The following is a 72,089-nucleotide window of genomic DNA, read 5'->3' as shown; positions in this document are numbered from 1 at the left end:
GGGGTGTCATGGTGAAGACGGCAGGTGACAAAGAGTGATGTTAGCCAGTAGAATTAAGTGTCTAGATAAGCTAAGGGCTACAGTTCAACCTCATGAGAAGGCTATGTTTGTTGTTTTGTGGTGAAGACTGCAATAAAGCCATTGTTGGTGAACAGCACCTGAACACTACGCCATCCTTCTTTCTGCAGAGTGGTCCGCACTGCTAGAAGCTAGTTACTAGCTAATAACGAGCTAATGAGCTAATTCAATGTTCATAAGCCAGCATGTTCCCAACTACGGTTCAGAGCCGGTAAGCTGTCACGGAGAGAGGTTACATGTGGTAGTTTGATTGACGCATTAACTCAAGAATATTCAACATGCAAGCACAGAACTACAAAAATGATGGTCTTATAAACGGAGCCTTGTGGTAGTTCAGGCAGGCAGTAACTCATATGGAGCCTGTATAGACCTGGTATTAACATGGGTTTTGGGTGATCTGATCACAAGTGGACAGCACTAAATACAAGTGTAAACATCCGCCCTGACGCATTGTGATCCGATCACTCAAACTACTTGCTGAGGTGGTGTGTAGCCTGTTTAGACCTGGTATTAACATGTTATGGTGATCTGAACACAAGTGGACAGCCAAGATACATCGTTGTTGACACCTTGGCCATTGTATTGTAACGAGATAGTCGCTGTTACTCACTCCATCCAGCAGTGGTTTTAATAGTTCCCAACCCTCACCTATGGTCATGAGCTCTGGGCAGCGACTGAAAGAATGAGAACATGGATACAAGCGGCTGAAATTAGTTTCCTCCATGGGGTGGTCGGGCTCACTTAGAGATAGGAGCCCAACCACCAGGATAGTAAGGAGCTCGGACATCTGGAGGGAGCTCAGAGTAGAACCGCTGCTCCGTCCCACTGGTAGGAGGCCCCGGGGCAGACCCAGGACACACTGGAGGGACTACATATCTTATCTGGCCTGGGAACACCTTAGCGTCGCCCAGGAGGAGCTGGAAAGCGTTGCTGGGGAGAGGGATGTCTGGGGTGCTCAATGCATACTCATATACGTATATATATGTACAAATCTATTACTAAACCTTGAGAAGTTTGCATAATCCTCCAGTGGTCTGTTCAACCTGACAGCCACATGAAACACACTTTTTACCATTTCTTCACAATATCTTTCCCTGAGGGTGTATTCAGCTTAAGAAGGGATGGAAGATGGAAATGAGATTCCATTTCTATTTTAATCTCCGTTGCAGCAGCTGCATCTCCTGCCCTGTCACCGTTTCCCACCAACTTTGAATACCAGGTCATTAGCGCCAAAGCCAGACTTTTACATTTCTCCAACCCCCACTGTTCCAGTCAGTCTGGACCCACACACACACACACAAAGGACACACTAACTACAGTCTAATTGCATGCGCTGCTAGTCTGGCTTACTTAAAATCTTGCTGTCTGCTCTGTTTGAACTCCCTTTGCAAATGCCCCAGTTGCTTATGTTTTATTACAATCGATGCTTTGAAGAAATGGAGGAGGGAGGGCTGTGTGTGAGTGTGTCTGTGTGACTGGCTGTATGTATATTAAACAATTATAAAACCTTAATTCACATCTCATTACAACAGTAATCTGCTGAAATCAGCAACATTTGTATTCATCTTTATGTTGGCTGAATCACGTCCCTGATTAGTATTTAACACTCTCTGATTAAAGCCTGCACTCTTTGCCCCGGCAGTTCCCATAAGGCCATTCTCTCTTCAATAAACAAGAATTAAAAGTGAGTCTCTAAGTTTAAAGGCCTTAAATGAGATCATTTGAAAACACCCCAAAACACAAGCACAATGTATTAAATTTATTGGCTTCTTCTGTCTAATAAAAACGTATCACTTGTAAAATATTTAAGGGCTTTGTTGTGCAGTTATTATGCCTCTAGAATCTAGTTAACTGTGTAAAGTCGCTCTAAATAAAGCATCAAATCCTACTGATTTCAACCTTAAACATTCCTAATTAGAGAGTCAATCGTTCTCATCGGCAGGTGCTTTAATACTCGAGACAGTTTAGATCTCGGTGTCTTCCAGGGTTTGGCAGCAGAGGCAACTCTGACATCCCTGAAATGTTCAGGCAGGGTGGAGAGGTGGGGAGTTGTTACAGCTGATCAAGCAGAAGGAGGGAATCTGTTTTGTACAGCGAACGACCATCCAAGCCTCGAGAATGAGGCTTCCTCCCGTTAGACATGAACACTGTGGAGCTCCTGCCGAGTCCTCCACCTCCACAAGAGAGGGAAACCAGCAGGGGGGAGCCTCATCACATGCTCTGCTATACTAAATATACAAAGACAGCGGGATTACACAGATTTTATTACTGCCACATTTCTGTTTGAATAACCTGGGCTAGAAATAATTTCCTGTAGAGATTCTCCGCCTGACTGTATTCAGATGCCCATGTAAAGGCTTTATCAGATTTATATACTATATTTGGTAGTGTTTATGAAATACTATTTTTATCTGTCGTTTTAATGTCGGACTTCCTTGTACGGAAACCCGAAAAGGCTAGTAAGAAAAAAAATTTTGGTGATACATTTTCTAAGTCTGATCTATACAGTTTTTTTCTCTCCTATCTTAGAACTTAAAATCAGGTAAAAAAGAAGATTATTCTTCCACCAAGCCACCTACGTTTTAAGTTCCTTATTCTTTTCACAGATGAGAAAAAGGTGTATTTTATTTTATTCATTAATTTATTTTGTCGAGGATCAGTTTTCTGTGTTACGTTTTTTAATCTGTGAAAATTAAGTTTTGACTTGATTATTTTTCCAAGTCTTTGTGGTTGTAATACTCATTTTGGCCACAAGAGGCTGAAGTACACATCTCCCCATGTCCTAAATATGACTAAGAACATTCATGTTTTTTTCAGGTGAGTTTTAATTTCTACATGCACTCTAAACACATGGTAAATACATATATATATATCATATTGTATATTGGCAAGTTATGTAACATTATTGTCATTATTGCAGCAATAATTCAATTGTCAACTGAAGGATGGGATTAAAGTAAGAATAAGCATCAATATTCATTAAACAGCACCCGATTCTATATCATAAATATGAATAAATAAATAATATGTTATTTAAATCAAAATGTATCCAAAATGCTTATTTTGTTGTGTATAACTATAATTAAATGTACAAAATTATCCCATTCCCTTAGCAAGAGTCCATACGTCCCACTCATAACACCAAATAGTGCGGCTCGCTGCAAGACTTACATTTTTCTGTGGCCAGGAAGTGCGTTCATGCCTTTCAGGTGGGAAGAAATTCTTTGTAACAAGGGTCAACATGTCCCCCGGAGAATACCTGGGAGCAATTTGCTGGCAAAAGTTAACCTATCCCCAACATTTAGTTTGACGGCACTGGACTGCAGAATCAAACGACCACAGCAGTCTTTCATAGATATTGCATGGCAGCTGATGGTAAAACATCCCACTCATAAGTGGTGAAGGGTCCCTGTTACCTTGACTAACGCTACAGAAAACTAATCTTAGCTATGAAGTCCACTTAATCTAGGCTTTAGCTGTTGGTTAGCCATGAACACTAGCCTATGTTTTCCCTTGCTATCAAGTAGGCTAAGAGCTAACACTTTTGGAAAGTGTGCTTCAGCAAAAGGTTTCACTTGTCTCCTTGGTCTTTTTCTGTCGTGTAAAGCAAAATGTAATCTGCATGGACAGCTGTTTAAAATCACAGAAATATTATGCTGTAGCTTGCATGTGTTTTTAATTTATTAGGCATATATTTACTGATTGATCAGCTTCCAGCCTGTCTGTGAGCTGTAGATTCCCCTCACTTGCTATGGTGGGCTGGGATATAAAATCAACATAACAACAACTATTTTGGTTCACAAAATGTCTGCTGTCAGCCAACCTGGTGATTTTTTTTTTTTCCTCATGTCGTGCAACGCGTTTTTTTGTCAAGAAAATATCAAGTGTTGCATGCCTAAATTTGGCTTTAGAAAATGGATCACCAGTTTTTCTCACTTGCCTCTCAGGGCTTCCATAGCCTCACCATGATGCCGTGTGTGTGTGTTTTCTTTTCTGTGTTTCTTTAAATGTGAGAAGTCAGTTTGGGAGTATTTACTCTTGTCCCCCATGTAGGAATACACCAAATCCTTCAGCTGTTGTATAAATCCAGGCATTTAGTATTTCAATCTATAAATTTAGACGACTACATCATAGCGACAGATGGTATAGATTTAGGTTAAAGAAGCAACTGCGACAAAAACGGAAATACCCATCAGAGACGTTCTCCATGAAACTGCGAGTTACTCACAGTCAGCTCTTCTCCATCCCTTAAGGGTTGCTTGTAAAATGTGTTTTTCTCTCTTAAGCTAATCAGATGGGAAAACTGAGAAACTGGGATAAAAATCTAGCAGGAATTTCTGGCACAGCTTCACCCACTCCCACTGTGCACGGAGAAGGGAATATTTTTGACCCCTTAAAACATTTCACGAAAAGCACAGACTGTTTTCTTGGTTTGATTTTGGTGAATCACTTCTCCAGGGACTGCAGGCTTGGCTGCTTTCTAGTCATCTACAACATCAACAACATAACATATATGGCTGTGCATTAGTGATTAATTAAATGCAAAAAACATAATTAAGCCAGATACAAGTCGGTCATAATTCAGGTAATAACTCACAGCTAACAGACAGACTGGTCACCAGAACATGTGGGAGGTGAATGAAATAACAGAAACAACTGTTCAAGCTATTTAGTGAATACTTTTGTTGTGAAATATGTAATGAATCATTTCTGTCAGGATTTTGGGACAAATAACACCAAACAATATGAATAATGGCAAGGTTTTCTATTTGAATGTATTGTGTTGAAAATTATTTGACAATAAATAAAAATCTAAATTGACTTGACTGACATTGTATGGGAGGGTTTACGGTTCCCTGTATAATGTAATGTACTGTGGTTTCAATAAAATGCTGTGCAAATAAGATACTCTTTCTATAAAATATGGCAACCTTTTATTAATTATATGGAAAATCTCCCATCCCATATGATTGAATGACTGTTTGCATGTTCCGTCTATTTTCACCACACTTGTATTATAAGAGACTGTGCAATTGTGGAGAAGACTACCCTATCTCTCAAACCCCCACACCGAATTTTTGTAGTGTAGTATTTAATTTTATTTGTCACATTTTTATTTGCATTGTTAGATGTCAGTTTATTTTATTGTCTGTTATTTTTGAAACGTTCATAATCTAAAGCTGATGTTTGTGACTGTATGCTTTGTACATTTTGAAAAGCTGAAATAAAATATACAAAAAAAAAAAGCTGCGCAGAGATGGATTATTTCAGTTCCTTAAATTCAAGATTTTTTGTAAGTGGCTATAAAACATTCTCAATTCCTAAAGTCAGCTCTGCCAAGTTTTTAAAAAGCACATTTACTTATCGACTTACTGTTGTGTTCAGGTTTTCCAAGAAGGATTCAGACAGTTTGCTTTAGTGAAAATAACAATACCACACCATATAAAAAGTAAATTTGCAGTGAAAGTCATCTAATCAAAGTTTTTACTTAAAGGAAATGTTTGTACTTTGGGAAATACACATTTGTTTTTCTTGCCGAGAGTTCCAGTGGAGTATTTATACCCTAGTGTGGGATAAATACTGTATAAAGCTCACACCGGGAGCTAGCTAGCTTAGCTTAGCACAAAGACTGGAAACAAAGGGAAACAGCTAGCCTGGCTCTGTGAAAGATAACAAAATCTGCTTACCAGCGTCTCTAAAGCTCAGTCATTAGCTTACCAAGTTGTATTTTGTTTGTTAAATTCCTATAAGTGTAAAAAAAAAAAAAAAGACAAATCACTGTTTAATGTAGGTTTATGTGCTGAAATATTCCTAGGGCGGGACAAGTAACATCCTGAAGTCTCTGCTTGTTGCAGGGCAACTGGTCTACATTAAACTGCTTGATATAATATTGTGTTATTTAAGAACGATGTATTATATTTCAAAGACTGGTAATACATTTTGTATATAAAATCCTAATCTGAAAAGTAACTATGAACTGTAGAATAAATGTAATGGAGTGAAACATACAATACTTAGCTACTTCTGAAATGCAGTGGAGCAGAAGCAACATAAAAGAGGAATACTTAAGTAGGCTAATGTCGCTACCACTTAAAGGTGCTATATATGAAATTCATAAAGTTTATAGCAGCATACAACAGTTTCCTATGTAAAGATATAGTAATAATAAGAGTATTAATTATTTACTATTAATGTCTGATAAAGGCAACATGGATTATGACCTAAACACATGTATCCAGTGGAGGAATTGTTCCTTGTTGTTTGCACAGATCCCCCCTCAACACACACACACACACTCCTCCGTTACAGCTGCAAATTAGACTGTGAAATTGACAACTCATGTGTCGCCATCTGGTTGCCATGACACCTAGTTATTAGGCCTTCTGATAGTCCTAGCTCTGCTTGTTTGTTCCGTCTTTCCCCTCCTGCACATCGACATTGTTTCCGATATAAAAAGGCATGAAACATCAGGGGGGGTAGTCCAGAGTGTGGGCTGAGAACAGCTCGGCTCTTTTCAGCGAATGGTGACTTCCATCTAAGGTAAGGCACCAGCAATAAATAGTTTGTCAGGAGCCTCTCATTTAGTGTTTCAAAATCCTAGAAAAATAATACATCACCATTAGAGCCTTTAAAATGTACATACAGGGTGCTGTTGTACCTCACAGTGAAAATGTTCCCGCTAAATGTATAATTTCTCCTTTTAACATCTCACCCTATTGATTTCCACAATCCCTCTGTGCCGCACAGGTACAAAAGCCTCATTTCCACACATTTCAGCCCCCGTCTGGACCGCATTGAGACTTTAATGCTCCACTGATCAATGAGACGATTAAAGCAATTTAAAGGCTCCTTTGTTCGGCCCGTGCATCGGACTTCTCAAAACTGCTGGGCTGGCAGGGTGTTCCTCTACGCCTCGGAATAACAGCCTCGTGAACTCATATCCCCTGGATTAAAAGTGCACAGGGCAGACATGGCCTTTTTGTCATGGACTGCTATATCGCACACAGACACCCCAGGGACTGTGCTGCAGTCTGGGAGCGATGGTGGTGGTGGTGGTGGTGGCGTGACTCATGCAGTTCCCCCCCTTTCATCTTGACATTTGACATACTGATGTAGAGGATCTCAGCTGGAACAAACACGGTGTGCTGTGTCACAGCTGCAGAGTCTGTGCCTCTGAGCCCCTGGCTTACCGAACTGAGAACAGGTAACAATGAGTCAGCGCCTATTTAATTCATACACCTACGCTGTGGAACTCAGGGGGTTGTTTTCAAGATGATTTTATTTTTATTTTCCACTCTGTTCCCTCCTGAAAATCCAACATCTCATGATGCTACCTATCATTCCTTTAAAAGTCTTCAACTCTGCGAGGATTTGAGGAAAAGGGGAACTGGAGTGCAGGATGACATTTTAAAAAGTCCAAGAGACAAAGCTGCACAACAACTAATAGGCTGACTCCTGCAAAGCAGTCTGTAATCCATTCTCATTAAAGCTCTTCCACTGGACAACAGGGACATTAAAGTGTGTTTGACTATATTTTACCACAAACACAAATGATGCTGCTGAAGACTGAGTGATGCCAGAGGGATTCTGCTTCCTAATGAACCCCACTGAGACCTCTCACCATCAGGTCCTTCAGCCCTCTGCCCCGTCTCATCAGGGTGGATAAAACACCTCGGCAAGCCAGACAGCACAAACAGACCACACAGGCTCGCTCTTTACCAGCTCCGCTTGCGTCAGGTAGCTGAAGGTGGATGTTGACAAGCGCCTCAGAGGACATGCTGGCACACACTTTCCTCGGATCTATTAACTGCCGATTCTCCCAACAGGCCACTTCCACTCTGCATCAGTGATTCAAAACAATCTCTAAAATTAGTTGGGAGGCAAACCAAGGAGAAAGGAGAAGGGAAAACACAGAGGAGCCAGTCTTTTTTAATCATCTCTAAAAAACATTTTATCTATGAATTCAGTTTCTGGGTCCTTGCCCTGTCTGGCACAACGGATTAACTCCAAATCCATGTTACCCAAAACTGAAAATATATTTAACTATTGTGTATTAGGTTCTCTTATTTCTTGTACAATCTGTTTTTAATGATACTCTACAAAGGGCACTATAAGAAAAGTATGGCCTCATATTGAAATAAAAGGAGGTATTACAGGTTAATTCTGTCATTCATCAAATTCTGTGACCTTACTTGAAATATCAGCTTTAGAAATTTCAAAATTAAAGGTAGGTCTCTAATGATATGTGTCAAAGAACTGAAAACAACAGCTCCAGTGTTAAACTCTACTCAGATTTAAAGGTCAATATAAATAAATAATGCTGTTCTAGACAAACTGAAAAACATATTTAATAGGGCTGACAAAATAACGCGTTACTTTTGACCGATTTATCACAGAAAAAATAACGGGTTAAAAAAATTAACACTGATTAATCGCTCTCCGTGGTGCCATTTGACCCGGTGCGTCACTGAAGGCCACAGTGGCTTTGTCGTATGATGGAGGCAGGCGAGATGATGCTGCTTAGCACCGTGAATGGAACGTTTACATCTAAAAAACACCCAGATGGAACTGTTGATAGGAACACCACTCTCCGCAATTTGTGCAGTAAGGAATTTTCGTACAATCGGAGTACTTAAAGCCTAAAAATATCACCTCAACACAAAGCAGGTAGCAGCGAACCTGAAGGTCCCAGCTAGCACAGCCTCTGATGCTAAAGCTAGCAGTCAGCCTCGTCAAGCCACACTCAACTAGGTGTTCAAACTGAGTAAGTCTACCTGTGACCAACTAACTTACTCCGTTGCAATGGACTGCAGACCAGTTTCAGGGTAGAGGACAGAGGAAAAATTGTGTCCAAAATCCATTAGCTTTACTACAACACATCTGCTAAATGATATCTCTGTGTCAAAGGAAATTTAGAGTTGTGTAAGTACAAGCAAACACAGAGCTGAGTCTCATCCTTCAGTCCAAGATGGCCTCTTCCTCTAGCCTCTGCCTGACAATTTATTTTGTCTTTTTGAAAAGATGAATCAGGGTTTATCTGTTTGTTTGTTTTGTTGGCATCTCCCATAAGCCTTTGTCAAAGCAGCCACTTTTAAAGCCTGATGGGCACTGTAGTCACTGAATGCTAACAAAATGAGCTTTTATCTTAAATAGCCTACAATCTTTCTTACAAGGTATTGCCTGAGATGCCACAATAAGAGAGATCTAAACAAATAAAAGCACAGGTAGGTTCCATGTATTCAATGTGGAGTGTACAAATACTGCTTTCCCACCAAATTAGCTCTGGTTCTTGAATCAGGATTCTTGGAATCTTAATTTTATGTAGCAAACCAGCCTGTGTTTTCACCAGTGTTAAGCCGAACCACAGTAATCAAGAATGAACTATCAACAGAGGGTGTTGCACAATGCACAATCAAAATAAACGGTATCCTAGTTGCAAGATAGCGGATCGCATTGGTTTCCTGTGGTGGCATGGTAGTGCAGGTTTCCTGCTTCTAACCCCAGGTGGGGGATTCAAACCCTGGGGTGGGGGAGATCTTCTGTGTTAAGTTTGCATGTTCTCTCTGTGTCAGCCTGGGTTTTCTCTGGGTACTCCGGCTTCCTCCCACAGTCCAAAGACATGCAGGTCAATTGGTGACGCTAAATTGTCCGTAGGTGTGAATGTGAGTGTGAATGGTTGTCTGTCTCTATGTGTCAGCCCTGTCGACCTGTCCAGGGTGTACCCTGCCTCTCGCCCAATGTCAGCTGGGATAGGCTCCAGCCCCCCCGCAACCTCCAACAGGATAAGCAGATATGGAAAGTTAATGATTACCTGTGAACTTTTGCTCTGTTATCGCAGATATTTGTTTTTAGCTAAAAACAAACATGCATTAAAAATAAAAAGAATATTTTGTGCAACACTCCATCCTCTCTTTCCAATCTGTAGTTTTTGACACGTCCACTGAAGTCGTCGCAGTTTGCACTTTGGGCCAAGGAAAACCTGCGATTTCTGGGTTCCAGCTGGTAACCAACCTTTCGGGTTCAAAACCAATTTATTTTTGGTAGTAAATGACTCCATTAGGTGTGTAGCAGACACGAAATCTGTTCCATGTTGGTGAAAAAGGAATAAAAGTGTGTAACCTTTCCTTCTTGTTCAACCAACAAGGAGGAGAATAACAAACTACCAATAGCTGTCTTCACTGATAAAGCTAACGATATATTCAGATCAGGCTGAGCCCGTTAAATAAGCCACAGCTGAGGTAGGTGCCATCAGACTCTGAGGCTGAGTCACAGTAGAACAATGCATAAGCAGCAGTGACCATGCTTGGATTGTGTCAGACATTACTGGACAGACACAGAATTCATCTTGAAGCCCAAAAAAGACTGCTGAGAAGAAGGCAGTCCTGCCTCGGGCTACCTGGCCCAAGAGATAGCTCCTCTAGTTTCAATTTAAGAACCTCAGTGAGCAGCTTGATGCTAGCTGCAACATTTGTTTACCTGAACACAAGAGATAAAGTGCAGGGGTAAGAGGCAACACCTGAAGGAGGTAAGCCAGACCTTCCTCTTGTTTCACCATCACGTGTCAAACAGACAGCTGATAGGAGGCTGGACAAAGACTTTAACAGTTCTGCCTGATAACTCTGAGGGGAAGTTTAGAAGAAAGGATGTGAGAAATGCCAGAAAGGTGTGTCCTTTGCTCTGACACTAAACATATCTGCAAAGTGAATCTCTTCCGGTCATATGTGGCCCAACATGATGAGACATGTGCGGGGCTTATTACTATTGCTATTAACCAGAGCTCAGATTGTAGCTCTCAAATGACTAATCAACTCCATAGCAGTACTTTACTTCCTGTTTACTCCCCCCAAAGCCCCCAAATGATGGAAACTATAGTTCCAAAATGTATTTTCTCCCAAAACCAATCAATGTAGGACTTGTACCATCAATATTTAGCATTACATATAGGGTTAAAGCAGCACATAGTGTTGCAGCAGTATACTGTAAAACCGTATACCAGTCTGAAAATTGACGCTTATCATACCCTGTATATTTGCTTGTCTATGGAATTGAAAAAAATAATCAAACCAAATGGAAAATCTTAGCAGTGCATCTCCTTTTCTCCTCCAATGCCTGTCAGACTTTTTACACAACGTCCATAAAAAATAGTCTCAAGTTTCAATTATAACAAAGCACCTATTCAACAACAAAAAAACCCCTTCTGTTTTCATTGCTTTAAATGTCATTGTAACTCATACAGTAGTCTAATACCATATATTATGAATCTGTGTTGTTTTCTGAGGTGATTATTGTACCGTGACAATCTCACACCATTGCAACCTTGGCAGTACAAAGCATCATGAAAGAGTGGTCAAACCAGTTTATGATTAAAGGGTTTAGATTTTTTAAGGGGGTTGTATGAGGTACTTATCCAAAGACACCAAACTACAAGCAAGCTGGAGTCCGACATGGAAGCTAAGCACTGCTGTGGAGGGGGCAGCAACAAGACGTATTTTAGCCACCTGAAAAAATCAGTATCAGTTTAAGTGTACGCTACACAGAGTATTTTCACTGCTTTACCTTTCGGTCAGACATTATTGATTTTCAGGAGCAGAATGAAGCCATTATATTGCTCTCATCAAAGCTAGACTCCATTAAGAAAAACAGCGATTTAACATTGTTGAGCACAGACGCTTGTGGTCTACCGCTGCCTCGAAGAGTTGTTTTGTTTGTATTATTGTGTGACTTTGGTGTTTAAAAGCATTAGTCTGGATTCACCAAAGTCATACAATAAAGCAAACTAACTGATTGAAGCAGCGGTAGACCAGCAGCTCCTGGGTTCAGCTAAGTAAAATTACTGTTTTTATGCCTCTGCGCCGGCAATAGCCATAGCTGGAAGCATTTTGTCTATCTGTCCATGAACGCAATATCTCAAGAAAGCCTTGTGAGAATTTCTTCAAATTAGGCACAAACGTCCCCGTGGACTCAACAATGAACTATGTAGATTTTGGTGGTCATAGGTCAAATCTATAGATCTTTCTTATTCTTGTGAAAGTTATATCTCAAGAACACCTTTTGGGGACTTTTTCAAATTTGGCACAAACGTCCACCTGGAAGCTGATTAGAATTTGGTGGTCAAGGGTCAAAGGTCAAGGGCATTGACCTCACAAACCTACTTTCAGCCATAACTCAGGAACTCATATGCTAATTATGACAACATTGCAGACATGTCTAGTAGGATAAAATGAGGAAGTGATGACATTTTATATCCAAAAGGTCAAAGGTCATATCTCAGGAACAGAAGGGAAGACATTTGGTCAGATGCTGAATTGGTGACACTAATCTTGAAACTGTGCTGATTATATAGATCTTTTGTGTTGGGGGGGGAGATGTGTGTGGAACTGAGAGAAACTTGACTGGTGCGCAGAAGCATACAACCATAGGGTGGTAATTTTAGTTGTTAATGGAGTCTGGTGGCTTTGATGAGAGCATAGATGGAGAACTGCAGCCATTAACGGCTTCCCCATTGGAGTGGGCTGTCTGATAGAAAAGTAATGCAGTGAAAATACTCTCAAAATAGCGTGCACTTTCTTAGGTGGGACTTTATTTAGGTGGCTAAAATATTTTTGTTGCTGACCCCCATCCACTGCAGTACATTGCTTAGCTTTTGTGTTTCGCGTGATACACTGACTATAGATAAGTACCCCATTCAATCCCACTTCAAAAAATCTGAACTATCCCTTTAAGGCCTCTGGGAAATTTAAAAAACAGTTAACATAGTAATTATGCAGAATTACATGTTAGAAAAGTACAGAAGAAAAGAAGCAATTTGGTTATAAAACCAGCATCAGAGTGCAACAAAGAACCAGCGTTTCTTTCAGCATGTCAGTCCACTTACTTCATTTCACTTAAGCTTGGAGGCCGCAGTCGAGTGTTGAACGCACTTTTATTGTTTAGGTGTCAAATGTAACAGTGTCACCATTCAGAGAGGGAATAAAGAGTAAATGGTCACATAAAAAAATATAAAATCAACAATGAAAATGGTCACACGGGGAAAGTCTGGTTCCCGTGGCAACACAGATGTACAGTTGAGACAGTGTCCAGATCCAGACGTGTATGTGTTTGGTTTGCACATTTCCACAGCCTATATTTATCTCAAACAATAAGAGTCCTTTTTTTGTTTACTAGCCATGCATACAGTTGACAATTCCACATGTGTTGAGTCAGTGTCTTCACAGGAGCTGGCACTTTCAATACAAAATATTTACACTACCATTTATTATTCTTATTATGATCGCCTTCGTCGTTACTATTTGTTACTATGGATTTGAATACTCTGAGCACATACAGCATGGGATCAGGATGTTGAAACTCGTACGCACCCCATTTCTCATATTGATACCGGAGGAGAAAAAAAAAAAGTAAAGTATGACAAATGTTGGCATCTTCACTTAAAATGTCACCCATTCCTGAAAAGAGATTAGAGCGATCGTCTGTAGAGATATTCAAACACTGAAAAGATGAACTCTTTGTCCCATCAGGATGAAGCAGTTAGTTATATTACTACTCGGCAATCTGCTGTCAGAGTCCCCCAGAGAGGAAAACGGAACACGATATGTGAAAGACTCTGCAATTGTTTGCTATTGTATCTCAAAGTGAGAAAATAGGAAAGAGATGACTGCACCAATGTTTCAAGAAAGACACTGACTTATCCACCATTTTCTCTCCATTCCACTTTCAACGATTGGAAAAAAAAAAAAACAAATAAGAAAATGGAGGTGCTTTCAGGTCACCTCTTTGGTTCAGCCCTGTGATGAGTAGAAAAACCTCCCGCCGACCACTTGCACAAAATAAGCTGGGAGGAAAAATGCACATACTGCAAATCAAATACTCCTTAACATTTAGAACAACTGGATCCCAGATATCTGTTACTGGATTTGTGTACAGTAGCTACCGAGTGGTGGTAACAAAAGATGCATCTTCTCTCATACAAACAAAACCAGAAAACATTATTTACTCACTTTGAACAGACCGTAGAACAACCTAAAGAGTAAAGATCCTGATCTGTGATTGTGTGCTGATGATCCCCCCTCCCCCCACACCTCAAAAGGACAAAAACAAACCCGAACAACAGAAGAGACTAACATAAGGCGAGGGCATGTTCCTTTTTGTCATTTGTCAATTTCTCTTGCGGCAAATTCCTGGCATTCCTCGTTCAAACTGTATTCATTACTCACATGTCGTTATTAATAATCATGTCACTGCTGATTTTATGCTCCGTGGAGTTAAAATCCGTCGCGTTCAACCATGAATTTTTCTACCGTTTAATTGGCATGTGCATGTGTGTGTGTCTAAGTGTGTGTCTCTCTGCTGCGGGTCGAAGTAGCTTCCTCTAAGTGGACTTTTTGCCTGGCCCCCGGGGCTATTGTATATTGCAAGAGGAGCAGCAGGGGTCATCCTTGTCTGGCTGGGCGGCGTAGTCCATCTGCCGAACGATCTCAGCGAACAGTTCGTCTACCATGGTTTTGCTCTTGGCTGAGGTCTCCATGAACGGGCAGCCCCACTCCTCGGCCAGCGCCTGACCTTCACTGGACGATACCTCCCTCTCGCTCTCCAGGTCCACCTTGTTCCCCACCAGGATCACAGGAACCTTCTCGTACCTGAGGACAGACACAGACCCACATCGGGTTGTCAGACACAGACAGAGGATGTACTCAGAGAAAAGTGATGATGAGGAACTGTATGGAAGCAATCAGCCAGTTTTTTGTTCTTATATTTCCACTATATTTACAGTTTACAAAGACAGACAATTACACTTTACCAAATCTCTATTAGCATTAGGGCTGCAACGATTAGTCGACTAATCGATGACTAATCGACTATTAAAATAATCGGTGACTATTTTAGTAGTCGACTAATCGGTTTGAGTCTTTTTCCATAGAAAAGTACTATAAAAGTACCCCAAAATACTCTTATTGCAGCTTCTTACCCTCAAATATTGGCAGCTTTACACACTCTCCCATGACGGTGAACTAAAACACTTTGGCGTGAGTACGAAACAAGACATTAGATGACATCATTTGGGGGTCTGGGATAGACAAACCGACATTTTTCAACATTTTAACACATTTTTCGATAAAATGATTAGTCGACTAATCGAAGAAATAATGACAGATTAGTCGACAATGAAAATAATCGTTAGTTGCAGCCCTAATTAGCATTGTGCTTAAATGAATACTTCACTCCCCAAATGACCATTTGTATGTCAATTACACACCCAGTAAACCTTGTTTTTTTCCACATGCCTCCACAGTGAACGAAAAATCCAAAAATTGATAAAATTCTTCATCAATTGAAGTCAATAGTAAAACTATATCAAAATATCTATTTACCAACTCTCATACACCTCACACAGTATAATCCAAATCTTATTTATCCAGTTGTACGCTCAGTACTTCCCAAACAGACAACCCTTTCCAACAGAACTGACCTTTAAGAGAAATCTATCTATGCTCTAATTTTACTTTGCTGAACACAGCAGCTGCTGGTCTACTGCTGCCTCGATTGATTAGTTTGGTTGTGTTATTGTGTGAGTTTGATGTTTTAAACGGTTAGTTTGGATTCACCAAATTCACACAACAACACAAACAAACAACAGATTGAGGAAGTGGTAGACCTGCAGCTGCTGTGTTCAGCGAGGTAAAATTACTGTTTTTGTCAATGGAGTCTGGCTTTGAAGAGGACATGGGTAAGTTTCACTTTGAGGTCAGTTTCCTGGCAGAAAGGGCTGTCTTTTTGGGAAGTACTGAGCATCGGACTGGCTAAATGACACTTGGATTATACTTCACGAGTTGTGTGAGTTTGTTACAGGATGTCTACAGATATAACCAGGTTAAATTTAAGACTTTTTAATACCCCCTTATACTAAATTTAAGACCAAATCTGCAATGGAAATACACATTTTCATCCATTCATCCATCCATCCAGTGTACATGCTCTTTCCCGGTAAACAGACTGATGTCAGCTCAAAATGAACAGTAAGGAAAAGTGACAGTTAGGTGAGTTTAAGATTAATGTGTTTAATGTAAAAAGACCACAAAATTTCATCAGTCATAAATGCTATTAATTATTGCATTTTTTCGGTCTGTCCAATGATTGTAAATATTCACAAGTCATTGGGTCTGTCAGGCCAGAGACATTTCCGCGGTAATGTGACTGAAAATATTTAACACCCATTGAATCTGAATTTAAGACAATTTAAGACTTTTTATGGACCTATCGACGTCCTGTTGTTAGTAGATGTTTTGATATATAATTGATTATGACATCATCAAAGTTATGACTTCATCAATAGTTTCCAGTTTTTGGATTGTTCGGCATGAATATTCTTCCCAAATTCAATGTAGCACAGGCTGAATAAGTGAAATACAAATGTTAATTTGAGGGGTGAAGTATTCCTTTAATGTTTAAAAATGTTTTACTTGCACTACCAAATAAAGCTTTTGCACTTGCCATGTAAAACCCACTATTTAATTATCCATAATCCATACATTTATTTGTTGTACAGCCCCCTATTGAAATATGACCTGCCAAGACATTCAGCCGTCTTTCTTTTAATGGCAACAATGAACAACTTGGCCTCATGACCTGCTTCCCAAAGCAAAGTGCAGCAGTCATCTGTCTTCCCTCTCCTCACAACATAAGCCTGGATTTTTTCCAAACCACCAGCTTGAAGTATTTTCAAAAAGCTCAGCTGGGTGCAAAACACGGGAGCTGAAAATGGAAAGAAAAGGGCATTTTTATAAAAAAAACTTTGCTGCACACATGGGCTTTGACTGTGGGAGGAAGCTTTTCATATAAAGAAGCGGGCAGCACCTTCTTGCTGCGGGGAGCTAACCGCTGAGCCTTCATGCCGCCCACCCTGCCTCATGTAAACACCAAGAAATCTAAAGCTTGACCCAGTAAAGAACAGGAAATGAGTAGTAGATGCTCTGACCCCTGAGGGTGGGAAGTGGCCATAATCCTTTGAGCTCTGAACTCCCCGGCATGTTGCTGGAGCGCAACATGTCACTGTGGAACTGGACTACTTAGTGGACAGCCAGAAGAGACGGTCAGTTGAATTAAATAGGCTACGGCACTATAATTATAAGAAGGAACAGCTCGGACGCAGTTTCACCAAATTAATCACTACATCAGTTTTGATATCGGGAAACACGGTGGGCCTCCGAGGCGGTTTGTAACACATCAGAAGAGATAACAAAGATCAAAAACATCAGAGAGATAGCAGATCATGCGTATCCACATCCTTTGGTAAACAACAGGTTGTTATTTCTTTCATCCTTATCTGTGTGTGTGTGTGTGTGTGAGGCTGGCAGAAGGAGTGCTTTCCATCTGTTGGACCCGTCGTTTGAACCGAGTTTAAATGTCTCTGCTCAAGATACTGAACATCGTCAAATCTAGTCAGAGCCATGCACCCGAACATCATTAGGGCTTTCAAATGCTGTCCTTGCTCTCTGAAATATACATGCTTCTAAATTATTTAGAGAAAAAAACATCCTCATCCTTGATTGCTATGGTAACAGGTATACAAGGAATTGATGAATGCTGGAGAGACGGGGAGACTGCAGAAGTAGCAACTGTGGTACTTTTCCAAGTCGAGCAGCCGGAGCAACTCTCAGAGGCCAGGGGCTGCAGGTTTCACCGTTAAATAAGCTTAAACTTTCAGAGAACAGGGAAGTGGCTTTGATCTACTCATGAATACTTCATCCAGAGTGAACTTTAATCTCAACTCTCCTGTTCTGTTCCCAGGATCGGCTCAGCAGTTGAGAGGAACAACCAGGATTTAAGAGACGATCTTAGAGGTCGGTCAGCGTGTTACCGCAAGCGGGATAATGTTCTACGAGCTCGGAGGGAACTTGAATGAGAAACTACAGCGTATGCATCTCAGCGTTAACATGCAGAGTACAGTGCTCAGGTCTCACTGCATTCCTGGTGTCAATAAAGACCAAGCCAAGGCCATTATTTTCCCGAGGACTATTTTAGGCTCGTTGGTGGTAGGCAGCTCTCGCTTTGAACCTTAAATTCCCTTTCCCACCTTCACTGAAAAACCCTAAACATAGCTGTGGGAGAGCAGATTGAAAGGCAAAACCTTTACTTTTATAGCTGCACTCGTTCAGGGGGAGCTACAGGGGACTCAGCATTTAGTTGGGGGTAATGGTGCCATTTGGGTGTCTCGACTCTGCACCAGGCTGTGGTTTGGCTCAAATCTCCTGCTGTAAATCTCTGTGGGAGGCCAACTATCTAAAATATTATCCACCATTGCATGATGTTTCACACCAGCTCTCACTTTCCTGCCTCAATCGTTACTCGCTACAGAAAAAACACAGCTTGAAATGGTTAATACCTGAATTCTGTTCATGTATTTAACTCCTTAAATGACAACTAGTCATATTATTATCAGTGACATAACAGTAGAGCTGCAACCAAAGATTTCTGTCATTTTCAATGAATTAAGGCAGCAACTAGCGATTATTTTCATTGTTGATTAATCTGTTGATGATTTTGTCACTTAATCGATTAGCTGTTCGGTCTATAAAATGACGATAAAATTCATGACATCCTAAAAATGTCTTGTTTTGCCTACAACCCAAAGATATATTTGTTTACTGTCATAGAGGAGTAAAGAAACTAGCTGTGAGGGTAGCAGATTTCAACGAGCTGAAACTTCTCATGTTACAAGTTTGAACTCCAGGTAAGAATTCCTTAAGTGTTCATCATTCAAGGAGGATTTTAACAGGAGCCAAATTATCTGCAAAGCTCTTTTCCTCTCTAAAAAAAACACTAGGTATGTCCTGATCCGAGTATCGGCGCCGATCACGTTATTTTTACAAAATCGGAATCGGTAATAAAAGATCGGAGGAATCAAAACAACAAAAATGGCCAGGTTTTCATCTATGTTGTTCATTGTTGCCTCCGCTTTCCACTGTATAAAGATAGAGGCCTATTTTGTTTGTTGAAGAGAAGAAGAAGATATTTTGTTTACATTTTGTGCTACTGAACCACCGATAAGCTTTTTGGATACTATTTAAAGTAGTTTAAAATACTTTTTTAATGCTTTGCAAAGTATCGGATCGGACTCGGTATCGGACTCGATTTCAAAATAAAGGACTCGGTATCGGATCGGATGCAAAAAAAAAATGTGATCGGGACATCCCTAAAACAAACCGGACCAGGTGATTAAAACTGGAAAAAGCACTGAATAAAGCAATTTTACATTACAAATCAGTGTTTCTCTCACATTGTTTGGCTTGTCGCAGATGGCCCGCTAGCCCAGCACATGCTAATATGTGCTCATCTTTTTTCTGATCCAAAAATTCAGGAGGTTTTTACCTGGAGCCCGAATTATCTACAAAGGTCTCCTCATCTCCAAAGCAAATGGACCAGGAGATTTTAACCCGTAAAAAACACAGAATAAAGAGTGTTATTCCACTGCTGTTTGGTTCGTCACAGAGGGGCTGCTCTACAGTGGCCGACGCGAAAATGCTAATGTTTAGTTTGTCAAACATGGCGGACTATATAGGACAATGATGATCCCCTCTGTACGTAGATATAAATGGCTCATTCTAAGGCAACAAAAACAGGACAATTCTTATTTTCAGGTGATTATACACTAACAAAGCACTTATATTCCATTTGTGCTAATATATCCCCCTAAATCCCACACACTGGACCTTTATAAAGCTGAAATCAGAGGATTTTTTTCACAGAAAATAACTAAAATCAATTAATCAATTAGCAGATTAGCTGACAACTAACTAATCGCTTAATCGATGCAATTCTTCTATTCAGCTACTACGTTTTTACTTAATTAATCATTTGATTTATCAAACATTTAACAAATTGCAAAAAAAAAAAAAGCCAATGACAAGTTTGCAGAGCCAATTGTGACGTCTGAAATGTCGTTTTGTCCACACTAACAGTCCAATATGAGACTAAAAAACTAGACAGTCATTTTTGAGATGTCTGCTTCTAAATTACATGAACGATAAACCAAGTATTAAAATAGTTGCCAATTCATTCTGATGACAAAATCTGTTTCAGCTATTAACAAGGCAATTATCATCACCATTACTATCATATTCACACAACAACTGTGAATCTCGCTTTAGAGCTGGCTGAGTGTCAAAACCCAGATATCAAATGAAAGACACTATAAATAAAGAAGTACTGATGTGGACAGAAGGATTGTCTTTTCATAAAACCAGCCTACTTTTGAAATTGGCGCTACATGACCAGAGAAAACAGAGGAAAAGGGTTGTCGAATATGCTTTTACTCAAGACGCAGATAACCAACAACTACCAGAATGCACTGCGCCACACCAGAACAATAAACACTCTTGATGGTGTGTGACGTAATGCGAACTTGTCTGTTTTGAAACAGGAAACAATGTGGCGGCAGCTGGTGACAAACTATCTAATATTACAGTTAAACAGTACACTAAAATGTATTTCTGAAAACATTTTAGGCAAAAAAAGTCTTGAGTCAAGAATCTGTGGTTTTACAGTTTGAGCTCAGCTTTTTCAGCCTCCATTTTTTTCAACATAGGAAACAGTGTGGCACTTACTTCCTGTTCACAAATTGTTGTATTACAGCCAAACAGTGCACTAAAATATGTTTCTGCAAAAATAGGCAATGCAGTATCAGAGTATTGGTTTTTATTTGATCAGCGCTGCCTTGTTTTAAAATTTGATCTGAGTTTGACAGCGAGGGAGGGGCAGGTCTGTGTCTAGATCTGCTCCTATACTCTTTGTGTCACACAAGAATGCACAAGTCAAATCTGTAGTATGAGCTGGCGAATGATCAGGGAGATCTGAGCGCACATACTACCCACACTGTAATGATACAAAGCTGGTTGAAAATCTGCAAAGTATCCCTTTAATGGATTTCCCAAACAGCAGCAGGAAGTAAAGCCAGTCCAATAAGGTCATACCAAACTGCTGTGTGCTGCGTGTTCTTTTATTTTTAACCATAATGGAGGACTTGACTTGGTCAGCCGTATGCAAGTTATGTAGCTCATTTAGGCCTCATCATAACACAAGTGCAGCACAAAGACATCTGGTACCAAAGGAGAGGGTCTATATATAGTCATAATAACAGAGGAGGAAACCAGCAGTCCCAGGAGGTGTGAGACAGCGGCTGCCACGGATACTGAGGCTCCCAGGGCCTAGACATAAAGGGTGTCGACCACACTGCCTTGTGACCCGACAGCGGCTGATGCAAGGAAGCAAAGCTTGTCCGTAACACAGAGCACATACGGAGCGGTTTTAGATGGTTTTAGACGTGAGCCTCAGAAGACAAATGAATAACTGCTTGTGTTTGTGCTGTGACACAAACAAACATGTCATGCTGTAGCCTTCAGCTTGTGAGCTTGACGGCCCCCCAGCACTGGTGCTGTCTGACTGCAGACACCCATTCGAGGTCGCCCAGACACACCTTATCTATAATGCATGATGCATCAACTCACACAAGCCTTGCTGACGGGCGGTGGAACCCAGCGGCCCAAGAGCCTCTGGATTTGACTCCGGCCGACACCGTCAGGATGAGGAAGGAAACGGACTGCGTGCTGGGCCTCCTCCCAACGGCCCTTTAGTGGAGGGTCTTTGGTTTAGTCAGTGGAGAGACATCAGCTGAGTCAGAGAGTAAGCTCCTCTCTTCTGGCACAGCATCAGGGCAAAGAAAGATTTCATCAGGAAAAGATATCTTGAGAATCGCTGGTAAACACGCCGTGGCAAGCACATGAATTTTGCATGAGCTTTTCTCCTTTTAAAATAATGACAGATTAAAAAAAGACGATATCAGGGATACTACTTAAAGTCTCTTTTGGATACTTTCAAGGTGGTGAAACCAAATTCTCTGCTTCCTTTTCCTTAAAAAAATATGATGCTATTCACAGATGACGGAGAAACTGGCCAACACATGCAAAAATGGAAAAGATAAACGATGAGTATTGTACGAGACAGACTATACAGGCTACTCGTCCTCGGATCTGATGTATCACAGCATTATTACAGCACACTACTATCTCCCCGAGGTAATTATGCCATCTGAGACAAATCCCTCCTCCTACTGTGCAGAGTACGGGACCTGAAATCTGAAATGCAAAGTGCCACTGCATCGGAAATTTGTTCCATGAAATAGTGGTCAGACAGGAGCGGAACATGCTTTGAGTAGTTCAGACTCATTCGTAAGTCTGAAAATTATACAACACACTAAGGATATTATATCAGTGTCGAAACTATCAGTGCAATGTCAGAACGATCTCTATGTGACTGATATACAACACATTTTAGGTTACTGTTAATGTTTAATGTACCACTTAGTTTAGCATGTGTACAGGTAGGTGCAGACTTTGCTCAGATTAGGACGCAAACCTGAAGAGCTAATTAGCTGAACGCTTTGATTCTATGACTTCACAAAAAAAGGCTATAAACCACCTATGTCTAGACAGCTTGTTGCCTGGCTGTTTTCATAATTGCTTGTTGTTTTCCTCTCCGAATATCCATGGCAGCTTAAACAGCTTAAAAGTGAAGTGGACTTTTTAATGGGCTTCTATGAGACTAGTCCAATGGCATTTTGTCACTAACTACCAACTGCTGTTTGAGAGCAGCGCACAGTTTGACATCACCCGAACCCTTTGTGAGGAGCTTTGTGGTGCAGAGCTGGACTCTATGAGATCAATGTTCAGTTTGTAGCATCGATGAAATACATACCATGAGTGTGTTTAAAGACATAATTAGCTCCTATTTTTACACATGAGGCTCAGTGAATATGTCGTGTACTACTCAGCTTGTCACAGCAGTCATATATAGGCTGCGTTCCAAATGGCATCCTTTTTCTTTTTACTCTTAAAGGGAAATTTCGGTTTATTTAAACCCGTCTCCTATCGTCCTAAATTTGTTTCAAGTGACTAGTGACATAGAAATAATAGTTAGCATGTTAGCCGTTAGCCTAGATACAGCCGGGGCGCATAGTAGCGTCAGACCTGTTAAAACGTAAGTGAACGGGCAACCTTCAAGTGCAAAGTTAGTCCACTAAACAAGCTTTTTTCCACAAAGACCGCCTCATATCGTTAGGATAAATGTCAGAGAACATATAGAAAACGACATGTAAACGTGTTGTCTTACCTTACCGGTGTGATGCCGTGTTTGTTTACCATTTCGCCCTGCTTTCCAAAGCGCGGCCGAAATATCGCGAGAACATGCAGCGATCTCATAGAACAAGCAGCAACAGCTGGAAGGCAGAACCGGACAGTTGCAAGGAATGGGACCGGTTGCAGCCTTATTTTCAAGGTCTGGATGTGACCGAGGACGAGACACCTCCACCTGGAGTAGTATCCAGCTGGGCTTTATCTAGAGCTCGCGAGATATATTTCGGCCGCGCTTTGGAAAGCAGAGCTAAATGGTCAACAAACATGGCAGCACACCGGTAAGGTAAGACAACACGTTTACATGTCGTTTTCTATATGTTCTCTGACATTTATCCTAACGATATGAGGCGGTCTTTGTGGAAAAAAGCTTGTTTAGTGGACTAACTTTGCACTTGAAGTATGCCCGTTCACTTACGTTTTAACAGGTCTGACGCTACTATGCGCCCCGGCTGTATCTAGGCTAACGGCTAACATGCTAACTATTATTTTTATGTCACTAGTCACTTGAAACAAATTTAGGACGATAGGAGACAGGTTGAAATAAACTGAAATTTCCCTTTAATACATACTGCAGCTGCCCTTACAAAGAACAAACTGTTGCATGGAGCAGTAGTTCCCAACTGGTGGGTCGTGGGTCCATTCTGAATGGACCGCAAGTGACTTGCAAACGTGTCAAGTCTGTAAAAAGCACACTTTATTTTTAAGTACAGTGAATTTCTGGCACAGCACTTTCCTTTTTAAGCACAGTTTCCTGCTGTAGACTGAGTGACTAACAGACAGCTACTTGACAGAGACAGCAAATTAACTCGACGACATGGCCAATTACAAGTATGACGCTGAATGTATTGAACTGTGTGGACCTTGGACTAAAGACTGAAAGAGAAATCTGGACTCCATGGCTGAACCAGTTGGGAACCACTGGCATAACTCCCTTCACATGACAAAGAAGGTGTTTATTTCCAACATGACTGACAATCAAGTTGTAGTAACATTACGTATACAATTTATTCAGCCATAGATTTGATATGGGTGGCTAGTGCCATCTTGTGAATATGGCTAGCTAGTAAGCTAACCCTTAACAAAAGCAGCTCTGTGAGCTTTAAGCCCGGCTCAGACCAAAGATTTGCGACAAGACAAGTTGAAACAAGTTAATACTTGCAATACGCCATTCTCAAAACCTGCTGGTTCACACCAATGCAACTAGATGAGATGGTGTATCATCTCTATGCAACAACTGTCTGTACTCCAGTTCTGATTTCCAGCTTTTCAGGGTTTATTTTGTGGCTGGATATAATTTGTAGCTTCTTGAAATATGAATGAGGATAGCGATAGTGAGACATCGGCTACAGCTGTATTTGTAGTAGTGACGAAACAGTGAAAAACATAAAACGAGCATCGGATGTACTGTATTCATAATCAATACACCACAATAGAAATAAGAAGCTCTAATTAATCAGTCAATGGGAATGTGTGTGTGAGGGGGCATAAGCACAATACTGCGAGCAGCAGTAGTGACCCACCATCCGACACCGGCACACATGAGGACAGAAACAGAGGGCTTGGCAGGGACGGAGTACCTGCTGCAGCAAGCAAACACATCGTCTGCAGTCATTTTGACTTGACCAGCTGATTTCATTACATGCTGACTGGCTGTTGAAAGAGGTGACATGCTTCATGTTCTAAAACCAGCCGTCTGTGACACCATCAGCCAGCTTGAGTCAAGCCCAGACCAGCCACTTCACAGTGCTGCAACTTTTCTCTGCAACGCTCTACAACAGTTTTGTCTCATCGCGAATTACTCATTACTCATTAATTACTCATTTTCTGCAATATGGATACAGTGGTATCAGCTGTGCTTTCTCGCTCTCTCTTACTGTTAATGTTTGTTACAATCATTTTGTTGTTCAATTCACCTGAGGGAACCATGAATGTCCAAACCATTTCAGATGAGTGACACAGCAACACTGTGACCAGCTACATTATTTCAGAGTTGCACATTTGGAGTGCTGCTCAAATGCTTGTTACCGTAACTTGCCACAAAGCAACCCGACTGAATGTCATCTAAAGTGTGTATTTGGTCAAAAAAATATCTATGTCTGAGCCCTATTTTAACGTCACATTTCGCCATCCAATTGCATCCCTGTGTGCACCACAATGCACATGAAGCTAGCATAGCATCAGCTAACAAAGATAAATAAAACAGTACCGCAGCTAAAAACAAATACATATGATTGGTTGATGCTTTGCCACGTCATTGGAGAACTGTAAAAAGTTGAGGCCAGCTCAATTTTTATTTGTAGCGTGTCACACCTGTCCACAGCAACAAGTGTCGGGTGGTAGTTTGTAGCGTCATGTCACCGGCTTCCATTGAAAATGACTTGTAGCCTGTTGCTGTCGTTAAAGGAAATGTCAGGCAGCCACCAAAGTTAGTAACGTCCATCCTCAGAGCACCATGGGCACATAATCTCAGCACAGTCCATCCATTAGTTGTTGAGATGTTTCTGTCTGGACCAAACTGGTGGACCAACCCTAAAGCAAAATACACTCTGACTAACTGCTCTACCCAGCGCCACCTTCTCTGACATAGTGACTTCCAAAACTGGCAAAAACAACTTGTTGGATATTTGAACACACCACTGTATGCACCCTTTAAACACACTTTTAATTGCCAAGTCAACTGTTAAGTAACCGTCACTGAACTTTAGCTCAGTTCTTTCACCCAGTTTCACAACAGACATGAAAAATAATCTTTCTGGGAGAACTGGGAGTCTGCTGCTTCTCCAGTTACTGATCATGATCCTTTCAACCAGTTGGCACATAAACAAGCCCTTGAATGAGAACTCCGGAGTTGCAAGCCATACTACAACACTCACAGTACGGATGTAGTAGTTTGTTATGCTACCCCTATTTCACCTCTTTCTTCTTCAATGTCCTCTGACTGTGTCACTGCTGTTTAAATGCTCCATATACACCTGCTGTATAGTTAACTTCAGCTGAAGTGAGGAGTGATGAGGTCCCCAGCGGAAGCAGGCAGGCTTCGGTGTAATAATGTGCACCCGTGGCCTCTGTGCTAAAGCCGGTCGGTACCGCTAACAGTAGGCCCTGATTGATGCTGACAGAGTTCAGAGTGAGAGCGACGCACAGCAGCACCTCTGACCCGAATGAACGCTGATGCGGTCGCTACGGGTCGCCACTGTTTTGGCAGCAAGGAGGGACAGACAAGCAAGAGATGACAACAGTGTAATGTGCAGGAACAGTAAGACTGATGAGGCTTACATAGCAAAATTACATCTCCTAAAAATAACAGTTCACCGAAATCAGAGACAGACACCTGTAACTGCTGAAGCCGTGGTTTAAGTTCTACTTTCTACATTTCAATCATCCCTCATGCAAATTCTGTGGCTGCAACTAATGACATTTCATTATGCAATCATACGCTGATTATATTTTTGTTTGGTTTACGTACAAAAAATGATTAAAAATATCCCAATCACAACGTCCCAGAGCCCAAGGTGGCGTCTTCACATGCCTTGCTTTGCCCAAAATTCAAAAGGTATTACGTTTACGATGATGAATGACAAAGGGAAGCAGCTAATCCTCCCATCTGAGAAGCTGGAGCCTGAATATTTGTAGGATTTCTTCACTATTCTTTCTTGAAATGATTAATCAGTTCTCGAAATAGTTGCAGATTATTTTCATTTGAATTATTTACTCTTTTATTTACTTATCAGCTATGGAAAATTCCACCCTTTTTCTGATGTTGTCATGATTTTCTCTCATCAGTCTGTGCTTTAATGACTCTTTTTTTGATGTCTCCGTTCCTTTTGATGCCTCGACCTGTCTGGTACTCTCCAACTGCATTTACTGATTTCCTACATTTCCCACGATGCCCTTCGGCCAGCCCACAGAACATGCATGCCTCAACTTGTTGCATTTCTGCTTCATGGGAGCAATAAGCAGGTCTTTTTTCAGTCAGGAAAGCACCTGTTATATTAAACATAAAAAGTCTTAATATGGCGTTGCATTATGAGCTGTTGTCTGGATTCCTCATGGTGTAACTACTGAGAAGTGATGCAAAATGGGAAACCTAAAATCACATTTTCTACATTTGGTCAGTTATCCGTGAAAGCTAAAACACAACGAGAAAACAACACCATAAAGGACCCAGAATCTTACATGATTCTAATGTTGGGAATCATTTAAAATGTTTACATAAATGGGCAAGTATGTGAGTGCATTTTGTATTTTGTACTTGTATTTATATGAGACCCCTTTCAGGGCCCTGATGGCCAGCTGTCTGTCGCCACAGTTTTGGCAGTGTGTCCTGCACTGTTGGCACAAGTCGGTCCTTGTCTGCTTTTTTTTTGGCCGATTCAGCATGGCGAATTAGCATCAGAGACAGCAAAGCGGGTCAGTGAATGAAGTCACTTTGATTGGCAGTTCAGCTCAGAGCATGAGAAGAGAAACGGAAGTGAGGAAAGTAAACAAACAGCTGAAGTCCAGAGGACGTGAGATCCAAACATACTTCTTATGTTAGATAAGATTATCTTTTCAGCCATGGAGACAGTTGGAATGTTGTTGTACAGTGGCGCACGGTAAATATTATTTGCTCTTTCAGCACCGGGTTGTGTTGTTAATGTGCTAACTGGCTAACTAACATCTTAAATCCATCCTGTCGGTCTTCTCGTTTCCCTGTTTTACGACGAACACAGACTACTGCTGCCTGCTGGTATGGAGACTTATTTCTTCTCATGCAGGCACAGAACGTACGTGCTAGTTTTGTTTTTGTGATGTGTCCAGGTGCAGCTATTTGGCTGAGACATAGGTGACATGAGGCAACAATAAGGTCGGCCTTCATTGCCACTAATTCTTTGATTTCAGTTTGGTGTGTCTGGGCCTTAACAACCAACAAACTTCTGAAATACAACTACAAACAACTTTGTCTTTAAAATGCGGCACATTATATCCAGCCAACATCTGATCAAAGAGCACTATGCTACTGGTGCTATGGATACAACTTGGCTTTCATCTAAACAGTGCTGCACTTCTTACTTTCAGCAACAGGAGAAACAATGACTGACACTCATGCTTTTGGGTCAGATGTGTTTAGAAATAAATACACTGTGTGGTTCTTGTATTGATCTTTGATGTGTATAAGAGCCGGGCTGCCGTACAGTGTGTACCCAGTGAGATCATGTCGACTAAAAAAAGGAAACAGTCTTTGTTTGTGCCGTTTTAGACGTACGTGTTGAGTTTACCATATACAGTATATCTACAACGTCTCAGGAGCAGAAGTCAACTTATGTAACTGCTGTCAACAGAAGCTTTTAATAACAGAAATCTTGTGTGTGTAGGTTTGAATAGGCTGCGTACAAACAGCTTTAGTTTGTTCAGACCTCATCTGTAACACCCGGCTGAGTAAAGCAAACCTCTTCTGATCTTCAGCATAATCTCTCAATGAAATGTTTTCTGTTGCAAGGCTAGAGGATGCTACTTTCTGAGAAAGTCTTTGATTCATCTTTTCTTTAAAACAGATCAAGAGAAATTCTGTCAAAGAAATGTGCAGACTTTCATTCAGAACAAACTCTATTCAAGGAAAACTGCACACGGGAAACTGAATTGACCTTTCGCAAACTGACTCAGCAGCAACAACAGGTTAAAAAGACAAAGATAGTTAGAAGCTAAAGCCGAACTATAGGCTACAGATCACAGTGTAAAAGTGAACCACCACATCACTGCTGATCGCCACACAAGACAATGAATATAAAGGGAAACTTTGCTGATACTGAACCAGCTGTGTGGCATCACAGTGTGTGCAGATGAACAGTGTTTGGCTTCGCCCCCATGCTGCTGTCAGATGGGCAGGGATCTCCAGGGGAAGTCAAACAACGTTCATCTGCACACACTGTGATGACACACAGCTGGTTGAATATAAGCATAGTTTCCCTGCTTCCCTTCACTGGTTCCTGTACAGCAGGGTCTGTATTTCTTTCACTGTTATAATCATTAAAAAGCAAAAGCAGCATGTGTATACATTCAGTAGGCTATATCTTCAGTAGCTTGCTAGCTAACCCTACACTTTTCAGAGTTTGATTTTGGTTTTGGAACAGGGCAGAAACGTATATCTTTTTCCAACCTCTCCAGGTAACGAGTATCATTAATACATGACGTGCCCCAGGCACAACATTTAGCTCCAAATCCACAAAACCAGCCTGAAAATAAAGTAAATCTGAAACCATTGCATTAGAGTCAATGGAGCACAGCTGTGTTGTTGTCAGACCCTGGTCCGAGCCGGCCCCATGCTACGTTATGATTGGCCAGTCTGCATCCAGGGGGTCAATTTAAGACTAACAATGACCTGACATTTTTAACTCGCCTGTTTAAAGGAGCACTGTGTAAGATTTCAGGGGATTTAGTGGCATCTAGTGGTGAGGGTTGCACATTGCAACCGGCTGAAACTTCTCACTGTTTAAGTTCCTTTAGTGTTCAGTGTTCAGAAGTTTTTTACAGTGAGCTGAATCATCAGCAGAGCTCTAGTCCACTCAAAAACAAACAGACCTAGTTATTTAAACCGGTAAAAACAGTAAATAACGCGGTTTCACTTTTCAAAAATCAGTGTTTTTCTGATGCTACTCACAGTCACAGAAGGGCTGCTAACTACAGTCGCTGCCACGAAAATCTAGAGCCAGTGTTTAGTTTGTCTGTTCTGGGCTACTGCAGGAAGACAGCGATACAACATGGCGATTTCCATAAATGAGGACCTGCTCTAAGGTAACGAAAACACAACAATTTTTATTTTTAGGTGATTATACACTGAAGGAAACACACTTCCATTTCTACATCCCCCTAAATTCTGCACAGTGGAGCTCTAAAACACAATCTAAAGTTTAGCTGCCTGATTCCATATGAAGCAGAGGACTCTGAAATGCACCATCGTGTAGGAGTAGCATGTGAAGTGTGATGTTTTCGCTAAAGAAAATAAATTCTGCTGGGACATTAGAGAGCAGCACCACACTCAGTGCTAAGTGTGAAATCACATAACAGCCTGGCTGCATCTGCTGTGCGAGCACACATGTATACATTTACATACAAACACACACCACACACACACACATACACAGACACTGTAGACTGAACACACCTCTCCTCGTTCTCAACTCATATGGGGGAAACATGTTGACCTCATTCTTTCATCTGGAGCCACAGATTTATAGGATTGTTTATAAGTTGCATTTGAAAAACAGCCAATTAGGTGACAGAGACTAAAGGAAACAAAAACAAGCATCTGTACGGTGGTTAAATTTCATTTTTTAGGTTACAGGATGGAAAACGACAGAGACAGAAACACGTCTGGTGTGGCTGCACTGTCCTTGTGCTGAGCATTATCTGAAGTAATTAGCTGTATCAGTAAACAGTGTGAGCTTTAAGCTGCACCGTGTTAAATATGCTTCTTCATTAGACCAGCCTCCTCTCTCTCTGGAGCCCACTGGACTCCCTGCATTGACTGTAACACAACCACTGACACCTACAATGACTGATGAACCCACGCAGTCACAGTCCAGTGCGTGCTGCTGCCACCAATAATCTAACCAGCATCATCCACTGTGTGACACTCCATTTAGGCTCTCGCTTATTCAACATCATGCCATGTCGCCAGGTGAATGTACAACACAGCGTGTCTTCACAGCATGTTGGTCTGGAGCTAAGGAACATGACAGCAGAACCACACAGCCTCAGCTGACCTCTCCCGCGTATCAATCAGCGGCTCACTCCGGTGACCTCATATCTGGATCATCTGTGTAACAGCTCTCAGACATCAGACGATTTCACGCTTTCAATTGTGCCGCTCTTCCTAAAGAGCTTGTGCAGCTGGTTAATTAAAAACATGGCTTCTTCTCCTCCGCAGCAGCCGGCCTCACATTTAGTGTGCCCCCCCCCCCAACCCTTACAGACAGTATTTTGAGCTGTGCTTCCTTGAAGCTCTCTCTGCAGAGCCTCTGTTGCACTGAATCCTGGGTATCCCCGGCTCGGTGTTTCACAGGGGTTGCAGCATCCGGCACAGTGGGCAGCAGCTTGGCAGATCACAGACAGCGTCTAGCATGTTATGACGGGGGAGGACTGGCTGGTCTTCACAGCGCTGACGGACAGAGTGGATCAGCACTGTTGCCCTGCTACTTACTGTCATCCCTAAGATGCCTAAAAACAAAGTCTGCAGAGAGAGTGAGGACAAGCACACATGATCACTGGTATAGCTGCTGGGGCTGCAGTGCAAAGGCAGTGTGTGTTACACCAAAATAGAGCAGGCATGTTGTGTTGAAGATGCATCTCCATGCAAGCACAGTTCCCAGACCAGGCCTAGGCCCACCCTGAAACTACAGGGCCTGACAGGCCAGCTATACACTCAACAATCTGGACATTACTAATTCTCCCTGCGCGTAATTTCACCAACCTTTTCACTCTTATGATCTGATCCCTCATCGGCTTTATGTCCTGGAAGCTTTGCTGGTTGACAAGGCTGTAGACCAGTATGAATCCTTGACCGTTTTTGATGTAAAGGTCCCGCATGGACGCAAACTGCTCGGTGCCAGCGGTGTCAAGGATCTCCAGCACCGAGGGCGAGGAGTCCACCTCGATCTCCTTGCGGTAAAAATCCTCTATAGTGGGGTCGTACTTCTCAATGAACGTCCCGGTGACAAACTGCACAGTGAGGGCGGATTTCCCGACCCCACCGCTGCCCAGGACCACCACTTTGTACTCGCGCATCGTGGATTAAATCAAGTCGTAAGGTATCAAATCTCCGCGCGTCATTGAAATGAACTCAAAACGTTCGCGCACGAATCACAGTCACCATTCGTGTCCCATTTTGAGCGGGTTGTCAATAACACAGTCCTGCTCCCCTCCTGCCGCCGCTGCTGCTCAGCTATGGCAGAGCACAAAGACTCGGTGCCCCAAGATGGATTTCATTGTAGAAATTCCCCCATGCAGGCCAGACACTGACAGCTAGACGGGCATCCGAGGACTGCAAATGTCCAAAAATGTGCACGGGGAGGAAGGAGATATCGCCCGATGATGTGGAGCGTGCGGGTTTTCATCTGCTTAGCTCACCTTCTGTGTGTGCATTAGAAAAAAACAAACTTGCTCCATCGAGGACACTGGTGGAAAAACGCTGGCTTTCAGCAGCTAGAATAAACTGCAGGCGCGATGTTGCAAGCCGGTTGCGCGTCGGGGAAACAGCCCCAACTCAAACTGTCTCCACCTTTGATGAAGCAACTTGCGTCTCTTTGTTTCCTTTTCACCATCTCTGGCATGTCTCCGCTTCTCCCTCGCTTCCCAGTGCAATCCCAGCCGCCATACTCTCGGGTGGAGACCCACGGCCGCTGCGTAACCAGCTGGTCCCCGCTCGGCTCCCGTACCGAGGCAAGGAGAGGAGGAAAAAAAAAAAAACCTCACAGACCCTCCCTCCTCCTCAGACGGATGTGCGAGCCGTCCAACAGCCGGCCTCCGCTGCCTGTACACCTCACTTGAGCCTGAATGGGAGCCGCACGGAGGCAGCCAGTCACAGGCGGCGCTCGCATTTCCGTTCATGTGTTAAAATTCCCATCATTCGGTTGCCCCAGTGACATCCAAAGGGAGCTCGGCCAATCACAGCGGCGGCTCGAGGATGTGTATCCAGGAGGAGGGGAAAAAAAAAAGCACCGGATGCTGTTGCTATGGTAACGCTGCATTTTGTCGCTGCTGTCCAAATTTGAGAATGCTGCTATAAAAGCTGCCTAACAGTGTGGAGTCAGGAGATTGAATTATTTATTATTTATAGATGTGTATCAGCGCAGGCTGCCAGATATTACACCTATGGAAATCATTACATGTATTTCTAGTCCACTATATTTAATGTGATTTTATTTTACGCACTCCATTTGATCCTGATTGATTTTTATTTCTTATTGTTTGTTTCTTTGCCTGTTAAATCTCCTCGCTGTGTTTGAAATGTGCTGTATAAATAAAGCCTGCCTTCTCTAAATTCAATTTCAGGAGACAGTCACTCAGAATAAAACCTCCTGACACACACATCTGAAATAAGAACTTGTCAAACTTAATTATGGAACAAGTCTTTAAGGTCCAGCGTCTAAGGTTTAGGGGGATTTAGTGGCATCTAGCAGTAATATTGCAGACTTCCTTCAGTGTTTTTCCTTTGCTATTCAGTGTAAAGATGATCATCTTCCTAAGGTACAGTCAAACTGCACTGCTACATTACAACTTTTGAAAATAGAAAAGATAAGGTTTGCTTTACGAGGACCTAAGGACAGTTTTAATAGTGTATGGCAACCTTTTATTAATTCTCTGCTTGATCAGCTGTGAGCTTGTAGTACTGTTGGTCATCACCATCTACTGTGCACACATACACACGCTTGTCTATTATTATTTCTTACTGGAATTTATCTTACTGTTTGCTGCCAGGGTGTGAAGAAAAGAAAAGTTGTTTTTTCCCCTGTATTTTTGTATGCATGTTTTCTTAAATGTGGAAACTAGTAAATAAAGTTGAAATTCAAAAAGAATTCCTTCAGTGTTTTTACCAGGAGCTAAGTTATCTGCAGAGGTCTCTCCATCTCCAAAATAGACCAAGTGATTAAAACTGGTTGGTGTTTCTCCTATGCTGTTTGGCACGTCAGAAACAGGCTGCTAGCCCAGCACCTGCTGATACAGTATGTGCTGACCTTTTGTTGTCTGATAACCTTGTATGCTCACCTTATTTCTGATCCAGACATTCAGGAGGTTTCTAACAGAAGCTGAATTATCCACAGAGGTGTCCTCCTCTCCAAAACTAAAGGATCCAATGATTTAAACTGGTAAATACACTGAATAAACCAGTTTCAAAGTACAAATCAGTGATTCTCCTATGTTGTTTGGGCAGTAGCTCAGTCCATAGGGACTTGGGTTGGGAACCGGAGGGTCACTTGTTCAAGTCCCCGTCCGGACTAAATATAGAGCGTGGACTGGTGGCTGGAGAGGTGCCAGTTCACCTCCTGGGCACTGCCGAGGTGCCCTTGAGCAAGGCACCGAACCCCCCCCAACCACTCAGGGCGCCTGACCAAGGGCAGCCCCCGTCACTCTGACATCTTTCCACTTTGTGCATGTATAGGTCCTGTTTGTGCATGTGTGTGTCTTTCAGACCTGTGTGTAATTGACAAAAAAGAGTGAAAAAATGGAATTGAATGGGATTAATAAAGTATAGGAAAAAAAGGAAAAAAAGTCGGATACAGGCCTCTAGCTCAGCACCTGCTCACCTTATTTCTGATCCAGACACAAGAGGTTTTTAACGCAAGCCGAATTATCCACAGAGGTCTCCTCCTCTCCAAAACTAAATGACCCAAGGAATTAAACTGATAGAAATACAGAATAAAGCAGTTTCAAAGTACAAATCAGTGTTTCTCCTATGCTGTTTGGAATGTCAGAGATGGGCCGCTAGCCCAGCACCTGCCAAAATGTACCTTTTTTGTCTGATAACCTTGGTGTTCACCTCATTTTTGATCCAGATTTTCAGGAGGTTTTTAACAGAAGCCGAATTATCCACAGAGGTGTCCGGTGCTGTTTGGCATGTCGGATGGGCCATTGGCATAATCAGTTTATGTGTGCTCACTTTTTCCCCCTCTTATAACTTAAAATGTAAAAATAAATTTATTTGTTTTCTGTAACCACTTATACTGTTGGGGGTCGCGGGGGCTGGCATTGGGTGAGAGGCAGGGTACACCCTAGACAGGTCACCAGACTATCACAGGGCTGACACATTGAGACAGACAACCATTCACGCTCACATTCACACCTACGGACAATTTAGAGTCACCAAATAAGCCAGAGGAAGCTGGAGCACGCGGAGAAAACCCACCCACTTCAAACTCCGCACAGAAGGGCACCCCCACCTTCAGGCCACAATGCTAACCACCGCACCACCGTGCTGCCCTGTAAAAATGAATGTACAGTACAAAATCAAACAACAGAGATCACAGCGTTGCATTTACTTGACATTTATTTATTTGCAATATTAGATTTTACACAATTTTGAATTTACAGGAACAAAACTATCCACATGTTTAATTATACACAAATAAAAATAATTTTCACAAGTAAGTTAAAACAAAAAAGTGAGGGACAGTTTATATTCAGGCCAGGATGGAACCAAATGGCACCAGCATATTTCAAAGTGTGATATAATTTAGCAATTTAACCTTTTGTCCTATCAGGATAGTTTGGGTTTGTTTTACAAAGTAATTTTGGCCTCAAATTCAAAACTCGAGTAGCAATAACGTCACAGAAAAGTTAAATGAAATGTTTTTTTATTTATTAGACAATATGAAATTTATAATTACTGAACAAATACAAACTGAGGAATAGATTAAAGATAAGGCAAAGTTCACAAAAAGCATGTCCTCTCGGTCTGACGGTGGTGAAAGTGCTTTAGTCGCTCAGACCAAACATTCTTACTGTCCACATCTTTTCGATGGGGGGATGAAAATCTCAAACAACCTCCATGTGCGGGTGTATCCATGACATTCAAGCTTTTTGATTAAAGGTGAAATAAACATTCGGTTATATGCCTTTAATTTGCAGGTAAAATAAATAAGGGAAATTTTGTCATATATCTAATAACCACTTAAACTTTTGAAACAATCATATGATGAAATTAAGGTTCAAACAGCCACTGAACCATCAACTGACTGCAGACGCTCTGAGGGTGGATTATATGTTTGCTGCAAGATGTTAACATGCAGTGGAAACAATATAAAACACAAAACATTTCAGAGTATATTCGTATGCACTGGATCACTTACAGTGTGTCACCATGGCATATTATCTGACAGTACAATCTAATGTTATTGTGAGGAGGAAAAACAAATCCATCACCTACAAAAATACAGTTTTTAACCACTGCAACTTCAGATTGCCTCGGCAACACGTCAACACAATTAAATGACAAACTATTATTACGCTATTATGAAAGTTACTCTCCGTAAAATGTGGCCTGTACAATGCACTTTTGTACATAAAAAGCAGTTCTATGGCCTTGCTCATACAAAGGTTCGTTGTCCCTCACAGGTGACAAGGCAGTGACAGGGGTTGAAATGTTTCAAGCTTCTCGTTGCTCCCAACATTCGCTCCCTGGACACAAGACGGCTTATCGTAGGCTAATACAACAGATCGAGGCCCTTTGAGGGAACCCCCAGCAGAAGCTAAAGTCAGTTTAATAAATTACATTCATCATAAAATAGAAGAAAATACATTTTAAAAGTGTTCCTTTCTAATGTTAGACTAGTAAAATATGCAAGTATACTCCTTATATTCCAAACAATAAATGTGTAAGACTTTTCACAACGAATGAGAACAAAAAAATGTGAACAAATCTCTTGGTGGATTGTCTGAGTTAATCACACAAAAGTGTACACACGTTTTCATTAAAAAAACAAAAACAAAACAGTCACTTGAAAAGACATCAGAAACATTAAAAGAAAGGTTGATATTTGCACAGAGGGAACTAAAACTGGTGAACGTTAATATATGAGTGAAATCTTTTTAACATCTGCTTGTGTTCTTCTCTTAACTACACACAATACCCACTCTGTCAGTTTTAAACAATGACGGGTTATTGCATAATGTGGTTTCAACCCTACACAACTAAACTCCACCAAACTTCTACCTCCTTAAATTCTACTTTACTAACATAAAGTATTTTACTGAGCATGAAACTAATGGGGTCATATCTTAAAAGTGAAACAAATGAAGCTGGGTATCAGCTCTTATACATGTTGTAGTACACACATACAAATTTGAGCATCAATGAAACTTAATTGAAAGACTAAACACTAAAGCACTGACGTAGTATTGCAAAACATCTCCTCCTAAATGTGACTTTAGAGTAATTTTTCCACACAAAGCCTTTTAAATATGCACAAACATCCTCATCTGCACAATTCTTCAGGCACTTGTAACATTCAAATACAGTACTGACGACTGACTGTGACATTAAGACTAACAGCTCACACACTACTCATCTCTTACAGGGTTAATACAGGGACTTTACTTTGAATATGAACAGTAGTAATTACTGAGTTGACTTGGATGGCTGTGGAGGTTCTGCTTAAAAACCAGGAGATGGTTTCACAAAGATATTTTAGATGGGTCTGTAATGTTACGCCAGCCTATAATGCAAATTAGACGGTCTTACAAAAATAAAGACTGGCTTACTTTGAACCCAAAAATCTAGCCATAAGGCTAACTCAGAACTAAGATAGTCCGACGGTAGCAATCAGTGACACCCAGGGTGCGTTCAGCCCTGACAAAATGTAGCAAAACATTTGTTTAAACGTAAATGGTGGAGTGTTGAACACCCTGTTGTGTTAGAAAGGCACACTGCCTTTTAGTGTGGCGGGGTTTCATTCAGTTGAATTCAAAGAGGCTTAATTGGCATGGGAAACATATGTTTATAATCCCAAAGCAAGTGTGAAATATAAACCCAAAAAAAAGTACGGTCAATAAGTAAAGATCTATTTTACTTTAATACACATTGCTGCTGATTGAGTAACACCTCCGACACACTCACCGAATGGGAGAAAACATACCTCGAAGGCTGTTTCACACTGTTTGGCCAAACATGACATTAAACCTGAAAACCGTAACAAAAGGGTGCTCTACTGTTTCAGATTTGAGTGTGCCTCTTCTAACCAGTGTTCCCATGGTAACAATCAGTGACACCTGCTGACCAGTGGCACGGAACCAAAAATAGAAATAGAATTTCTACGGATAATCCATAACATTTTAAGAAGTTACTGTATAACTTTAATAGTTCATCAATTTGAGAAATATGCTTATCCTCTTTCATTGAGAAGATTTTTATGTTTTCTTCTCACTTATTCAGACTATGAACAAAACAGAAAACAACAACAAAACTGCGCGACATATATGACATGTATGAGGGGAAAATGGCGGCTGCTGGTTAAAGTTAAAAGACATGAGTCAATACAGCATCAATCAGTGGCACAATCACTTTATCACAATGTAGCATTATCAGGGGAAAAAAACAAGGCGCGTCCCCTGGACGGTAAAACACCATCATCACTGACATGAGTGAATACAGCATCTGCTGTCACAGCAGACATTGCGATGTAAGATAACGGGGATGTCTGTAGTAATATTCTACATATTAGCAAATTTGGGTGTATTTTATGAACCTTAAAATACAAGGATATTGTCTACCAGCAGCCCTGATAACCTTCATGCTGCCCCACCGCCTTTACCAGGAAACTGAGGCGCACTGAGCTTCAGAGAGCCGAGGAATGAGAGCAGGTGGACGGGCAGACAAGTGTCAGATCTGTGCAGAGCAACAGAACAAAAACACAGACACATCACGGACAGTATGATAATAACACAAGTTTCTCTCAGTGGTTTCTGTGACATGAGAGGTACTTTCAAAACTAGAAAAGTAACCCGACGCTGCTGCATGGATTAGTTGTTCATAACTCCCTCACGTATTTTGACATGGACTGATGTGGTTACTCGTTCAGCCATTAGTCCTACTTAAGATACTAAAGAACTATTGCCTCAGTCAGGACCTTTGAATCCACACACTCCTTTGAGTTTGATCTGACTGGTAACAGAGTGTAACAAGTTGGCAATTCTATCCGATATCAGGCAAGAAGAACTAGAAAACTTTGTGCAAAAGCTGAATTTAGACATATAAAACATGACCGATTGCTTTATCCTAAGTCTATCTTTGTGAAACCGACTCCAGAAGTGAGAACCACTTACAGATACATCAACAAATCAACCATCACTGTGACCAATAATCCAAACAGATGTTTTTTTATGTAATAAAGAGGGGGAAATCTAAATGTTTGAGTTCAAAGTATCTGCAGCAAATGGATTATACAGTATTTCCTCTGAACAAACATACTCTATATGCAATGCAAAGGCACACCAGGAGGTGGAGCACTGATCCTGTTCTCTGGGGACCATAGGGTAAACAATAAAGATGGACTACCCTCAGAGCATTTTAAAGAAAGCTTGTATAATTTCTTACAACGTGGAAAGTTAAAATAAGTGCGTATTACTAGGTTGTTTGAAATAATTAAAGCTAGCAATAGATAAACAATCATTCATGTGAAAAACCTTATAGTTTACATAACACATTCAAGAAAGTAAATATAAGTTGTTGCTCGATATCTTGAGGATACAGTTTTAACAATCTCCAATATAGAACCTCTTTATACCTGGTATTAACATCTCAGATTAGATCTGTCAGCCTTATGTCTTCCTCTTGTAATATGTACAACATTTAAAACCGTCAGTGAACAACAGTTCTATTTGTTAGTTAATATCATAAGGTGTTACTGTATCTGAACTGCCTGTTTCTGTTTAATTTCCATGTGTTTTCTGGTTGGATTTATTCAGAAAAGTTAATCTCTATTTATGAGGATCCTACATGTGAACTGCATTTCAGCTGATTAAGAGGCTAAACGCACCTCTCACCTTGTCAGAACTGGTTAAGGAAATAGAAACCAAGATATTATGCACATTACTAAGGATGCATGTTAATGCAGGTGCAGAGACGCGTGCATACAGTAACCTTCTGTGACTCTTATCTAACAGACTAATCCTAGTAATTGAGCTATGTAATTTATTAGGAGAGATCAAAGTAATGTCAACAACCTCTTCATCAGAGATGTCATCAGCATGCAGCCTGTTGTAGGTTGTGTGCGGTGTTCACAGAATATTTACAGAGCAGTTGTTGGGCGTCTTTAACAGCAGCAACACGGCACTGACTTCTGTGTCTGGTGGTTACTTGAGGATGATCTGTTTCAGGGGCAAAACACAGTCACTTAGTGGTTGCAGACAACAGAGATATACATGGTCCATATGTGTTTTTGTTACATGACAAAAGTAAAAGTAAAGTAAAAAAACACCTTAAAGAATACTTTACTCACTAATACTCACCCCGTGTTACTCTGAATTTGTGAAGATGCCTCTAAGACAAACGAAGAATCCCAAAACCGAGAAAATTTGTGATGAATCAGAGGAAAGTGGAATCGAGTTCAACAACAGCAAAACTATATCAAAACATTCGTTTACAAAGTGTCACACAACTCGTGCAGTATAATTAGTACTTCCCAAACACATGCATTTTCACTTAAACCTTACTATGTAAAACTTATTCTTATAAACAGCCTCACACATGGAGGAATAGTCAGCGTGCGCCTGAACTCAAGTCAAAATGAAAATGTTTGGGAGGAACTGAGCATACGACTGGATAAATGAGACTTGGATTGTACTGCACAAGTTGTGTGAGTTTGTAAACAGATGTTTTAATACAGTTTTGCTGCTGTGAAACGCAGAATGTTTGCCATTTTTGGATTCTTCGTTCACCAGAGGCAGGCGGAAAAAAAGTTTCCTTCATGAATTCAGCGTAACATAGGGTAATTGATATGTCGTATTCCTTTAACCCATTAAACTCTTGATTTTGGTCTTAATTTTCCCTTGGGTCTTTAATCTTATTAAGAAAAAAACAAGTCTTCAACAACTTCTTTAAGTTTTTCATGGCTGTACCATTACATCAAATTGAAATACTGTATATTATGGATAACTTTAAACAAATGTTTCTGCCTAAAATAAACAGTATTGTGTAACACTGGATAACTTCACTGCAATTTGAAGTCTTGTGTAACACTCAGCTGCACAATGTGCAATTGTAAAGATGGTCCCATTAGTGAATAGGCACATTAAGTTAACAAAGTCAAGAGAGTTAACAAAGTAAAGACCAAAAATTTTAAATGGACACCTCTACAATCTCTAGTCTACAAAACCATCACATGTTTCAGTCTGCTCGGCTGACACTACCAAAACAGAGCAGTGTCAGAATCCAATATGACACAGATATAACACATACATCTTAAAGATATGCTATGCAGGATAAGGGGTGGGCGATTTGGTCCTCAAATATCATCACAATATTTCAGGGTATTTTTGCGATAACGATATTCTTGACAATATGACAAATTAGTAAAAAAACAATGTATAATTTATTTAATAAACGGCCTAACAACGCCACAGTTTATTCCACCCTACTGAAGCTGCTCCTTGTTTTGGAACCACCATAGAGTCTGTAATAATTTCGCTTTCAGCCATGCTTGTTGTTGCCATGGGTAACAGTATGATGTCAGTATGTCAGCAAGTCAAAATATTGCGAGCATCATGATACGAATTTTTCATATGATATTAAAAATTACATCGGTAATATCGTGAGCAAGATGATATAGCGCACCCCATGTGTTGACTGACACAGAAGTAATCTCTCTCAATCATCACTTAAGACCCTCTACAAGTGTGTGGTGGTGTATTTTTCTGCATAGACACTGCCTTCTGTCTGTATTTTCCAATTTTCCACGCTCAGGATGTTTATGGGCATGTATCCCCACAGCATTCAGGTGAGGTAACATAGCAACCAGGTGTTAGAACATAAGCAGCAGGCATCCAAGAGAAACAGCGCTGAAAAAACGTAAATACAGCGGGGTGAAACATCAAAAGAGAGTGATCTGGGGTTGGCTTCTGCCTTCAGTTTCGCTGGCGAGCATGTTTACAGACAGTAACTGTCAATCCTGCATAGTATACCTTTAGCATCGCCACTCCTGAAAGAGGTCTCATTACAGTGTCATGTATAAAAATGAAACCCTAGGACAGTTTCACAGATGATAATAATACAATTAACACATTGATGCAACCAGTATGACATGTACATCAGCTACCATTGTGTTTGAAGTATTCAGAGAACATTTGAAACTGCATACTGAGAAATGAAACAGACACTGACATGGAACAAAGAAAAAAACATGCAGTAAAGAATAAATGCAACACCATTATTTCCAGATGGAACACCTCTCTAAATAAGTGATGTCTGTCATCAGGGAAATGGGTGAAATGCAGCCTAATTCAACTGAAGGTCTACAGGTGGATGAAGCTCAAAGACAGGCAATGCAAGCAGGGCAATGCTATGCTGATGAAGCAACTCCCCTGATTTAAAGATGAAGCACTTATTCAGAGCTCAAGGATTTACGACAGAAAGCTTTAAAAAGGAGCAAACCTGATTAGCTGGTGCTGTTGCTGCGTAGGGGACACTTGTGGCGGGAGTAGTTGCTGCAGAGACAGTAGCAGGCGTAGCACTGTACATCATGGGGACTTTTTCAGGAAGGGAACCATGAAAGCAATGAAAAGGGAGGTGGAGCATTATGGTAACCATAGCAATGTTTCTTCTCTCTCTTGCCAGGCAAATACAATATGACACTAGCAGCAAGCCATCATTGGGTTAGACCAGCAGATGGCATGTGATCACACAGCAAAGCGAGACAGCAGGGGAGAACATAAAAGGAGAGCTGATAAGAGATTAAATTAGGAAATCTGTCCATAACTTGACATCCCAAAAGAGACGACATGTACTGCAATAATTCTACAAGACATCAGAGGAGTTTTTTTATCATGTAAAACATTTAGGAATATAAAAAACATGAAAGGGATGCTGAGCAAATTTCCTAAACCATGCTGCGTGGCAATTCTACCAACAAAATCCACCAAATAGCTCAGATTTGTGTCGTCTGTTTGACCACCTGAAGTGACGTCTGAGCAAGGATTATTGATATATTACAAGTGAGTATTTATCATAAGACTTCAGTGGATAAAAAACACCCACATAAGCAACACAAACAAAAATATTTACAGAAGAAAATAAATGAATAAATAAAATTATCTGCTCTGATTAGTTTTAAATGTGGCTTTCCCATTGTCAGGAATAACAAAAACATTAATATGAAAGTTTCACCTGTGTTCTCTATTGATAATGAGACAGTGTATTTAAAAGAAGAAGAATAATGAAGGGACCTACCAACGCTGTTAGCAGGGGTCATGCAGAAGACAGAACCTGTGGGAAAATCAAACAGAGAGAGACTATTTTAATGTGACTGACACATATTTATATGGTAAACACTGACCTGAGATGAATATGTCTTTAGTGTATTAAGAATACACAAATATGACCTAAGAGTTTGGACAGTAAAGAATTAACAGATGTGCAGATTAAATAAAGTAAATTCTACTGTACATCATAGTTCATAGTGTGTATAATATTTGTCAGCAGTATTTACCCCCAGAAAAAAAGAATTAAGACACATATGAAATTTAAAAAGTGTATAAAATGTATGTTTAGCTTTGAGTTCACATTAAAGTGACAGTTCAAAGTCAAAAATATGCATTTTTCCTCTTACCTGTGCTGCTATTTATCAGTCTAGATTGTTTTAGTGTGAGCTGCTGAGTGCTGGAGATATCAGCCATAGAGATGTCTGCCCTCTCTCAGCTATAATGGAACTAGATGATACTCAGCTTGTGGTGCTCAATGAGCCAAGAAAATTGATTTTAAAAAACTAAACATCAATGTCTCTTTATAGAAATCATGGCCTGGTTACGGAAGATAATCCACAGACCTTGTTGTGAGCAGTTTCGTGAAGGAACTATTTTTTTTCTACTGAACTATACACACCAACTGTATCACCACACAGAAGGAAGCTAGCTCACTTAGCACACTGAGCTAGCTAACATTACAGCTCAGGCAAGGAGGATGCCATGTGCTGTCTTATACAGGAGCCTCTCCATGAGTAGATGCACGCTTCCTTCTGTGTGGTGATATGGTCGGCAGGTATAGTTTGGTAGAGAGAAACTAGTTCCTACAACTGCTCACAACAGGGTCTGTGGATTATCTTAAATAAGCGGGTCATGATTTTGGGGAAAAAGACATTGCTGTCATGTTTTTGGTGCAAGCCGAGTACCATCTAGTTCCATTATATTCGAGTGAAGGCAGACATCTCTACAGCCGATATCTCCAACACTCTACAGCTCACACCACACAATCTAGACTGATAAACAGCACTACAGGTAAGAGAAAAAATATGTATTTTTGATTTTGGGGTGAGCTGTCCCTTTAAGTTTAGAAGCTCACCTGTCGGATAAAATGCAGCGGTGGGCTGCTGCAGCTGTGTGTTGGCCAGAGCCTGTTGGTAGTGCAAAAAACTGGGGCTGAGGAGAGAGCTGGCCAAGCTGCTCTTCTCAAAAGCTGGTCTCTTTGGTAGGGGTACACTGTAGGGAAAGGCCTGGAAGGAAACAAGGAGACATGACACACCAAAACTATCTGTTCTTTCAATTCAGACACAATTTGAACACTTAATATTTAGTATTCATTTACAAAAATATGGGAAAACGGCAAACACGACTACACATTAAGGAGACTATTATCACATAGTGGAAAAATCAAGCATGTTTTAGGATACAAGTATGAATGAAACAACCAAATTTCTTTTAAAACATCTATCAAATTATGCACTTAAAGCTACTGATGATGATTGTGTACACAAAGACTATATGAGACTTGAAGAAGCTTTAAACCATAATGACACAAATGAAAAGTTATTACAGTACAATTAATAGCTACAACCAAAGCAAAAGGTGAAAATACCAGGTCTACAGTTGCCTCGAGGGATCGCTTCATTGCTTTGGCAGTCGACTGAGTCTTTTAATAGCAGGCAGAGAGCACATGATGGCAGTGGGCCAATGGGATTCAAGCGTTTAACATACAGGTAACAGCAAGCAGAGGTGCGTCATGGGGGACAGCATTGTGGATAGGTGAGAAGGGGAAAACAAAAACAAAATAATCTGAATGTAGTATACGACATAAAACACAATATGCATGCACAGTGACCAAAATAACTGATTAAAGGACACGCTAACTAAAGCCTCCTTCATTAGTAGGTCAACATGTGCAGGTAATCAATAGCTTTGGCAACACAGATTTACCACAGTAGGGCACAAGCTTGTATACTTTTTCACATTGTATATTGACCACTAACATTTCTTGATCAGGGTTTGTTAATTGTAATCAAGACACTACCATGATGCAACAGTGCAACTACAGTATGCACCCTATGTATTTTTCTAATACAGACATTGATTTTTACAGGTTTCAGGAATGGATGACAATGTAATGCACATCAAGTACTGAACATTTTTATTGTTAAAACTGGGGTAGACAGTTTCATTTAGGCCTTGTTGGGCTGAAATCCCATAATACATTTTGTGCATATTGTGATTCAAGTGGACTAAGCAAAAACTAGACTTTTGCACCTCCACTTGGCTCTGTTTTCAGGCTTTAGAAAATCTAGGCCATGTTGGAGACTTTGGCCAATCACAGGTCATTTCAAACAGAGGGCATTCCCATTGGCTGTTCAACAAATGCAGAAGCAGGTGCACATCCCTTCAGTGTCATGATCCTGGGTTTTCTGAATGTAGCCTGTTATCTTGTTTCATGTATTCCTTCATGTTTAGTCTGTTTCCTGTTGTTGTAGGTTCACTCCTCATGTGTCATGTCTGGTTTTACTTTCTGTCTTTGTGTGTTTTATGTTGATGTTCATGTACCTAATGTTAGAGCCTCAAATCACAGCGTGTCCACCACCTCACCCTTGCAACTACAGACCACCTCACCGAGAAGAGACCGGGCAGCAGCTCTGGAGACTGACATCCAGTCAGTGGCTGCAGCAACCCGAATCCAGCCAGCTTGCTGTTACAGCCCTGACTCCACACCGAATCAGCAAATTTTATGTGGGTGCCGTTACACAGGTTGGACCTGGCGCAGCTGCTGGCCATCAGCCTGCAACACCCAACACTGGGGGTTTGCACTAGCTGAATCTGAGCTGCTACAGCCACCAACTGAAGGTCTGTCTCCCGAGCTCCTGCCTGCTCTCCTGCTCACAGCCGCGGGGAGTGAGGGCGGAGGGACCGTGGAGTGGCCAGCTAGCTAATTGTTGCATCATTTGTGGTTTGATAAACAGAGAGAGAGAGAGTGGTGCAGGAAGGCCGAAGTGAATGAGCTGCCTGCAACTGCACAATAAATCAATGTACAGGAAACACTGGGTTACTGTATGAAGGGCGTGCGTATGCCCATGGTTGTCTGGTGGGAGGGGCTTAAAAGAAAGAAAGAAAGGCTGCAGGAGGAGGTTGCCTTTTCAAGATTTCTGCCTCCCCCAGCTTTAAATGAAAAATGACTTTTATGAAAGATAGCCAAAGGCAACATCACAAATCAACAGCTGAAATAACCATGTATGCAATGTCATGAAACACAGAATGTGGAGCTCCATTTACTACATTCACACCAAGGCTGTTAGTGAAATGGCAGATGCCCCCTCTACTGTGTGTACTGTACTGTGCACAACAAAACATGACTGCCTCTGTGAGCCTAAAATACAACAAAAATAATATGTAGCCTAAATATAAGAAACCATAAAATACGATGCACATGAAAAGTGACGTAGATGGTCTAAGGAGTGCAGCGAGGACAAAGAAGCTCATTTTACTGAAGCAAAATGGCACACGGTAAGTGAGAAGCCTGAACATGCATTACATTAAAAGCAACTTAGGTAAAGTTAAGTTAATGTTAAAGCCAATAAATGTTTAAGATGCAAACAAAGCAAAAAGAAATGGCAGAAATTATGAAGTAAAAAACTGTCAGTGTGGTCCAGAATATATAATGACTATGCTCTTTTGTGCAGTTTTCCGTGCAGGCAGTTATCCTAAAGCTGAGTCATTACAATGATTCATACTGTATAGCACATAATAAAACTATTCAACAAGCCTTTTCTCAGTGAACTGCAATATAGTGCTGGTTCTGTCTATGGAGCATCTGGCGCATGTGCCCACATAGAAAATGTACATCTTTTTATTGGGCCTGTTTGAAAGCACAAGCCTTGAAATGTCAGCTCCATTATAAAAACTAATTTATCGCTCTTAATATGATTGACAGGCCTTTTAATACAAGGACTAATCCTTGATAAATCTAATCTCATTGCATCCTTCTTTGTAATGCTTTCTGATGTTATTAAAGGTCTGTTTACATCTGTAGTGTTTGTAAACAGGATTAAAAACAGGCATATGTTCTTAATTATCAATAAAGACAAGGTGCAGATTTTCCTTTAATGACTAAAACTCCTTTTAACTTAATTTAGACAGAAGTTTTCAAACTCCGAGGTGTGTGCCTCCCCAGAAGTGCATGGGATAGTTAAGTGGTCATGAAGTGCGAGATGTTTAGGCAAAGATACTGGATTCTAAAAACAACAGGAAGTTAGTTATTATGGTCTGGCCTGCTGATTTGCTTACAATCTGAGTCAAAACTGACACTCCTCTAAGTCACAACTTGGCGAAATTCCAAGGACATCATTATCTTTGATGTCCATCGTGACTTAGTGTCCATAAATTCCCTAAGAAAACAGAAAAAAGGCGACCAGATAGCTAAGTGGTTAGGGCGCATACCACAATGGTGCCAATGCCCTGAGCTGTAAGCCCCTGGTTTGAATCCTGGCTGGCTGGACTGTTTGCTGCAGGCCATTTCCCTACTGTCTTAACCCTCAATTGTTTTACTTTCTCCACTACTACTTCAGGCATGAAATGTCCAAAAACTACTCTAAAAAAGGGGGAAATCATAGAAAAAAGACACTCACTACAACTCCAGAACTTGCCTAAATATCATCACGTTTTTAAGCTTTCTTTAGTATCAAAGTAATCCACTGATTGTTGTCTGTATATCAGTGGGTGCACAGTAAGCATGTGAAATAGCAGCTTATTCATCATACTTTTACTGGTGCCAAATTACCAAACTGTAAACAAACATAGGCTAAAAGCACAGGGTTTGAGCTGTAGACCAAAGTGTAACTAATTATACTTCCTGTTAACAAGCAGGGGGTTGGGAGTGGTGGGTGGTGCGCAGTTGTCTTGTTATTGTCTGAGGGGTGTGACAGTGTCAAACTTTGAAAAGCCTTGGTCTTGGAAATAACTAATTTGACCTTAAAGTTGCAGTTTTAACTGAAGATGGAAAACAGGTTCAACAATGAATCCAATCACTGACTTCCTGCTTTGTTGCCATTTCAAATTATATCATACAAATATATAGTGCTCCACATTCAGTGATGTCATGGCAAACACAGTTACAACTAAAACCACCGCATTACTGGCAGCATAATGTTTTCTGTGCAAACTAGAAGACTTTTCAGTGGTCAGAAGGATAAAGCTCAGTCTTACCATGGCTGCAGCTGCGGCCTGGGCTGCCACAGCTGTGTGATTGACTTGCTGCTGACTGGATTTGATTTTGGCCTGCAAGTGTGCAGGCGGGTGAAAATACTTGCACTTCTCCCGGGAGCAGCGGCTCTTGATGTAGTCCATGCAAACAGTGACAGTGTTATCTGTGGTGTCAATCATTGGACTGTCACTGGGGTGAGCGAAGCGGCAATCTGTCTCCCCTCTTGCACAGTTTCCCCGCTGAAACTCGCGGCACACCTGAGAGGAGCAAATTAGAGAGAGTGACAGGAATTCAGCTTTTCAGCATGTAGCCAGAATATGTTAACCCACAGAAGTACTGATGTATTTTGTCATGTTAAATCACTCCTTGTGGTGCATGAATACCTCTAGTTTGTCTGTACGCTGCAGCTTCTGTGAGGGAGAAGAAGAAGAAGAGGAGGAAGAGGAGGAGGAGCTCTGGACTGTGACAGGTGGGCTCCCAGTCACAAGAACCTGGGTGCTGGAGAGGTTGTCTGTCGGGATGAGGCTCATTCCATGGCTCAAGGGCGTCATGTATGAACCATAACCAAGACCAGTATTTGTGCTCAGTCCCTGCGTAACAGGAAATGTTGTCTATGAGGGAAAATGTTAAATATTATAAGCGAGACAAGCACCACAACACAATTTGAAGTTCTTCCCTAAAAACTCTGAGGAGCTTACCACAGACTGCAGGCTGGGTGCTGGGATCATGAGCTGCATCTGTTGGGCAAGCACGGCTGCGGCTGTCTTCTGCTGGATGAGGTTGTTGCGCCCGTTTATCTCTAACTGGGTTTTTAAGTGTGAAGGTGGATGAAGGTACTTGCAGTTTTCTCTTGAGCATCGGCCCTGTAAGAAAAATAAATAAAAAGTCATGAAGAACACTCAAGATTTCAATACTTATTTTTACTGAATAGAGCTTGAACATATCATAGTCTAACTCAATGTAACCTCCGTCAGCCGTCAGTTCCGGCTACCAACTCCTGACGGCTAACGTTAGCTAGCTCTCCTCCTGCTGATTTCAACACGTCTGTTGTCCACAGCGTAGCATTATCAGGAAAACAACAGAGTGCATCTAAGCGGCAACCTCTGGAGCTGAAAAATGAAGCCAACAGAGAAGTGCAAAAAATGCAGTTCCTTAAATGGCCACTTGAGGCTGGCTCCAGAGGCGCCACTCATGTTAAAATGCCCAACATTACAGCAGAAATGTTTATTGCTTGGTACAAAACACAGTTTTGGTCTCTATAGCTAATTTCAACAGTAATGACAACTGTACTAGAGGGAAATTTTTAGATAACTCACTCATTTACATTTGGTCAAGACTAAAAGTGATGCGTTTGAGTGACAAGCTGTCTGTGAGGCGTTGCTACAGTCTATGAGTCAGATCCACCCCTCACTCCTCCACAGCTCCACCCTCTCATCCAAAAATGGTCACTCCTGGCTCCAAAAAACAAGATGGCGAACTTGAGGCTTCAAATCAGCAGTCCACAAACTAATGGGTGACGTTCCAGTGGCTTTGTCCATTTATTTAAACAGTCTATGGGTGCATCCCCTTTGTCCTTTCATCTCTAAGGCACCATGGGTGAAGATCTCCAAAAATGTTTCTATTGTCCCCGTGATGATGGGACTCAAGCTCAGCTTTTTAGCCTGTGCATAATCAATGTGAGACAACAGAAAAACATCGGCCACTGCCATCTGTAAATGTCATGCCGATAGACTGATGACAGTCAATAAGTCGAATAATGGCTGAAACTGATGTTTGGTTGATAAATTATGCATCCCTAATTGTTAGTTATACAGTTATCACAATATTCAATGTTACTGCATATTTTTCTCATACTGTGCAGCCCTATTCCCTATCATTTCATTTTATGGTTGTTCTTTGAAACAGTGGCTTCAATTCTAGTCTAAAATGAAATGCAAACGTCCTCCTCCAGCATGAAAGTCAGATGTGTTTCACATCTATCCATCAACTATCTATACGAATCACCTTTCTACATAAAGAAAAGACCATTTCCCACACTGGCATTGAATGTCAGCTGTGGATGTAGATGATGTGCTATGGAATCACACCATATAAATGTAATAGACAGTTACGTAAGGAGAATAAATTACATGAACACACAATGCTTCCTTTAGAACTGTGCTGTAGCTTTTATAAGAGAGACTTTTAGAAAAAGCTGACTGGCTACAAAAGACGTCCCAATCCAGTATCTCCTTTTAGACTTTAAAATGAGCCTACCAACACAATTTCTGTTAATCAAGCATCTTTATTAGCCTAATGAGAGGTTACCTTCCTCTGCCCTTCATATTCAAATCCTTCAATTAAGTTCACTAATTTCACCTCATTTGCATCTCTCCCAAGAGATTCATATTAATTATTTTCAGAGAGGGTTTTACTGTCATCAGTGTTTCATTAGTCAGTATAAAGCTCGGAGAAAATGCAGTGCCAATAAAAAGTATTTGCCCCCTTTGAAAGTTGTAGTGTGTTAACTTTCTAGTTTACAGTTGCTTGAGAGTATGAAATGAAACTATTACACTGACATAAAGGTTTATGCACCACAGCAATGGAGGGCTTAGTCATACCCAAATACGAGGAAACGTATTCACAACTCTTTTGCAGCTTTTCGCTTCTTTATAGCTTAGAGACATTGTTGCCGATCTGTATAAAACAGAGTTGAAACACAATGAGAGCTGGCCACAGGAAACAACTCGAGTCAGATGTGTGTGTATCAACAAGACTCTCATCTGCTTTTAATAGAAGTCATGAGATACTAGTTGCAATGGCAAAGCATGTGCACATTCCCCTGCATATTAAAGTTAACTCTGTTTGGAGTAATTGTTGACCGGGTAGAGAACTTTGACAGCAATTGTTTGTCAATAAAATGCCAACAGTGTCAAGCCAAGTAAGTATTTGTCTGAGTGTGAAGCTAATAAGTTAGTACCAGCTGACATTACACCAGCAGCCATATTGGTAACAGACATCTGATGACTCCTCAGACAAAAGCCTATTCACGAAGATGAGCCGTGACATCATCACATGACTGCAACAACTGCTAGCTGACCTCTTAGCTAACATTTTTCTTACAGGAAAGTGTTTATGAATATTTAATATGTTGCTGGGTTTTATCCTCTCTGCTTGGCCATTTTATTTTTCTAAACTTTATTTTATCCCCTGCTGATTTTATGATCCCTCTATTGTTTGAATTTTATTTTATTGTTGTTTTATTGTTCTTTGGGTTTTTATCTGCTGTGTTTTATTACTGAAAAGCACTTGGTAACTTTGTATTAGTATTTTATTTCCATCCTCACTACAGGCTGTAATTCTAGGTTAAAATACAATAAAACTAGGCTTGATATTAACTTTATTCAGTCACTTAGTGCCAACATGGATTCAGCATCTTCTGTGTGTAACTGTTGTATTCTTATTCTTCTACTGTTCATTTACAAATATGCACCACACTTTAGTCTGTGGAAATATCTCTCATTACATACTTCTAAGTACAGTATGAGGCATGTTTAGGCATGTTATCAAAGCAGCACATGGTCCAACTAAGCAGTAACATATTGCTGATAAACAAACTACCAATTTTAACAATCATTTCTTGTCATTTATCAGGTGACATACACCGATAACGATATATCTGCAATAAGCTTTTAATGACCGATCATTCTGGACAATTTCAAAGCAGTAAGTATTTTGAGATCCTTAAATTATGTCTAAACTTATTTCTAACATCCCATTACTGCTTTTTGATCTGTTGTCTACTTCATTCAATTTCTCTTAACTTCCCATTTATTACTTTGACTTTGATTTTTATCATGCTAGTTGTTGGTTTTATACTATTTCTAGTCTCTCTAATTATAATTTTACTGTTTTACATTATGAATTTATGCCTTTTATGCACCTTTATTGCTTTAATCATGTGTACCTTGAGGCAGATCCTAACGCATCTGCCTCTCCTGGAAAACACTTTGGGTCACACCCATTGTTTTTGAATGTGCTACATAAATAAACTGACTTGTCTTTTATTAAACTTCAAAACAGTAAAAGCAACTTACTTCTTCAAAATAACTTGTAGCCAGTTGTATTTACTTCTCCTTGACAATATGTTTAACAAGATGAATTTTTAGATAAAGTAATATGGTAACTACTTTAGGTTCAAGCCTTTAGTCCAGGCCCCTGTCCGCAGGGGCACAGACCAGGCCCTCTGTCTGGACAAGCTGTGTATAAACTGCCTACAGTAAGGAGATAAGACGATGACTCAACATGAGAATAATCCTGGGGGCAAAGCTGCATTGTGTGGCGATAGTGACTGTGAGAGTGGATTAAGGCAGCCTTGGTCTCATTCAGGGCAACTGAGCAAACGGGAGAATAAACTGGCTGTAATCCAAATGGCTGACAGAGTTTTTTATAATCTACATTAGATAAGTGATGAGAGTAACATCTGACAGGTGTTTACTGTATTTTTGGAAATGTGTGGTATGCAGCAACACACGATGCAAGATAAAGCTTTGAGACTGCAGTTTTGCTCTGTGGTTTGATATATTTAATATTAAAATTTAATATTAAAACTAGATGTGAGGGCATTTTAATTTAGGAGAGGGGTTAACTTGAGATTTAACCATTAGGTGGGGGTTTAAACTGACAGTAGTTGTTCCCTCCTCTATTATCAACACTCAGAAAGTTTTTGAATACTCTACAGTATGTTTGAATCTTAAAAACTATGAATTAGGGTGGGTGGTAGCAAGATATTACAGCATACTGGGGTATTTATAAATGCTGAAGGTATGATTTGCAATACTGTCAGAAAATACAGATGCTCCTCTTTGTATTAGACTGATACAGAGATGCTGTACTGAGGCAATGTATTGTAATGCACAACACACATCACCAGAGGTCGGTCTCTACTGGTGGAACAGGCAACTGATGAGATGGCTGAGAAAGATGGAAACTTTATCTTGAGATGGCACCTTCCAACATTAAGCAGTTTATTAGCCACATGATTTAATTCTACATATCACCTCTGTTTAGCCCACTGATGTCTTGGTATCTGCCACGTCAGCAAGTGTCATTGGCTCCTCCAGCAAGAAGGGCGCTTACTTCCTATCTATTCATTATTCTACAAGCCTTAAGTATTCAAACCCAGCATGGCCTGTCAAGGTAGGCTAATTGCATATTAGGCTAAACAATGACATATGCTACATGACTTCTATAAGAGTGGTTCATCTTTTGTTTTTGTTTTTTGTTTTTTTTTACACAAATAACATCATATAACGCATTTCCCATAGTTTAACATAATACCTTGACACGTGATGCCAAGATGGCGCCTAGTCATTCCAGTGGAGTTGCTCACCTGGTGCATACACCATAAAGTTTTTAGCTCCTGGGTTTATTGCCGTGGTATGTGGCCCACTGAATATGTGCAGTAGTGTTTCTCCTGCTGGCCCCGCCTGCGAGTTCCTACTTGGCCCATAACCATTACATTGTGATGATGTCATAGATTTTTAAAACGCTTTTCTCAGCTCCAGAAGAGGTTTGCAAATATAAAACCTCGATGGATCTTAAGTTCATAGTAGAAAGAGTCATAATTGACCTTCTTTGCAGTTTGAGGTGTCCTGTCAACAGTTTTATTGAGGTCACTTTAATAATGGAGGCCTATGGTTGCAAAGCTGAGCAGCGTTTCTGGGGGCCTGGTATACCCCGATTAAATGTGTGCAAGGTGTAAAGGTATGAAAAATCGATAGCGCCCAAGAATAATATCAAGACATGATTTTCCAAACACACACCCCAACCCATGTCCTGATTTTTTCACTGGTTAGCTCAACAGACCTGCAGGTTTAACTGTATTTAATGGGACACTAGCTTGCGTCCCCAAAAGCACTTTGAGTAATCCCAAAAAATTTAAAACTTATCAAGACAAACAAAACGGTTGTATACTTACTAAATTACTACAACTAAAAATGTTTTATTTGATAGGGTATAAAGTCCCAGAAGTCCATAAATGCATATAAGAGGTTAAGGTGTCACAGATATACCACATGGGCAGTATTTCTTACCTTCAGTGAGTCAAAGCAGGCAACAACTCTCCCATTGTCAACCTGGCAGCTCTTGGGTGGATGCGCAAATTTGCATTCCTCATCACTACGTGAACAGTTTCCTCTCTGAAACTGTCGACACACTTCCAGAGTCAGCCATTTTGTGTCTCTTACTGAAGAAATGTTCAACGCCATGTCCAAAGGTTATAATCATAAACTTAATTTTTCAATCAATCTCAGTGTGCTTCATAGACCAAAAGCTGTGGGTTGGCTCTATGTGCAAAGTCCGTTTTCACAATAACCTAGTAAGTGCGCCATCAGCTGGAGCAGACAGATCAGATGGCTGGTCAATCACTGAGAAATCACCCATCAAAAGGAAGTGTATTATCCACAAATGAGGGTGCCTATAAATATCAGACTTTAGTCATAAATTCTCAGGTCATTATTCTCTGTCCTCTTATATTATGGCTCTATTTTGGCATTTTTTAGGTGCTGACTTTGTGCAAAGAGGTGGCAAAGGGCTTGCAGCTGAGGTATCCTGTGTTGGTGCTTGAGTCTGGCCTTAAAGAAAGCATAGGCCGGAAATGTAGACGGACCAAGACGGGGATATCTTCTCAAAGGCACTTTTTGATGGTGATCTGAAAAACAAAAAAAAACATACATCACTGACATTGTAACCAAACAAACAACATTGTAATTATAGTGCCATTAGTCCACAGCTGGCACATTTAGAGCTACCGTAAATTATTTTTAAACACCGATAGCATCACATGTACTTTCTTCTATTCACTAGAGGCTGTTCATTCCCCAGAGTCATCTGTTCATTAGCAGTTTACTGCAGAAAGCAGATTAGGTCAAACAATAACAAATGTGATGTTTTGTAATTAGTCCAGTTATATTTAGTCATGTTAGACTTACAAGAAACTAATTGTTTGACATTTTTTAAAACAGAAAGTCCAGTCTTCTCTGGTTCCAGCTTCATAAATGTGAGCATTTGTTGCTTCTGTCTCTGTTATGCCACTATAAACTGTACGTCTGGGTTTTGAACTGTTGGTTGCAAAAATCAAAATATCTGAAGACGACACGTTGAAATCTGGTAAAGTGTGTTTTCCCTACTTTTTGACATTTTGTTAACTTAATAATTAACTAATTAATTGAGTAAATAATCAACAATGAAAATAAATGTTAGTTGGAGCTCTTAATAGATCAGACCTGGCAAGCAAAACACTGACAGACACTGAAATTTAGTGCTTTTCAAGACCTTTTCAAGATAAATTTTTAACCAAATTTTAAACAGATATTTGGACAAATCATCTTTCTTTCTTATTTAAGCATTGAAGGTAAGTATAAAGGCAAGTAGTACAAGTATGTGGTCATGTGCAGAGGTAGGTTTTATGTAGGAATATGGTTATTAGAGTGGGTTAGCTAAACCTACATTTTGCCAACAGATAAAAAGTATAACGTTAAAAAAGACGGTATTAAGTTCAGTGGCTGGTTTAAATATTTGTTACATCAGAAATGTGGACTTTTACGCAGAAGAGCTTGACTGATTTTGACAAATTAAAACTTAAAAGGTGGATAAATAAATTACATAACATGTTTGTGGCAATTAAGACCTCACAATTTCAAATTTAAGATTTAATGACTTTTAATACCAAAAATTTATAAAACTGATATTTCCAGGACCTGCACACACCCTGCACTATTATACTTTGTACAACAATCTACTAAACTAGCAGTCAGCATCTTGCAGGTTAGGCTGCGCACAGACTGACAACAGCACTGCGTCAAAACTCTCCTCATTCATCTCAGTGAGGCCTCTGTGTTTCATAGCAGGGGACACAAGCCACAGGGCTCCAGAAAAAAAGAAGAAGCATTGATTAGGAACAAGGAAGTCCCCCCTCACCCAAACTGGTTGTATATATGAAATACTGCAGGCTATATGTCAGTAGGTCAGACACTGAAGCTCTAAACTACTCCACAATATTCATAATTGATCAGCAGAGCATTGATTATACAGCCTGATAAACTACTGTGTTTCTCATGAAAGGAATTATGAACATGCAGCAGCAAAGTCTGTCAGTTATTATTTTGTTTTTTGTGATTTTGAGGTTCACTATACAATAACTCCTCATCATGTTGATCTCTCTCTCTCTGTTTTTCTGCCCTGTGCACACAAAAATCAAGATAAAGATCTAGATGATTTCTCAGCCAAATGTAAGATGTAGCTAGTTAGCAGAGAAGACAAGCTCATTATTTTTGACGGACCATTCCACTTTTCAGAAATGATGTGACGGTTTTTGTGCATCTGATATTACGTCTACACATTTTACATTTGATTTCTCCAGACTGTGCCTCTTCAATAAAAACGTAAGCATGTTTCAAACAGAGAGGCACATTTGTTGTGCTAGCTTGGGGTTTGTAGCTGGGTGGTGTCATGGCAGTCAATCAGTCAATAACAGTACAAGAACATTTCCAAAGCTCAAATCCATAGAGCCATTAAATGCATGTTAAACTACGTTTGTAACAAATTTTGTTGATCAGTACAGACAAAAACAGACCAATTAAAACTAAATTTCATCTGAATCACAAGTGTATTCTGTGCTGCCTCTCTGCTCACTGTAACCTATTTTCCATTACACTGTTACCCTCTATTTGCTTATACTGCAGGACAACATGAACACTCTGTGCCAAAATTGCAACCGCCAAATATGCTGACTCTTGGCCCTCCAAATACAGAATACATGTGAAGCAAGACAAAGCTTAAACACACATCACGTTGGAAGTCAAAAACAGGACGGGATAGTCCAGCATACTAACTGGCAAAACACACAGGAAGTTGCTGAGCAGGCAGAAAAGGTGGTTAACTTGTGCGCTGAATAAATGTGTACAAGAGTTGAGAGGTTTGTCCACTGAGAGCAAGTAACATGATCTACAAATGTACAAAGACTCAAAAGGCACAGATTCATAATAAACTGTTGTTAAGCCAGAGCTTCTGCTATAACTGCCGCTCAGCTTTACTGCATGCTATCCCACAGCATACTGCAGCAAATTCCTTTGGGCGCAAGTCAGGAAACAGAGCAAGAACACCTACCTCTCTCACTTCATGTAGCACTGAAGAACTTAAGTTCCCGACCAAGATTCTACACTAGAGCTACTTTTGAGCAGCTAACTTGTTCATATAACGACCACAGCAGCAGCTCTTATCCACCTCTCTGTCCCACCGATTCAGTGACCAAAGATTTTCTCTTCACAACAGTAAAAACAGATTGCCTGTCCAACTCTGGCTGAAACATTTCCAGCCACCCCCTCTTCCTGCCTGGGTGCCGGCCCCCAGGAAGACCCTCCCAGTCAGAAATCAGCCAATGGAAAGCCAGGAGCTGAGGCACAGTGTGTGCACATCTCGGAGCAAGACGCTGCCGACTCTTCAGCTGTTAGTAAACCTTATTATTAAAGAGGAGACTGAATTCAATATTTGATCCTGCCTTACTGCAACGAAGAGCAAGTATAGACTTAAGAAATCATATTCCTTCTAACACTCGACACAGCTTTTGTCCATTGAAACTACATACAGAATATATAGCACATAAATGTATGCCCTAACACAGTGCCTTGTAAGTAAGTTAGTAAGATTTCTGTAAATATAGACCGATGTAATAGGCTCCCTTTAGCATTATTTGCAGGTCTGTCATAGTCTCAGTAAGTGTCTAATTCAATTTTTGCGTAATTACAAGTCCTTAATAAGCCAGCTTGGTTTTAATATTGACATCAGAGAGCTTTTTTCTTAAGGAGTGTACAGTCTTGCACCATCAAATTTACTGTTGTACCATCACTTCACTTCTAAAATAATAATAATATTAATAATAATAGTGATGCTTTTTATTTATAGGTGCCTTTCAAAGCACTCAAGGACACCTTACAAGACACAGTTAAAAAAAAAACAAGCACCAATGTATCCATAGATCATAAAATCAAATAATTCCATAATATACAATAAAAGTAATTAAAATTACTTGAAAGAAAAAAAAAAAAAAAATGGGTATAAAGTCATCATTATAAAATCATCATCAGTGCAAGTCTTAATATGTGTGTCACCATTAAATCAGACCATATATGCCAGCTTGAAAAGGTGTGTTTTCAGACAGGATTTGGAGGTGTTAAGGGAGTCAATATAACGAATGTCATGGGAGAGAGAGAGTTCCAGAGGCGGGGGTCAGAACGGCTGAAGGCTCTAGCACCCATGGTAGTCAAGCGGGCAGATGGTGATGTGAGTTGGATTGCAGAAGAAGCATCTAAGAGTACGGGAGGGTGTGTAGATATGAAGGAGTCCAGACAGGTAATAAGTGGCTTGATTATGAAGGTGAGAGAATGTGCAGAATCTTGACATTGATGAGAAGCCAGTCAAGTTGCTGGGAAACTGGAGTGATATGATCTATGGAGGAGGTTCTTATAATGATACAATAAAATGTGTGCTAAAGTGTTACATGTAATTTCTTGTGCAATGTAACTTACCCACTGTACAAAATTTGGTAATATTTTGTAATGCACTTTAATGTAACATTAGCACCTTCATGTCCAAAAATTCTGCAAGCCCCCTTCATAATTGAGTGTTAATTCAAGATTTTACACCTAGATGTAGCAAAAATGCAAACATAATTCATTCACTTGTGATGCATGCTGACATTTGATATGTACACAGTAACTCAAAAAAGGGATTTCATGTAAAATCAAATCAAAAAAGATTGACAAGACAAACTCCACAATGACCACAAGGGTCGCTGTGTAAAAAATGCTATTGCAGTAAAATATGGGTTCATGCTCTGCCACTTAGCTGCATCACTACTTTTTAGTACTAATATTTAAACCATTTCCAGTATTTTCGTAAATTTAGCAGAGGTTAACATCCTGTTGCCCAGCTTAGTTTGTGTTGTGTGAATGGTATTAATGGTAAGATCATTAAAGACCCCTCTCATCTGGTCACCGACACTTTGAACTGTTGCCATCTGGCAGACACTACAGAGCTGCCAAAACACGAACCACCAGACTCAGAGACAGTTTCTGTCCCACACAAATATCAAATGTTTTCTATTGCCAATCTGCCATCCACTAAGCACTTTAAATACTCTTATATATATTTATTTTTTTGCATTTTTATCACTCTCTGAATGTCCTGTGTCTTGTGTTTTTATGTTCTTTGGTGTAATGCATCACTTGAATGTCACATTTAATTTCTTTGTATCCTGTGCAATAACAATAAAGATTTTCGTATTTCAAGTAGGCTATAATTCCTTTTCCAGTTTAAATTGTAGCTAGATGTTTATTTCTGTGTATTGCTGACACAGTCCAGATACATTACAGTGGTAAGGATGAGAGGATACACAAATATTGCACTGTTACTTGGAGGCAGGTTAAAACATAGCTTATATGCAACTTGTGTGATTGTTATTGTGTTTTAAACTGTTATAAAATAATTAAAATGGTTTGAAACTGGTTGTCCATGTTTCATAGAAGGGGAAATGCGAATTTGGCTTGTCTGATAATGGTGTCTCGCCCCATATAACTGTATATACCTGACGTTACAGCTACGTCTCTCAATTAGCAAACAGCAGAAAAAACAACAGCACTACAATGACAGCCAACTACGTGACACTGTCGTCTTATTTACAGTTTGGTACTTCGAGGGTAGTTAGCATTCAAGTCTCTTATCCGCATTCTCATTCTCGGCTAACGTTACTTTAGCTAGCTAGCAAGCTAAGGACACCGCTGTCACGCGGCTAACATTATAAAAACATCCACGTTAACGGTTATTAGCTTACGTTAGCCTCACTGTTAGCCGAGGAGTGCACCTGCTTACCTCATCATCACGGATGAACCGCTTCCCAGAGGAAACAGCAATCACGCACCAGCTAGGACACACGACACGGCAGCCCCAGCTGAACTAACGAAAACAACATGTCAAGTGCCCCCGAGATGTCTGTCCAACAACCCGTTTAATTCTCGCTCTGTTCGCAGAATTACAGCCAGATATTTCGACCTCGTCTCCTCATTACTTTACTGTAGCACTGCACAGATTTAAGCAACAAGCTTTTGACAGCTTACTGTACGATCTTCAGTTTGATGTGCTGACGGGGTTTCCCGGGGTGCGCTGAGAAACCTAAAGGATGTCGATAATTGAATTTACCGCATTTAGAATAAGCAGCAGCAAACACCATGTTATATCAGAGTGGTAGATGCATGAAGTTGATTTTAACGTAATCATTTCTGGCAAAGGAGGTCATTTTATAGGTTATATCTCATGACAACCCCCCCTACGGCAACCAAGTGGTACGACCCACACGAATGCCAGTAGGCTAAAAGGGCAAGGGTTTGCTTGTTACCAAGGGAACAGCAATAAAACCATGTGAGTTTTTCTGGATTAGTTTAATGAGAGCACGCTTTAACGCATAAATATAAACATCTAATTAATGAAGTATATTAATTTAAATTAAATTTTAAAATAATTAAATAATTCTGCTTATGAATTTGTGATGAAATAGCCCACATGTCTTAAAGAGTATGCAATCTATTTGTGTAAGAAAAAATAATAATAGTAAAAGGCTTTTTGGGAGTTCTAATGAAAAACCGTTGACTTGTGTAATCAGAATGAGAAGCACAGCAGTAGCCCAGCTGTACTGGTCTGCTCAAGGTCAAATAAGATGGATGCTAACCCAGATAAGATCATTTATGGAGGGTGAGAGGGAGGAAGACAGAGATGGGAGGAAGATTTTGCTTTTATGTTCGACAACATATTTCTGCAATGGAGATAAAAATAACTTTCTGTCAGTGCCACTTACATGGAGACATTCTGTCTTCTCTGGTTTGTGCTAGACTTAACAAAGTATGTGCCTCAGTTGTATGACAAACTGTGTTATTTTTTTCATCATTCATTTTCTAACAAAATGGTACAAGGAAAGTATTTATAGAGAGAACGTCCTTATTTCCTGTAGATTTTAAGTGGTAGGGTAGGATGAACCATTTGTCTGAACACATCAGAACATCTGCAAGCCTGTAATTTCATCCTTTGGCAGTGACGGTCATGCTCCACCTAGATGGCTTACACACAGCACTTTCTGTGTGCTGAGCATGAATGCTTTGAGGACAAATGTCAATGTTTATTCAAGGGAAAAAAGACAAATAAAGTCAGTTAGAATATTAATTTAGTAATTCAAAGATGTTATGACTTTTGTGTTCATCACCTGGCATATAATCAAAATGTGCATAAGAGCTGTCTTTAGAAATAGGCCTAATTGTAATAATAATGATTATAATAAAAATTAACAACATCAACATTTATACATACTTGTCATAAAGTTATTTAACCATCATTAGTTTTCATGAAAAGCCCACACACAAACTTAGTCCAGTATTGATAACTGTTTGATTACCTCCCTTTTATACTTCTCCAGGCTTCTCGAGGCAACAGATGAGATATATCTGGCCGGTCACACTAGCAGTTCACTTCCACAAACTGGAGATGTGGCATCAAGTACCACGGTGAAAGGTCACCATATTGCTCCCTTTGAGGAAAATGTCACTGTGAAAGTGAGTCACATATAAGAACAAAGAGAATGCAGCAATCTTTCATTTCTTTGATCTTAACCCTGTTTGTTGTTCACATATTTCGTTATTTACACTCCATTTATGTTACTTGACATCACTGTGAGGCTTTGATTTTTTTTATTTTTTAGTCAGACGTCACATGTACATAAAACTTCAATTGAACTAAACTGCATTGTCGGTCAGCAAGTATCCACTTTCAACATTAACTGCTCGATATCAGCCTGCTGAGCTTGAAATGGTAGGATCTACTTACTGGGAAATTGCTGCTCGGGAAAATAAACTTGTTTTTTATGTACTTGTTGTCATGACAACATACAAGACATCTCTATCGTTACAAGTAAGATGACTGTTCCTTTATATAAGTGAAAGTACTACTACCACACTGTGAAAATATTCTGCTACTAAGTACATGTCCTGCATCAGGAAAATGCAGTTAAAATATTATTTAGGTTAAAGTACCCAATGCAGAAGAATCAAGCAAATAAATAAATTAAAAGAATAAATAAATAGAATAACAGCACACCCAAAAAACTCAAAAACTATTACAAAAATTAAAATTAAAATTAAAATAAATTAAAATTATATAAAAAAAATCAGAAAATGACTGAAATGTTTATCAAAATAGCTGCCAATTAATTTGATGTCAATTGCCTAATTGATTAATCAGCTAATCGTTTCAGCTATAATTGTATAAACTGTTGGGTAGTTTAATTTAGAGCAAAACATCATATTTCATTAACTCTATGTTTATTTATGCAAAAATCTTTTTTTTTTTTTTTTACAGTAACTAGTAGTCTAAATATCTCATATATATTTCTCTCTGAAATGTAGTGTAGTGAAAGAATAAAGTGGCATTACAAGAAAAAAAAGTACCTCAAATTTGTATTTAAGCAAAGAACTTGAGTGAATGTACTTAGTTACATTCCTCCACTGCTTTTAAATTTTCACTTTAAAAAGAACTACTCACAATTTACTTTTCTGCTGTCCTTTGCCTTTTAACGTTTTCTAAACAGCATTTGGCTGTACTGTACATGGTGTACTTGCTGCACGTTTAATTGTTGAGAGCAACACTCCCATCTAGTGGTATAATATTGTATAAAAGCAAAGCAGAACTGGTGTATGTGTTTGAGAAACAGATGTAATTGAACAGGAAACAGGATCATTTCTGAATTTCTTCAGTTTCTTCTATTCATTATTGTCATAACAATGTCATAAGGAAACTGGGTGATTTTTGTATGTTTATAAGAAGTACTTGCCCCTTAAACAACCAGGGGACACAAGATAAACAGCAGTGCTATCAAATGGTCTGCAGATGTCAGTCTTCTCTAAAGTATATTTCCACACATCGACAACCCCAGAGGCTCAACATGGGGGCTGTTTGAGAGAAACCCAACTGTGAGGTATTGGTTTTGTGATGCAAGCTGTATCACATCCTGTGCTCACAGAGGAGCGTGCAATGTGGGTAAATAGATGACCTGCATGTTAAAATGAGGATCAATATACTTCAATATTCAGAGTGCTTTACTCTGGTTCCAACAGTCCAGCTCAGCCTTGTTCTGAAGGACCACATAAACATGAATGTGAACTGTAGTAGGAACAAAAGCAAACCAAGTGAAGTTTTGTTGGTGTGAACATAATTAAGTTTCACACCAAGGATACAGTTTATCCCTTTGAGGGGTAGAATTTTTGCTAATATATTGTAATTCTATTATGATGTTACAATAATCCCATCTAGTGACTTTTTTTTACCCATTTCCTTTTGTTTTGTTATTTTATTGAACTATTTCATATGTCACATGTCATCACCGTTAATTATGACGTTCATTCTACATATTTTATCTACCAGTGTACCAGGATGCAGCACCCTGATTTTGTGCTGACTCCAAGAGCGCAAAAAGCAGAGCAACTGTCTTCGAGCAACGCAGCATTTTTCCTCAAGTCATTACACTCTTCCTACAGTTAAACATCAAAAATAATACAGTCATACCATCTGGGTGGAATTCAGATTCAGATTCAGATTCAGAATACTTTATTAATCCCCGGGGGGAAATTGTTTAATGATGACTTGCTGTAGTCACGGGCTGAAATGCTGAGCCAGCCATCCAAACTGTACAACCTGAGGGGAAGCAGAAGTTCCTGTATGTCAGTAGATACACACCGGTAATGTGAAGTGTGCCTACAAGAACAGCAAGGTAACTCCAGACAAGTGCCGTGGCTCCATGGAGAGAAATAAATGTATTTTTATGGCAATATTGTTGCACTTGTTAACACCAAAGCAGTGATCTAATAACAATAACATAATCATTTTATTACATTTCTCGCTGCTTTTCAGGGAGCTATTTATCAAAAACATATCCTATTATGATAATTGAAGTTTGCTTTCCTAACATATACAGTAAATGCAGCATATTATTGTATCTGCAGATGTAAACTTGTTATCTGGCATATAAGGCATGTACAAATCTGTTGCCTACTTGAGTTGAAATAAACTGAAATGTGGAAAAATATGAAGCCAGTTTCTAAGAAAAGCACTGGATGTGCTTATCTTTAATTAGGCCTTATAAAAGCACCAGCCAGCTGCTTACCTTGTTATTTCTCCATATCCAAAGAAATGAAAATATTCAGATGAATATGCACTCTGTAATTGTGTAGAGCTGGCTATTTCTGAGACTGAACATACATTCTGAGTTATTCCTTCTTGACCTTTTGCAAGATGAAAAAAAAAAAAAAGTCAGAAAAAGCAGTCTTGCATTTGGTTCAGTCTACGTAAGAAGACGATTTTCATTCTTCTTTTAATTGGTTAACAGATGGTAATCACAGTCAACATAATTAAGGAATAAATTTGTGTGTGTGCATCACATCAGGGCTAAAAATATGATATACGTTTGTGTATGATGTGTAAAATAAAACTGTAAACAAATCACACTCATTACTTGGTATACCTTAAAGGGTAGCTTCTGTATTTTCCAACCTGGACCCTATTTTCTCATGTTTCTGTGTCTAAGGGACTCATGGAAACAACTTTTGAAATTGGCCCAGCATTGAGCGAGAGCGCTGCAACCAGCAGCTGCAAAACATGCTGCAATGTAACCACTTGGGGCAATTAGGCACCATCACTTTACGTCCTATAAAAGTGTGTTTTTACTACTGACAGGCTCAGATTATTATTATTATAAGTGGCAACATCATGGAGAGAATCCCTACAGAGGCAGACCTTTTGTTATACCAGAAACAGCCCTGCAATCACTCAATACATTTACATGACTTAAGAGAAAATCGATTTATTGTGTTAGTCTGACTAAAACTGGACTTTTAAAATATAAGTAAACATGTTAGTCAGACTGAAATTGTACTAAATCAAGTTTCTCAAAGTTGGACCAACACACCCAGATAATGCAACTGGGAGTGGAATTACTCCTGCATGTATGCAGTCAATCAGACCCAAACTGGCCCAGGCGCTCTGTGCATGCTCCACATTTTTTGTCGCAGGCTTCCACCCAGAAGTCCCACCCAGAATAGCAGAAGAAGAGGCCAGTAACAACCTGGTGAAATCTACATCCAGAGCCATGCATTTTTGGACAGATGAAATACACAGCTGTAAAGCTGTCCACCATAGCAGCAGTTTGCTGCTAGCTAACTGTAGCTAACTTAGCTTGTCAGTTGTTCGGTCTGTGACTTAATACATCAACTGGAAAAACTTAAATTATGATAGCGAGGTTGGACATACTTCTATACGGTCTATAAATTGATTCCCCTCCTGTGCTTGTGTATATGGACAAGAGCAGTAGTCCAATTAAATGGCCTGGTTGAGTTATAACCATAGCTCGGCTTAACTATGCATGTAAACATACTGACTCCAAATCCACCACACTCCGTTTTCAACATTTTCAAAGTCGACAGAAACAAGAAAAAAACCTCACATAATCCGTCTTGGTTTGTCTTTCCACTGTTCCAACAATCACCAACTCGGTGATTGAAATAAATCTTTCATTTAGCCAGTTAGATGTGAAAATATGCTGACTCTATACACATAAAATAAGGGCTTATTTAAATGGAGTCTGGTGGGTTTGGTGATGGTGATTTCTTAACTGTTTCTGGTTTAACAAAAAGGATCTCACTCTTCAACAAAAAGGTCTGTCTCTGCAGGGATCCCTTCCACAATGGTTGGCATTCCATATGGAGTCCCTCAGGGATTAACTCTAGGTCCTTCATTGTTTAATTTGTACATGCTTCCGCTTGGGTTCAGAATACAGCAATAGAATATTTCATATCAATCATATGCCGATGCCACACAGTTAAACATATCTGTTTCCACCAATAACCATAGCCCGGTAAATAGTCTCATCCAGTGCATCGCAGAGTTCAGACTTTGGATGGTGAATAATTTTTTACAGTTGAATCATGACAAAACAGATTCTGTTAGAAGGACCAAAGGCTTTGAGGAGTGAAATTCAGTCTTTGTTAAATCCCCTGTCTGTAAAACCATGTGAGCCTGTCAAAAACTTGGATGTGATTTTAGACACCGATCTTAACTTTCAGAAGCACATCTTTGATATTTCTAAGACTGCCTTTTATCACCTCAGAAATGTATCAAAAGTTAGATGCTCCTTGTCTCAGTCAGACCTTAAAAATCTGGTTCACGCTTTTATTACCAGTAGGCTGGATTACTGTAATGCACTTTTTGCTGGACTGTCAAAGCTTATTCAGAATGCAGCAGCCAGAGTTTTAACAGAAACTAAAAGGTCTGACCACAAACTCCTACTTTATCTTCTCTTCACTGGCTCCAAATAAAACAAAGAATTGATTTTAAAATACTTCTTATCATGTTTTTTAAATGCGTTAATGGTTTAGCTCTTTCCTATGTTGCTGACGTGCTCACAGAGTACACACCGGAGAGATCCATTAGATCATCAAATAAAGGTCCACTCGTTGGACATAAAATCAACTCTCAATCAGCTCATTGGGTTTAAATCATTATAATCCTACTCTCTGGAAACTTCCATGTGAACTACAGTATGCTACAACAGTGTTTTCTTTTAAAAGCAAACTAAAAACATATTTTTTTTTCAAATGCCTTCAGTTAGCTTTTTGAAGAAGTGAAGTTGTACTGAAGCTACCCTCTAAATTTGCTTTGAGATGGTTTACCAAACAACTTTCTGGAATCAATTTTTAAGTTCTTGCAAAACACCAACAAGCATATATTTACCAGTGGTAAATATGTAGATTAAGAACTTTCAAAAACAACACACATCATAATGTCATGGCCATTTAATGCATTTATTTCTGATATCTTAAGCAGAATTCACTCTTTTTTTTTTCCAGTCTGACAAGAAAAATGGCAGATTAAATATTACACGCCAAAAGGCTTTTAGACGGTTCATTTCATCACAAGACTTTTAACATGTACATAGAAATTCTTACACTAAGAAAGCTCTCTTCCACTATCACTGAGGTGTCGGTAATACTGGTAATTTCCACCAGGCAAAGCCATTCTTTAGCAACAGTTGAAATTATATGAATAAACAAATAAATACAGATAAATCAGCTTCTCAGAGATATGGAGTGGCAGTACAAGTTCATTAAAATGCTCCTTTAACAAAGCGGCATGTCACACTTTTCTGGGAATGTCAGTAAAATTTAGAGTGAAAATATGTGTTGGATTTTTTTTTCTCATCATCATTTTATTTACACTTTAGTCTGAGAGATTTCACATTTCATATTCCAAAATTGGTGGAAAGTCTTTCAGGACATCATTTGGTGAAAACAAATAAGAAGTCACAGAAATAATAAGCATTAAATTGAACAGTGCACTCATGTTTTATTTATAATCATTCAGCAGTTGAACTGTCTTTTATATTTTCTGTGTAAGACAGGGAATAAGCAGAGAGGGCTGACATAGAGAAATCAAAGTACAGAATGGCAGCTGTGATTAAGAAAAGAATAAACTCTGATCTCTGTAAAAGATTTCTTCAATAGTTGGTGAGGTCTCAGCCTTTAAATGTGAGTTTTCTATCTGCACATGTTGGTTACAGTAAGGCAATGGACGCACAGCAACAGTTCTTCCTCGTTTTTTGGCACCTAACCTTCAACCTCACCTTCACATTCAAGAAACTTCATTTTCCATGTTCAGAATGTTCAGCTCATTGAGGACATTATCTAAAGTACTTTTAGTGTTTGTATCTTTCATACTTTCTGGATTATTTGACGTTTTTTGTGAATTCTTCCCCCATTTAAAAGAATGGACATAATGTTTAGTGTTAGCGTGGGTGACATCACATGCAGAATGGGGTGAAGCTGTTATACTCTTCTTGAAAATATCTCTTCAAAATCCACTTACTCCCACAATTTTCACTCTTAATACATAATTTTCTAATCAAAATGTAGAAAAATGCATCCTCTTCCAAATAATGTAACTATGTAGGCAGACACAATCACACATTTTGCACTATGAGCCTCAAAGTGACAGGAATGCCATCAAACTGGCCCATTAACTCCAGAAGCAAAAAAAAAAAAAGTAGAAAAAAAAAGGGACTTTGTTTTAGTTCGCTCCATGTCCCACATATCTGACACTATGAGCACACATTTTACAGCAACACATTCGGCAGAGTCCACCCTCTCTCACAATGTAAATATTTAGTGTTAGGACATACGCTCTTTGAGTAATAAGCTAGAGCTGAAGTGGTGCCTCTCAGGTTAATCTCTTATAGACTGAATCAGTGTGTTTGTTTACAATAACTTCAGCGTAGAAAACCGCCACATCACACATGTACAGTAAAATGAAGCTAGTTTTTAGCCACCTAAAAAAGGCCCACTTAAAAAATCAACACATTCTCACTCTGACCTTGTCCCATATCAACTTTTGGTCATGGACTTTCCATGCCCCGATACAACGTGAAAGGTACCCTGGGTGTGTTGGTTGCTGACGTTACACTTCTTTCAAAATAAACTTCCGTTTTCACAGGATATTTACTATTTACCTACAGTCTCTTTCAAAATAAACGCACTATGTCAGTACCACAACGCAAATTGACATTTCTTTTTCCTGGTTTAGGCTTAGGAAAAAAGACCAGGATTTGGCTTTATAATCTTACAGGACGCGGGTGAAGGTCAGTGTTTGCTGGAACCATCCACCACCCCTACTGACCCACCTAATTTGAGTTATGCGCATTAACTTTTGTTCTTGTCCCGCGGCGTTTTTCCCTGACGCCGCAGAGCACCATTAAACTATAACGGTGACCGGCCACATGACGTTAAAGGACAGCTTTATTTGTCAGTGTCTGACGCCACAAGTCACTGCCCAAGTGTCGGATTTTGATGACTTTGAAGTGAGACCTGGTTGGAAAAAAAAAAAATCTATATCAGTTCGAGTTTATGCTATATTTAGAAGATTTTCATGGCTTTACCTTGCTGTCAGACAGACCTTTACGAAAGGGAACTGAAGCTGTTATATCAAAGTCACCAGACTCCACTGACCAAAACAGTCATTTTACAAATTTCTACAAAACAGAGGAGCTGCTGGTCTACTGCTGCCTCGATCAGTTACTGTGTTAGGTGGTGAAAATATTCCAATATCTGGGTCTTTTAAGGTAGCTAAAATAAGATTTGTTGTGGCAATGTCCACAGCAGTACATTATTTAGCTTTTGGTGGATTTGCAAAACAACAAAAAATAAGCACAGCAGAAACGTCAGAAGAGTCGGACCACCATGTTTATCTGTATATCTTTAAATGTTTCAGTTATAACTCAAAATCGCAAAAAGAAAAAAAATCAAAACAAAACAGAAATAAACAAATTTGCCAATTTCCCATATCTCCGCAACTCAAATCAATTGCCAGATGTCCACCTGGAAGTAATTCTTGTCATTAGTATGAGGTCATGGTGATTCGGTCTATTATACAAACTGTCTGATCCATCAATTTCAGGAGGGAACACACAGCTGATTGAGATGTGCTAACTGGACTACAGACAAGTGTTATTTACATTTTGAACTACATCAGTTCCTCTCAACTCTCCGCCTCGCAGGTGAACCTCTAGTCAGTGATCAGTCTGTATACTGCATCTTACAGAAGGCTTTAAGGCAGCGCAACACAGTGGTAATGATACAACGCAGACACATGATAATACACACAAGTCAGTGTCAGCTTTTCTGGCAACCAGCAGTCTCACCACAAATTCTCCAGAATTCCATTCTCGAGTTTACAATAATACAGTGACACACACACACACACACACACACACACACACACACACACACACACACACAGTACATATATAACTTGGGTATATGGCACATTTACAACATTAGAAGTGTTTCATTAATAGCTATATGGCACATGTAGCGCTAATGCAGTGCTCGTGCCATCTGTCACTGGGGAACAGTGTAATTCCTACAGCTTGTCACACAACAGTGCTGCATGTTGGTTTATTAAAAGAAATTTCCAAAATAAACGTCCTTTTGGCAATTACCATTTTAAAAGGAAATCCTCCTGATCTAACAGCTATTGAATTAGCAGTTAATGTCTGTGGGTAAAGAAGTTCTCAGATACTCTTCAGGGGCCTCATTAAACGTTCTTAGTCTGAAATTCTATCTCATCTCAGTTAGGATGACAGTTAGGATTTTTGGTATTACAGAAACATGTTTCCTAACTGCACTCAGGAAAAATCCTATTTTATATCCAGATAGGAAGTATGCTGTTACAGAACAGTCCTAATTTAATGACTGTCAAAGTTAGAAATCCAAGGTATGTATGGGTCAGGGTTAGAAGATGGGGAACAACATGAACACCTAAGCATAATGATTGAAAGGCTACTCAAACCTTATGATGACGCTTTAATTTCCTGGACCATGTATGTCCACTGCCAAGATGATTAATATGAATTTGATAGATTAGTGACTCCGACTAATTGTAGCTACAATTAAACATTTGTCACTGATAGCGAGCAAGTCAGTGACAAGTGAGAGTCATTGATATGGCTTGTTCATCACAAGTAGCCACCTGGTACTTTCTAAACATAGATACAGGATGAAGTGCAGATTGAAGAATTTACAATTATGGTTAGGATTTCTTATGTTAAGATAAGGGTCTGAGATAGGGTGAGACACAGCCACAAGTCTAGGGATTGCTTCTGTAATAGGAAGATCTTTGAAACCTTAAGAGAAGACAAGCAGTTAGAACATTTCCCTGTAATGAGGCCTCAGGTTCTTAAGAAACAATATCACAGTAGGACTTTTCCACAGCAGACATTTTGACTTGTCACAGTAGGAAAAGCACAGGTGTTACCAACACCAACAATAAAAATGACAACACCAGGAGCCTGAAACTGAAGTAGCTAAATGGAATCCAGCCATCATTAATTTTATTTTTTATGCTGTGACATGTCAAAATGCCATTCCTGACAAAGGCCTATGTAAAAATGCCCCATTACCAGTAATTATCCTGCATTCACATTTTATGTACAGGCACCTACAGCTTATGGTGAGCAGGGGGGTCCTACATGAAAACGCACTTTTATTTATTGATAAATTGGATGTATTGGTACTTAAATCTGATGAAACCCTACCCACACAGTCCTGATGAAGCAGATGAGAGTTGTTGAGGGTAAAATTACCCTGGCATTTTCTCCCCACACTTTAATTGCTGTTTATTTAGTCAGAAACATTTAATGTTATAATAGCAGAATTGAGCATTAAGCAGAATATATTAAATGCATTTTACTGTATATAACTGGATTATTATTCATGAATAACCCAGTCTCACTTTCAACTCATCAAATACCAATGGTTAGTCAGTGGCCTGTTGGCGTCAGACGTCAGACACTGATGCACAGAGGCACCCTTTAGTGGTGTTATGACAACTGCTGTAATACAAATAGTACACATCAGGGTAGGAAAGGTGGATGAGTCAAATAAACTCTGGACTTTCACCTGGGAGCCTGCTGTTCGTTTCCTGGATGAAACCATTAGTCAATCAAGTTATTTTTAATAACGACATAGTGTGCTTGTATGTGTAGCATATTATGCTAGTGATATGTCATG

At 40.0% G+C, this 72,089-nt stretch overlaps 2 protein-coding genes across 6 annotated transcripts; both read right to left on the bottom strand.

Annotated features, from left to right (window-relative positions):
* Positions 1–12,986: 12,986 nt before the first annotated feature.
* Positions 12,987–32,690, bottom strand: LOC126392719 (ras-related protein Rap-2a). Its single transcript, XM_050048298.1, has 2 exons — positions 31,711–32,690; positions 12,987–14,714 (listed from the first exon to the last, which is right to left on the bottom strand). The coding sequence occupies exons 1-2, from the start codon at positions 32,022–32,024 to the stop codon at positions 14,477–14,479; spliced, it is 552 nt and encodes a 183-aa protein (XP_049904255.1). The 5' UTR covers positions 32,025–32,690; the 3' UTR covers positions 12,987–14,476.
* Positions 32,691–35,271: 2,581 nt separating this feature from the next.
* On the bottom strand, positions 35,272–57,764 carry LOC126392787 (muscleblind-like protein 2a). Of its 5 annotated transcripts, XM_050048404.1 has the most exons (10): positions 57,550–57,764; positions 54,477–55,093; positions 49,101–49,265; positions 48,786–49,013; positions 48,405–48,659; positions 44,797–44,850; positions 44,284–44,434; positions 43,177–43,212; positions 42,382–42,476; positions 35,272–40,100 (listed from the first exon to the last, which is right to left on the bottom strand). In XM_050048404.1, exons 2-10 carry the CDS (start codon positions 54,648–54,650, stop codon positions 40,086–40,088), a joined length of 1,173 nt encoding a protein of 390 aa, XP_049904361.1. In that variant the 5' UTR covers positions 54,651–55,093; positions 57,550–57,764; the 3' UTR covers positions 35,272–40,085. The 5 variants fall into 5 exon arrangements, with proteins under 5 accessions (XP_049904361.1, XP_049904360.1, XP_049904364.1 ...); XM_050048403.1 differs by lacking the exon at positions 42,382–42,476; XM_050048407.1 differs by lacking the exon at positions 44,797–44,850.
* Between the last annotated feature and the right edge of the window lie 14,325 nt (positions 57,765–72,089).

Source organism: Epinephelus moara, chromosome 7 (assembly GCF_006386435.1).
Source record: "Epinephelus moara isolate mb chromosome 7, YSFRI_EMoa_1.0, whole genome shotgun sequence".
Lineage (NCBI taxonomy): Eukaryota > Metazoa > Chordata > Actinopteri > Perciformes > Serranidae > Epinephelus > Epinephelus moara.
The sequence above is the reverse complement of the archived record's forward strand: the minus strand, read 5'-3'. Positions and strand labels throughout refer to the sequence as shown.

What these genes read in the sequence shown, in the direction of transcription:
- LOC126392719 (XM_050048298.1), bottom strand. Translation starts at nt 32,024, where the DNA reads ATGCGCGAGTACAAAGTGGTGGTCCTGGGCAGCGGTGGGGTCGGGAAA. An exon ending in CAGATCATAAGAGTGAAAAG is followed by an intron (nt 14,715 to 31,710) that starts GTTGGTGAAATT and finishes GTCTGTCCTCAG; the next exon opens with GTACGAGAAGGTTCCTGTGA.
- LOC126392787 (XM_050048403.1), bottom strand. Translation starts at nt 54,650, where the DNA reads ATGGCGTTGAACATTTCTTCAGTAAGAGACACAAAATGGCTGACTCTG. An exon ending in CACCCAGCCTGCAGTCTGTG is followed by an intron (nt 49,014 to 49,100) that starts GTAAGCTCCTCA and finishes TTTCCCTCATAG; the next exon opens with ACAACATTTCCTGTTACGCA. An exon ending in AGGCCGCAGCTGCAGCCATG is followed by an intron (nt 44,851 to 48,404) that starts GTAAGACTGAGC and finishes TGCTATTAAAAG; the next exon opens with ACTCAGTCGACTGCCAAAGC.